We start from the raw sequence: 55,599 nt of genomic DNA, 5'->3' as shown, positions 1-55,599 counted from the left end.
TCATTGCTTCAAGTGTGAAACTCCCCAGTCACTGGTCCCAACTCTTCCCACTAAAGCAGCTGTTTTGTAATATTGTTTTTGTGAATGGTACCTTTTTATTGCCAAACAGTGTGTACAGTATGTAACGTATGCAGATTATATGCCTGCAACATTTATTAATATGCAGTGCATTGATCACTGTGGCACAGAAACTGTTTGCAGATGGCACAAAGACATTTTAATTTTAATAGTTGTATGTTTATTTTAACGCTGACCTTCATTTGGAGCAAGTTTTCCAATTTTCCATTGGTGGTAGTGATGTGCAGCTTCCTTTTAAGTGAGGCAGCAGCCTTACATGTGTGGCGCTGGCCACTTTTAAAAGTGAGTTAATTTTAAAATTGGTTACTTTTAAAAGTGAGTCCATTTGTAGAATTTATTGAACAATATTGGATAAAAATGCACTGGTCTGCTTAGGATAAGGCAAAAAATCATGAAGGTGCTCTGTCAATGACCCAAGTTTTGGAAACAATGGGCTATGTAATAAGATGTAGGCTTTGTGTTGGCTTTGTGACAGTGATGATAGCTACACTGAGCCATCCTGGTGACCAGTGCCACATGTGTAAGGCTGCTGCCTGATGCCCCAGGAGTGTGCCTTCCACGTGACACTAATTGGCCCACACAGGAGAGAAACCATGACCTTGTCCTCATTAGCCACATGCTCAGACCAGCTGAGCTAGCTCACTCTGGGTCACTGGGGTCCCATGTAGGAAATTACCATTCCCGTGCCCTGTGGCCCCCTTGTAACCCCAACTAATGAATGTCCTGTGGAGCCTAATGTCATTCCTAGGGGAGCACACAGCAATCCCAGCAGTGGAGAAGTTGATAGCATTCTGAAGTTTTAACCCAGGGAGAGTCAATTGAGGAAGTATGGAGAACTCAGGAAGCCTAGAAACAATCTTTCAGACACCTGCGTGCTGGGAAAGGAGGAAGACATCCTACTCTGTCCGTCTGTGTCTCAGGACACAGAATGGAAGCACAGGAAAGTTAAGAAAGCCATTGAGCATTGCACAGCATGTTCATCAAGCATGAACAGTATTAGGTGATTGCTGTATGGGCTGAGCACTTTACACCAACAAACCTGTGAAGCGGGTGGTATTAGCCCTATATTAGGGATCAGGAGTTTTCTGAGGTAATAAGAGAGAGCTGAGGATTGCCATCCTATGGAAATTAATACAAGTTGAAGGGCAATTTTATGAGCCGAACAGACAGCTTGCCAAACCTTTTGACTTATGCCTCGTTTAGCTCTCAGGAGAAAGATACAGTCTTTCGAGTAATACATACATATATATATAACGGAAAGTATATATACATATAAATAAATATATATATGTGTGTGTGTGTATATATATATACATATATATATGTATTTCTGTAGCTTAGGTACTTCCATAGTTTAGCCTTGAGAAGAGTTTCTTCAATTAGATGATTTTGTAGTCAAGCCTGAGACAAAGCATCCTTCCCAAATGTCGCAGAATATTGGAAAGGGATGGTGAACTTTCTCAATGCATACTGAAGAGCTGGGAAGACCACCAGTCACTCCATCTTCTTTTCAACAAGACTTTGGGATCAATACCCCTTCCAGGCCCGAATTAACTAGTGGGCGAAGGCCTCCTACCACTCGCTTGGCAGCCACTCTTCCCAGAGCCACAGCTTGCCTGTTGCCCCTGGGGGTGCCCACCTCCCTGGTTCTCTCTAGAAGCCAGGAATCCCTGAGTGCATGTGCCCACTCCCAGCCAAACAGCGGCATGAATCAGAAGGGACTAGACACTTGTAGTAAACCACCACACTGCATTTTATTTTATTTTCCAAGATGGAGTCTTGCTTCGTCACCCAGGCTAGAGTACAGTGGCACAATCTCAGCTCACTGTAACCTCCAATTCCTGAGTTCAGGCAATTCTCCTGCCTCAGCCTCCCGAGTAGCTGGGACTACAGGCCCAAGCCACCAGGCCCAGCATTTTTTTTTTTTTTTTTTTTGTATTTTTTAAGTAGAGATGGGGTTTCACCATGTTGGTCAGGCTGGCCTTGAATTCCTGACCTTGTGATTCACCTACCTCGGCCTCCCAAAGTGCTGGGATTACAGGCATAAGCCACCGCACCCGGCCACGCTGCATTTTAATTCAGTTCTCTGTTTTTTGTTTAGCTTAGGGAGAAGGCTTAGCTTACTCTCAAATTTTTCTAGTTAACGTCTGAGAAATTTAGTATTTTAAAGGTGCAACTGGCTGGCAATAAACCTAAGAGTCAGTGAGACCTAGATAGAACCCTCAATTCACATATATCAAGGGGATAGTCTTCCTCTCATGGAGTATCTGAACAAGGTAACACATGTAATATGCTTAATGCAGGGCTGAAATGTTATCAACTGACAGTATCTCTTATTGCATGATCTGTTTTTTGCCCGTTCACATAGAGTGACTGAGTGAAATGTGGTACAAGTTGCCAAGGATCGAAATGGCTCTTTATTATAACCTTAGTTTTAGTTACACATTTGAAGACCAGTATCTATTATCTCACATACTGTATTTCTCTTCACCACACGAATAGGCTGCTGAAAAATTAAGCTTGAAGTAGAGAGGGAACAGTTTTTTGAAGGTCTTGGCATGATGTGCAAGGAGCCTGACTAGCATTGCCCACCCCACCCCGTTTGCCCCCCAATCTCAACCTAAAACAGGCTTACCTCTGTTTATTATAAAGTTCTCTCTGACTCAAGAGCGTATTTGCTTCTGATCTTGGAACAGAGGCCCAATTCTGGCCATAGAATCATAAGAGAGCTGCAAACTTTCTCACAAATGGGTTTTCAGGCAACACTGTGTAGAAGTGAATTCTTTCAAAGTGAGACAGTTGCTGAGAAAAACAAGGGCTTTAAGAGAGATTTCCCAGGGCAATCCCTTGCCAGCAGGTGGGAAGAGGCTGGATGGAGTTGACAGTTTCTGAGATCAGGAGTCCCAGGATGGAAGAGGAGTGAGAGAGCCCCTAAAACAGCAGACACTGAAATCCCTCGTCACCACTCTTCCCCAAGCACATTCACTACCTGAACACCATCAGTCAGCCTTCCCGAGCTTCGAATTAGGTAAATTCAATATTGAAAAGAAACGTTTATATTGCCACTTGGGTTGATTATAGCTTGTTTTTCCTTAATTAACTCAGTCCCGACTGGTGAGCATTTAACGATAAATTGTAGCAGTGACTGGAGACCTGACTGTATCAGGTCCTTCCGGGACCTCTAGGTAAGCAGTTTTCTTTAACCCACTGCCACCTAGTGGTAATGGAGCAGACTGAAAAACGCTTCCTCTATATCCAAGCAGAGAATGGTTGGCATTTTTCTCCTTGCCACTCCTATCTTGGAAGCACAGGGAGAGTGATCCATGTGTCTCTTTCTACTGGCCTCCACTCCCTGCCAACATTTAACTGTCACCGTATATTTACAATGTCAAGCAAGCTGACTCTTCTGTGATTATTTTGATTAATGAGGACATTCTCATTTAATCAGAAGTATCTGAGATTCAAAACAAGCAAGGACCAGATATAGAACACATGGGTCTTACCTCCCTCTTCACTGCAGCAGTTAGTTAGAATTTCATGTGTGTTAGCTGGGCTCAAGTTAATGGATCCTTTAAAGTGAGCAACTGGGTCTTGACAGTTAACTTGCGGTTTTCCCCTCTAAGAATAAATGTGACTTTTATTGTCTGCCTCACCAGGTGATTCACTTCTGGAAGCACACAGAAGAGATCAAGTAATCAATGTGGCAGCTCAGCTTCCTGTACATGCACAGTGGAAAGCTGGTGGCAAATTCAAATATTTTTGGAAGAATGTGAAGATCAATTTGCCAAATGTGGTAAAACACTGGGAAGGGAGCAGAATGAATGGTGATTTCAGGAGATTGTGAACAGAATGGACTAATGCCAATGAGGTATTAGGTAGAATAAATTCACAGGGCAATTACCACTGCTTGCAGCTTAGAAGGGATAATTCAGAAGTTCCTTTCCTAAGCATGAACTTCAAGTATACTTGAAGAAAAAAAGCTACTTCAAGAGTGATGATTTATTTATTTTTTGAGATGGAGCCTTGCTCTATCCCCCAGGCTGGAGTGCAATGGCACAATTGCAGCTCACTGAAACCTCCAACTCCCAGGTTCAAGTGATTTTCCAGCCTCAGCCTCCCGAGTAGCTGGGACTATAGGCATGTGCCACCACGCCCAGCTATTTTTTGTTTGTTTGCTTGCTTGCTTTTTGAGACAGAGAGTTTTGCTCTGTGGCCCAAGCTGGGGTGCAGTGGCATGACCTCAGCTCACTGCAACCTCTGCTTCCCAGGTTCAAGCGATTCTCCTGCCTCAGCCTCTTAAGCAGCCAAGATTACAGGCACCCGCCACCATGCCTGACTAATTTTTGTATTTTTTGTAGAGACGGGGTGTTTCACCATGTTGGCCAGGCTGGTCTTGAACTCCCAACCTCAGGTGATCCACCCGCCTCAGCCTCCCAAAGTGCTGGGATTACAGGCGTGATCCACTGTGCCTGGCAAGAGTGGTGATTTAGATGTGTGTGCTTTGGTAAAGAAAAGGTACAAGGTTACAATAATGCAAATGCATAAGGCTTCAGATGTTTTAGCTTTCTAGACGAGTGTCTTCACTTGGTAACAGACTCCCCTGCCTCCTGTCTGCCACCCCCCAAAATCAGCAGACAAAGCAGCCAGGATATGAATACCATTTATTACAGTTTTCAGACTCCCATACGACACATATCTAAAGCTGAACATTGCAAACGGACGTTACTAGCAGCAATCCTCCCTAGACAGGAAGGGTTTCAGTTAATTTAACAGTTAGGAGTAATTTAAAGACAAACTTACAAGTCATGATTTTTCTTGTAGCAGCTGGTATATGAGCAGTGAAACTAGAGATACACAGAGTCATTCAGGTTTAGCCTTGTCTAAAAAAAACATTAATAAGTTATGGTGCAGAGGGGTATCCCCAGGGTTGCCAGAGAGAAGGCTGATGTCTTTAGATGTCAGTATGAAATAAGCACATCGCTTTCAAGACATGGCTTACTATTTGCTTTACTGTCAGGACAACAGAAAAGAAGTGGACAGCTACCCTAGATTCTAGCCCACACATAATTCAGCCAGATAATCATCATTTAAGTAATACCCCTTAAAATTTTTCACACTTTTTTTCACAGCTTTACAAACACAACATTAGACATCAGACATTTGTTCCAAAGGACTAAAAATCAAAAGCAATAGCAATGTATTGGAAATCACTTTTATGGCTTTCCTAAGGGAGAATCCCCATCTTTTCAGGGAGTGTTTTTAAAGAAGCACTAACTCTGGTAGGTTATCAAACTACTTTTTATTCTAAATAAATAAAAGCCAAACTGAAGGTCTCAGGTGTACTTGTTTTTCTTCCCCTAGATCTTCAAACCATCCAAAGCCAATTCTTGAGAGCTTTCATTTTTATTAGAGCAGTGCAAGATAACTTACAAACATTTGAAAAATACTCAAAACACTGAGAGTAAAGGAGGCCCAGCCCTTCTTCAGAGCCCAGAAAACTGACAGGAACCCCAAAGGCTTATCTTAAATCCATCAACTCAATTTGCCAGAAAGTGCTGACAGACCACCCACCTTTGCAACACAGGGCCCAGGATTCTTGCATTTAAAACCACTAAGAAAAGCCTTCTGGGGGAAGAAAAGCACAGACTGGTGAACATAAGTTACTGAAAAAGGGTTGACTGCATTCTATATCTGGCATAGGAAAAGAAAAATTCAAACAGCTGTGAAACCATTATATTTACACCACGATACTCTTACATGAACCTTGACTTTCCTACCTCAACAGCTTCATTCATAAAAAATACATAAAAGATTGGAAAGCTTTGGGGTAGCACCAGTGACAGCTAGCTGTCATTGAATAGTTTTATTTTTTTCCTAAAGGCAAAATTTAGAGAAATTTTTATTTTTATTATTTATTTTTTGAGATGTAATCTTGCTCTGTCGCCCAGGCTGGAGTGCAGTGGTACAATCTCGGGTCACTGCAACCTCCGCCTCCCAGGTTCAAGTGATTCTCCTGCCTCAGCCTCCTGAGTAGCTGGGACTATAGGCGCATGTCACCATACCTGGCTAATTTTTTGTATTTTTAGTAGAGACAGGGTTTCACCATGCTACCCAGGATGGTCTCGATTACCTGACCTCGTGATCCGCTCACCTTGGCCTCCCAGCGTGCTAGGATTATAGGCGTGAGCCACGGCGCCTGGCCAATTTAGAGAAAATTTAAAGAAGCAGTTTATAGAACTGATTCTATTTCACGATTTTGCCTTAATCAGCTGCTATGGAAATGGTGCAAGCAGAAATATAAATATCCATTCTGCATCAAGTGAGTTTCTATTTCTTTTTTCTCAAAGGGCAGAAGTGGTACATTTCAATTTTTGTAAGGCTTCTGAGGATTAAGTGCAGCTCATAGCTTATGACTTGACAGTCTCTAAAGGAGCTCCTGGACTTTTTCACCAAGAGGACAGATGAAGCCACTTCTTATCCACAACTCATAGCAAGGATCTCTATGCATCTAGATTTTAATGCCAACGGTTTCTTGGCTTCCTGACTTGACATGCACCATGCACAAAGAGCAAGGTACTGACTAGTCAAAAGCCACTCTTCCCGGACACTGATCACTCAGAGGGCTAACCATCTCACAGACAGCCGGCATCTGGTCATAAGATGGTCCCTGGAAGGAAGCATAAACACTTCCCAAATACTAGGACAGACAGCCTAACGTGCAAGTTCTACTAATGATAGAGTAAAAGAATCACCTCTGTGTACAAAAATGGCACATTCTGAGTATAAAACTGTATCTCCCCTTTCTTAATCACTTGTTACTATTTAACAAAGGTGAGTACTCCTGAAAAGACCTCACCAAGTACATTAAGTAGTCCTGTGAACTATCTTGAAAACATATTCCCATGTTTAAAGATTACTTTGAAGAACCAAAGTTGAATGTTTAAAAATAAATATACTTCTTACCAAATTTCCCAAGCCTGAATCCCTGGAGAATATTAGAAACCAGTTCTGTTGCATTTTAGCTGCAGAGTCCCCCTCAGGTGAGTTCATGGGAGTTTCCGGACTCCACCATTACTTTCCCAATTTTCCTTCCTTCTCCTGAGGAAGACTTCAGTTATTTCCATAGCAACTTATGATAATGTCCTAAATGTTCACATTTTTTGGGTAGCACATATATTGTTAGGACCTATTTTGTTCTTTCTTTTAAACAATATCTTCAATGATAAAGAAAGTCAGGTGTGGTGGCTCACACCTGTAATCCCAGCACTTTGAGAGGCCAAGGCAGGTGGATCACCTGAGGTCAGGACTTTGAGACCAGCCTGGTCAACATGGTGAAACCCAGTCTCTACTAAAAATTCAAAAAATTAGCCAGGCATGGTGGCGGGCACCTGTAATCCCAGCTACTAAGGAGGCTGAGGCAGAAGAATCACTTGAACCTGGGAGGCAGAGGTTGCAGTGAGCCGAGATCAAGCCGCACTCCAATCTGGGCAACAAGACTGAAATTCTGTCTCAAAAAAAAAAAAAAAGAAAAGAAAAAGGGCCAGGTGCGGTGGCTCACACCTGTAATCCCAGCACTTTGGGAGGTCAAGGCGGGTGGATCACCTGAGGTTGGCAGTTCGAGACCAGCCTGACCAACATGGAGAAACCCCACCTCTACTAAAAATACAAAACTAGCCAGGTGTGGTGGCACATGCCTGTAAGCCCAGCTACTCGGGAGGCTGAAGCAGGAGAATCACGTGAACCCGGGAGGCAGAGGTTGCAGTGAGCCGAGATTGCACCATTGCACTCCAGCCTGGGCAACAAGAATGAAAACTCTGTCTCAAAAAAAAAAAAAAAAGAAAAGAAAAAGTGTACAATCTTTAAAAAAAAAAACAAAAACTTCTGTTAAAAAATAATTATCATACTTTATACAAAATAGCACATTTATTAGACAGAATTCATTCCAGAACCACTGTTCAGATCAAACATATTAAGTGGGAACACACAGCACATAAAACAGATTATACACAGTTTAAACATAATTTTCATAGCCAGAATTGTCATGTTGGGCAGAAAATAGTAAATCAATCCTTATACGGCTCTATGAAAATTATATGTAAACATAAAAACAGGCATACATTTAAAATAAATCAGGTTAGATTTAACTAGGCACTGGAATGAATGAAAACTGATTATATTCCTTTTGATCCCAAATTTCTATCTTACTGGGAAAATAAGAGTACATCATTCTAGCTGAGGGATGAGAGGGCAGGCAGATGAGGATAGCCACACAGGTATACGCAGTGTTGCCTGATGATTAAACAAGACAACTATTTTGGGAACTGAGATTTCAGATACACTATTTAAAATTTAGACTGGCAGATTCCAAAGATTATTGTTCACTTAAGTTTGTAACCTGGAACCTCTATAAACTTTAGTGCATCTGATCTGGCTCTAAAGTATACTTTACAATGCATTTAAAAATAAAAACAAGTAAACAAACAACAAACATCCACAGATTTCCCTTTGGGGATATGTCATTTTTAGATGCTCATTCTCCATTTGGTGCTATCATATAAACCCCTTGAAAAGTTTAGGGGATTCTTTCTGATAATGATCAGAAAAGGGTGAGACCTGGGATATAGCAGGAGCAGCAAAAAAAGGGTTACTCTCCTCTTACTGAAGATATTCTTCTGAGAACTTCCATTGTCCCTTAGGAAGAAGGTATGGACTATGGAACAGTTCCAGAAGATACCACTGCCTTCTGAAGACAGTTACAACAGGGCCATAACTATGACACCTAAGACTACTTTTTTATGTTGCACCTGCGTTGCTCATAAGACATAGAATTCTTACAAAGCTATGAAATAGGAAAAATTACTCATGGCACTTAAACACGTTCAGAGACTGTAAATGCCTTCCTTTATTTTTTTGTCTCAATGCCCCTGTGAGGTAGGTGTCTGTGGGGAAAAAGCTGAGGCACGGAGGGGTTAAGTCTGCTCACCTTTCATTGCATGATGAGCCAGCGGTCCAGCTAGCAGAAGGACCAGGTGTCCCAGCTCCCTAAACTTTATTCACCCTGCTTCTCAGAAGGCTTATTTATGTTACACAACAAATACAGCAGGGGAACGTTTTCTTTTCATACATTTTAACTAGTTGGCTATTTCGTATTCTCACCTTGAACAAAAGTTATCTCAGATAAAACCAAATAAAAACAAAACAAAAAAATCAATATTGCCTAACAGTCTGTGTCAAATGCAGCCTATTCTGCACTAATGATTGAAAAGCATAGAATATGATTCAAGTAGAAGTATTTGTGGGTGCTGTGGTGTTCCTGTTACTCAAGCCAGGCTGTGAGTAAAGTGTCCCTTTAGACACTACCCACTGTACTTTGTAAGAACTTCTTTGGCCTGACACAGGGAATAAATCTACCACCCCTGTTTCATGGTAAAACCATATTCTGAAAGATATTGTATACAAGGCTGGTCCTGCCTGGAAAGGGGACTCTCAGCCGTGCGATGTGTATTACCGAGTTCATGCAGAACTCTTTGAAGATGGACATGAAGGTTACAGTCTCCTGACATAAAGCTCACAGGACAGTTCACGCTACGGACAGAGGGCCAACACCACAGGGTACATGCGCTAGCACCATGCCACAGAAGTCAGAGAGAAGGACAAGAAGCCACCACACAAGAATCTTAGAGTCCCATCTGGTATGCCATTTGCAGAGGCTACCTCTGATAAGGGGAAGACTGAGGAAGTCCTATATTCCTTTCCATCATAAGAAGGATCAAAACAGAGCACTCATTGCTGGCTTCTTTGAGCATAACACCTATCCAAATTTCACCCCTACGTAAGTTGGTAACTTTCCTAGATCTTATAGATATTCAAAGATAATACATTTCTTCATCAAGAGAGAAACATGTTGGGCAAAATTCAAAGGTTAGTTAGAAGATGTGGACGCAGAGCTCCAAGGCAATTTACACCGCTCTTAGAATCGAATTCATGAGTACTCAGGGCACTAGCTTTTAGACATGCGATACTTCTTTTTGAGACTATTTATTCCCCTATAGTCTCTGAAAAGTAAATTGTACTCATATTGTCACCCCTAATGGAAGATCAGCTATTTGGTTTCAGGGTCTGAAGTAAATCAGAACACCAAATCAGATGCATGTATCTATGTATGCTTTTTACCTTGATATTAATGCATACACCTGCCCTCCCAAGGCCTGTCCTCCCCTTAAGCTCACCTTCCAGAGGGCTGAGCCTGCTCTGTCCTCTGCATAGGCAGGACCAGAGGGAATCATTCCAACTCAAAGTTTCACTGGGATAGGAGGATACAGCAGCAATTCATGCACTTTATTTCTAAAAACCAAAGCTCAGGCTGAGCCGTTCACTGTGCAAGATGAACCAGCAGGACATTCTCGCCTCTAATGAAAATCTGATTTATGTGTCGAGTGAATACCTGCTGGTAATCCACTTTGGGCTTTCGCTTTTTCTTACGGGACTGGCTTCTGGAAAGGGTGGTAGCCCTGGAAAAGGTACCTCCCACACTGGAGCCTTCTGTCCGTGTAGTCCTCCCTGACAGCTCTGACCTGGACTCCTCCCTTGCAGAGGCCTGCAGGGAAGAAGGGACAGAGCGGGAACGCTTGTGTGAGCCCCGGTCAGTGTCTCCTCTTCCCCACACTGAAGCCAACTTCCAAGTGGATGTCTGTGAGTATCTGGACAGAGTGGAATCTTCAACTGCAGACTTAGAATCTGCTTCCTTCTTGGAGGAATCTTGAAGTTTCAGCCGATCAAACAGCTATAAAGAAAACAATGATAAATATTAGCCTTCAACACCCTCTTTCAACATGCAGAAAAAGACCAAATTCTTTTTTTTTTTTTTTTTTGAGACGGAGTTTCGCTCTTATTACCCAGGCTGGAGTGCAATGGCGCAATCTCGGCTCACCACAACCTCCGCCTCCTGGGTTCAAGCAATTCTCCTGCCTCAGCCTCCCAAGTAGCTGGAACTACAGGCATGCGCCATCACGCCCAGCTAATTTTTTTGTATTTTTAGTAGAGACGGTTTCACCATGTTGACCAGGATGGTCTCGATCTCTTGACCTCGTGATCCACCTGCCTCGGCTTCCCAAAGTGCTGGGATTATAGGTGTGAGCCACCGTGCCCGGCTAGACCAAATTCTTTAATTATGTCCTGTGGACTCCTTACTTTGCAAGTGTTTTTTTTGTTGTTGTTGTTGTTTTGGAGATGGAGTCTCGCTGTGTTGCCACGCTGGAGTGCAGTGGTGCAATCTTGGCTCACTGCAACTTCCGCCTCCTAGGTTCAAGCGATTCTCCTGCCTCAACCTCCCGAGTAGCTGGGATTACAGGCGTGCGCCACCACGCCCAACTAATTTTTTTTGTATTTTTAGTAGAGACACGGTTTCATCATATTGGCCAGGATGGTCTTGATCTCTTGACCTTGTGATCCACCCGCCTCGGCCTCCTAAAGTGCTGGGATTACAGGTATGAGCCACTGTACCCAGCCTGCTTTGCAATTTTTTAAAAGTTAGTAATAAATTTCCTATTTATAGCCATAACGCAGATAATACATATGTCAAGTGAAAAGGCTTATTTCTGTGGTATAAAGCTGAAAGACTTTTAAGTGTTGTAAGAGACAACTTGCTGCTCAAATAATATGCAGGTTACAAGTACAGACTCATTTGAGATTTGCTGGAAGCATGAAAAGAGAGACTAATGAAGACCTTGGTACAGGCACAGCTGTTTTATAGCAACAGAGATTTCACTCTAGGAAATTCTGGTCACTGGGCTCAGGGATCTTAATTCCTAAGCATGATGGCTACTCAGGAGGTCAGGGGGAAACTGCCTACCCTAGTGAGAGTCAGTGAAGAATCGCGTTCATATGCTTTGCCTAGGACAGGTTTTCGGTAGGTCTCGTCGACATCAGTAAGTGCCTAGAGGAACAGCCAAAAGGGAAAAAAAAAGAGACAGAATTAAACATATTATTTGTATAGCTTTTTTAGGGTAAAAAAAAGGGGGAGAATAACATCTATTCAGAGCAGAACTAAATTTAACAGGTGACTCTTGGGCAGAAGAAAGTGGTGATAACCTGGTACCTTCCATGTATTTTGAAGCTGCTATCACCATGTAAGACGGGTTTCTCCTATGAATGGTAAGGGCCTTGATGACTGCATGGTAGAAGCTCTTAAATTTCAGTGTGCAAGAATATCTAGGACGTTTATTAAAATACGAACCCAAGGCTATCCTGCTGGAGACTCTGTTTTGGTAGGTCTGGGATGAAGCCCAGGAAGCTTTTGCTTTGACCAGAAACCCCAGGTGATTCTGATGCAGGATGGCTTTAGACCACACTCTGAGGAACACTACTGCTCCTTAACCTCCTCAGTTTCTATGTCTTATGAAAGCAATTAACAGAGATTAACTAGGGTTACACACAGAATCACTGGTGAGTTCTCATCACTGAAAGCAACCTCACAGGACAGCTGTTAGGACCAAATGGGGTATGTAAGATAAATTCCTTTGAAAATATAAATCACCCTACAAATATAATCTGACGGTACTGTTATAATCACCATTATAGTCTAATACATTCTCTTCAATTCTTTCCTTCAAAGGTAAAATTATCATAATAAAACATTTTCCCCTACATTTTGGAAAAGAGAAAACTGAGGTTCAGAGAAGTTATCTTGCTTACAGTCACACAGTTACCAAGTGGTGAAGCTAGGACTCAAATCCTGGTCTAGGATTTGAAGCTAGGATTCAAATTCCATAATGGTTGAAAACATGGTTTTAGGAGTTAGAAAGACTGAGGAAAAAGTCTGATACTTCCACTTACTAACAGTGTGATCTGGGACCAATATTCTAGTCTCTCTAGGCTCAATTTCTTCATTTGTGAAATGGAACACAACTCATTCATTGAGATAATATACAAAGCCCTCAGTATAGTATCTGGCACATAGCAGGTACTCAATATATGTTAGCAACTATTGTGCTTATCCAGGAGGATGGGGATAAAGCACAGGGAAAGGGAAAGTTGGAGACAGAAGACCATATGGAAAAGAAACACCAGAAAGTTCTGGTGTTTTGTTTTGTTTTTTGAGATAGAGTCTTACTCTGTCACCCAGGCTGAAATGCAGTGGCATGAGCTCGGCTCACTGCAACCTCCGCCTCCTGGCTTTGAGAGGTTCTCCTGCCTCAGCCTCCTGAGTAGCTGGATTACAGGCATGCACCACCAGTCCCAGCTAATTTTTGTATTTTTAGTAGAGATACGGTTTCACTATGTTGGCCAGGCTGGTCTCAAACTCCTGACCTCAGGTGATCTGCCTGCCTCAATCTTCCAAGGTGCTGGGATTACAGGCATGAGCCACTGGGCCTGACCTAGTGGTTCTTAACTACCTCAAATTATAGTTGTGCTGTTACATATCCCTTCTCTCCTACAAATGTCTAGAAAAGAGATAGCCTCTAGAAGGCTAGGAAGTGTTGCACGCTCCCTCATTATAAAACCACTATGCGGCTGGGCATGGTGGCTCACGCCTGTAATCCCAGCACTTTGGGAGGCGGAGGCAGATGGATCACCTGATGTCAGGAGTTCAAGACCAGCCTGGCCAACATGGCGAAACTCCGCCTCTACTAAAAACATAAAAATCAGCTGGAAGTGGTGGCACATGCCTGTAATCCCAGATACTCGAGAGGTGGAGGTTGCAGTGAGCTGAGATTGCGCCACTGCACTCCAGCCAGGTGACAAGCAAAACTCCTTCTCAAAGAAACAAAACAAAAAACCCACCATGCAAAATGCTTTGCTTATTGATGTCTGCTTCATCTCTATCCTTATTTACCTTCCCATGTACTGTAGAGTGAAAGTTTCTTTCTGAAACTTTTGCACCTAGCATGGGGATCAACCAAAGTGGGAAGTCAATAAATGTTTTTAAATTAATGAAAGAATGGTTGGTAGAAAATCAGCTTAAAACTACTAAACCGATAAAATAAATAATTGGTCCTTAAGGCTGGGTTTCTCAACCTTGGCACTAATGACTTTCAGATTGAATAATTCTTTGTTGTTGAAGGACTATCTTGTGTATTGTAGACTGTTTAGCAGCAACCCTGGCCTCCACCTATCAGATGTCAGTAATACCCCCTCCTATAGTGGTGACAATAAAATGTCCCCAGACATTGACAAATGTTCCTGGGAGTGAAGGAAGAACAAAACCACCCCAGTTAAGAGCCACTGCCTGGAGAAGGAAGCAATGAAAAGGCCTTTATTTGTTGTTGCCCAAAAGTATGCCAAAATTCTAGTTCTTCTGAGAAGTTTTTTTTTGGGTTTTACTTAATCCGGTTACTCAGGTCTTTAAAATACACAGATGTAATCTGTAGGAGGTTCTCCAGTCCCTTGAGAAAGGCTTAATTACCATATTCCAGAACTTGTCAAATGCAACAAGGAAGCCTGTACAGACGCCCCGAAGTCCCTTGAAAGTGCGGATGTGAACATTCACCTTCACCCCCTCCCGGATACAGCGATGGAGTTCACCCAGAGGGCTGCCTTCATGCACTGAAACAAGAACAGAACAGTCAGGACAGTATGAACACCTGCCCTCATTCCCAGAATTAACAGCCGAGACCACCCAACTTCAGCCAGCAATATGAGGCCACATGGTGGAATGGCAACCTCACTAACGGAACAGGAAGGTCCAATGGGCAACGTGCCTCGTACGGCCAACACACACTGAAACGAGAACTAGATACCAACAGAATGTGGATAAACCATATGTATGCATATCAGCCAAATGTTTCACTACCGGTATATCTTTTATTCCATGATGTCACTAATTCTAAGATGTACTATCATAATGTCACTAATTCTAAGATGTACTATCATTTAAAAACTTTTTGGGTTGGCCAGGAACAGTGGCTCACGCCTGTAATCTCAGCACTTTGGGACGCTGAGGTGGGCGATCACCTGAGGTCAGAAGTTCAAGATCAGCCTGGTCAACATGGTGAATATTCCCCCTACTAAAAATACAAAAATTATCGGGGCATGGTGGCCCATGCCTGTAATCCCAGTTACTCAGGAGGCTGAGGCAGGAGAATGTCTTGAACCCAGGAGGTGGAGGTAAGCTGAGATCCTGCCACTGCACTCCAGCCTGGGTGGCAGAGGGCGACTCCGTCTTTAAAAGAAAAAAAAAAAAAACATTTTTTGGGAAAAAAAAAACCACACACAGTAAATGTATACATTAACAGCCAAGATTCTTCTCAATTCTGTGCCTTAAGACAACTCATGAACCACACATCCAGCTTGAGTCTTCCAAAAAACCAAAAACCTTGTTCACATGTTCAAAGGAAACAAACTGTGCACTCTGCCCTTAAACATGTGCAATCCTATTAGAAAGAAAGGCCTTTGACCCTACCAAAGCTACTCCATGCACGAGCTCTCTGGGGTCACTAGTGTTTCTGGGAGGAAAAGCACTGGTTGGAGCCCAAGCCCTGATGGTGTAAAAGGCACCTGCTGAGTATCTGGCTCCTAGAACACTACTAATAAGCATCATGTGAAAAGAGCAGGAAAACGACTCACGGGAAGAATATTGGGACTATAAATTTCAGCGTTTATTATGAAGGATTCTATTCTCAGAGCATGGGAGCAAAGATGAATTTTTATTACTTCATGTTAACTCCTCTCTCACAATATGCTGGCTATGGTATATAAAACCTCCCAAAAGAAAACCATACACATTCTTTTTTCCTGAGACAGGGTCTCACTGTGTCACCCAGGCTAGAGTGCAGTGGCACGATCATGCTCACTGCAGCCTTGACATGCCTGGTTCCAGCGATTCTCCTACCTCAGCCTACTGAGTAGCTGGGATTACAGGCGCGCACCACGCCCCACTAATCTCTCTCTTTCTCATGTGTACACAGTGTTGGTCTTTCCCAAGTTTACAAGGCAAAATTCTGTAGAAAGTTTTTTTTTTTTAATCAAGTCTTAGAAGTCTGGTATAGAGAATATTTGCCATTGACAGTAAACAAATAAAAAAGCTCTCCTAGTGCAGCCCTACACTTCCATTTGGACAACTAAATTGGTTCTTCCTGAGGCCACCTTATCCCTCTGTCATGAATTGGCTTATAAACGATGGCTGTGATAAATTAACAAAAGATTCTTAGAAGAAAATGACTTAGCAGATGAACAGGAGGCGTTTATGTCAGATTAAAGGTGTGGCAATAAGCCAGAGTTGGAAGCAACATGAAACACATCATCATTCACCTCTTTTCTAGCAGTATTTTAAAGTCCTTTGTACATTTGCTAGCTAAGGGTGTGTGTGTGTGTGCGCGCGCGCGCGCGCACGTGCACACACACATATCTGCATATGTGTTACAGGACATATTAAATCAAATACTGTAAACGACTTTCAGGTCATTATAACTAGTTTTGTGACCCTGGTGAATAACTTTTTCTTTAAGGTTCAAATTTCCTCATTCATAAAATGAGGTTAAGATAGTTAACTTGTAGAGTTCAGGACTAAGTCCCAATAATTCAATTTCTTAGAAACTGATCATATGCCTGCATTATTTCCTTTCCTACACATACATATATACTGTCCTCACCCTACAGACGTGTATGTTTATATAAAGAATGGAAAGACTATTCTTCTTCTAACTTGGAGAAAAACAGGGACATTACTTCTTTCCCACACCTCTAAGACAGAAAGGGCAAGCAGGTATCTTAGCAATAGTCTCTTATGCCGGTTAAATAGATGCCAAATTCAGGTCTTTCAATTGGTCTTTCTCAAATGTGTATCTTGAATTTCTTTCTTCCAAAGATTTAATAAGGTATAATTCCAGGGAGCACTGCTCTCCTTGGGTCCTTGTGTGATCAAAAGTACAACACTAGCACTACCTATTAGAGTAAACCACCAAGGCAAACTGAATGAGAGTGCACATTCTCTTTCTGGCCATCTCTGTGGCAAGCTCCAAATGGGTATGAGTCAGGTTTCTATGACAAAATATAACAAAAAAAAAAGTATATGCCTTATCCTTGGAGAAAGTTACTCTTTCAATCCCCTTCTCTGCTGCCACGTCCTTCCAAATCCAGGTCATTTTCAGCTCCACTCTTCCTTCTCCTGCTACATGTAATTATACCATAGTAGCCTGACTTTAAAATAACTGTCCTCAATCATGCCCTTCTTTAAAGACCTAAAACTTACCTCAAAGGAACTCCTGTTTTCTTTAGAAAGAAATATTTAATAGGAAGTATGAATAGAAGCCGTGTCTGTGTCTCTGGTTGCAGCAAGACAAGATGGTGGATCCCCGTGCCATGATCCCCAGATGCAGAGCTTAGATACCACAGGGAAAGGCTGATTCAGAAGGGATGTGTAGGACAACTGAAGTAAGAGAACATCAAGGTTGTTCTGACAGAAGGACAGGATTTACAGTACATGCTCTTAAACAAGGAACAACAGATAAATTGGAAATCTTAGAGGCCTTCCCAGAACTGGGTTTAATCAGAAGTCAACATGGTGGATTGACATTCAAGATGGAGTTGCTTTACCCTTTACAACCACCTAGTCAAAAAAAAATTTTTTTAAGGATAAAACTATATCTACATATATATCTTCAAATATACAAAGTTCTTAGCTCATTAGGGCACAGGCAGCTCCCCAGATTCTACAATCTACCAAGGGCCCAGAGAAATGAAACCACTAACTGTTACAGTCACCTTATGAGTCTGCAATGGAAAAGTATTTTTTCTTTTTTCTGAAAACAGTTTTAGTTCCCATTCTATAGAAGGGTGCCATGACAGGTTTAAAGCACAATGTTTGAATCAGTGACCAGGCAAAGGCACACCAGTGCCTTCTCTATTGTGATGCTATGTTAAACTGGCCTAAACACACACACAGACACACAGAGCAGTGTGGTGCAGAAATCATCTGAGACTATTCCTTAGTTGCACTGGAGATAGCTGCAATGAGCTAAGAAAAGTGACGAGGTTGAAACTGAACCTTGGCCTTTTTTGAAGCATAAGTCCCCCTGTTCTTGGTTTTATGTAAGTCATACTCAAGCCCTTTTGGCAACATCTGTGTAACAGAGATGCTGTTGAAATTTGAGAGTTTGTTTTACTGCTGCATACGGGGCTGATATGTTCTTGATTCTGCCTATTTTCTTGCTCTTTATTTGCAGGTAGTACAATCTAAGTTATCCAAAGAATATCGCTTTATTAAAATAAAAACATCAAGAAACCATATTGTGAGAAATTATTTCAGCAATCAAAGTAAACTACAACAACAGGACTCTAACAAATTTTCAATCGTGATATCATGTCAGAGGCCCAATAAATCAGGTTTGTTTTGAAATCCTTCTCAGCACGATGTGTGCGAGTAAAAGGACTGTGTAGGCTCCCCGCAGGAGAACTGAATTTGGAACTGGAGACAAGCCATTCACCTAGAGAGAATGGTCTAGGAGACAAACCCTGCACGTCACATGCATTCTGGATTGACCACACACACTTGTTCACACCAGCACATGCTGCACACCAACACACCCCTAACTAAAACAAAGTAATTATAACACTTTTTCTTAAAGCTTTATAATGTCAGGACGTGAGCTTGAACACACCAGTTCGTTTCACAGTGAAAGATACAGCCAGAAAAAGCTTACTTGAAGCATAATTATAAACCCACAGAGCCACTGTGGGCCAGGCATGGTACTGTGATACTAAGGAGAAATACAGACACTAGAATTGTGTGGAAAAGAGGATAATGCTCTTTAGTCTTGTCTTACTGTCTCTATAGGCACCTCAATGTTAAAACGGAGGAAAAGCAATTACATTCCACTTCCAAGTAGAGCTTGTGCTTGAGTTCTTTAGCAGGAGAAAATGTGGTATTAACGATGGCTTAGGCTTAATGATTATGAAAACCTTTCCTCCTATGTTTTTTTTTCTTTAGTATTCCGAGTATTGTAACAACCTCCTATACTTTTATTTCTTTTTTTTTTTTTTGAGACAGAGTTCCATTCTGTGACCCAGGCTGGAGTGCAGTGGCGTGATCTTAGCTCACTGCAGCTTCCACCTCCAGGGTTCAAGCGATTCTCGTGTCTCAGACTCCTGAGCAGCTGGAAATAGAAGTGGATGCTGCCACGTCCAACTAATTTTTGTATTTTTAATAGAGACAGGGTTTCACCATGTTGGCTAGGTTGGTCTCGAACTCCTGGCCTCAAGTGATCCACCCACCTTGGCCTCCCAAAGTACTGGGATTACAGGTGTGAGCCACTGAGTCTGGCTACTTTTAAAATGTTTTTACTGAAAGGTAAAGAACAGGACTATTCCACAAGGGAATTCAAAGAGATTCTATGAGAGAGACACAAAGTGAAATATTTTACAGTTAAAACACCATTATACTTAATTTTGCACTCCTTGTGTTTTTCATAAGCATTCCACACTGTCCTGTCTGTGAACTTGGATGGGCAACTGGAGTCTGAACTGATGAAATACATAATTTTAAAGTGAGCAACAAAATGTAGTTCCTCTTCATTATGTTTCACTGATGATAAGACCTAACAAACCTTCTGTTTGCTGTTACAGCCTGATGTAACTTACATTTTATGTAAATATTTTGCAAAGGATTATGCATTCTTAAAGGCATAGGCATTTTTTCCAGAAAGCATTTGTATATGTCCACAATAGTATTATCTTACTAATATCTAGATTTTGATATTCCTGAGCAACTGTATCTGATCAGAGTTTAGAGTAGGAATATTATATTTTAATTAAAACTGTGGCATACATATAAAACGTACTTAATTTTTTTTTTCCCTTCAACTTTTGTTTTTGGATCAGGAGGTAAATGAAAGGTTTATTACATGTGTAAATCATGTGTCACTGGTGTTTGGTGCACAAATTATCACGCAGGTAGTGAGCATAGTACCTGATAGTGTTTTCTGATTCTCACCTTTCTCCGACCCTTCACCCTCACGTAAGAATTCCTTCTTGAATAAATCCAATCCTCACCCATGTTTCTGTTGTTTTCTTGCTTTCTAAAGGTCATCAACTCTGTGTGACGTCATCACCTTTCTCTCATGTACACCCAACTGTCTACAGTGCCATGGTGAATTTCAGTATGTAGGGCACATTCTCTGAGATCTTGATTCCAGGGGTATATTTAATCATAAGAAGTTGGCAAAGCTGGTCTTCACACACTGTCATACCATTACAGTAAAGTGCTCTAGAGGGAAAGCTAAAACCACCCACCACATAGGAATACGCAGGAATATTCCTTTCCCTTGACAATCTTGGTAGCAAAGCAATAACTGGTAAAACAGAAATAAATGTTGCAATGAGCCTAGGAGTGCATTTCAACTACCTAATGGCAGCAAATTGCATAGGCAAATTAAGATCCCCCAAACTGCGCTCATTTTGGGAACACGCATACTGTCTTTGTGTTACATTCGGGTACGCAAGCCAGGGTAAATCCTAGCTTGGGCAGGGATGCTATGGCATGGTAAGACATCCGATAAAGGCACACGTAGCAGCACACAGGGTTTCAGGATGTTTCTCTCTTAATAAACGAATTTCTAGGAATGAAACAAACAGTCCCTTGCTTAGCACACCTCTCCATCCAAAAGACAGTGATTTAATAACGTAACAATTTAATTATCAGGATACAGATGCTTTGAATGGCTAAGTAGGTCATTGTGTTCACAGGGCAGATGTCAGAACTGCTTGCCAGATGACAAAAGATATAACCCTAGGCTGTTTTTATTCCATTTATACAAGACCTAACTCACACATGAGAGCCTCTGCTGTTTACAGCTTTACTCTAAGGATCTATTAGGAGGCTCCAAGAAATTCCCTTGTGCTATTTACACCTTTAGAACTTAAAATAACCTGCGCATATGGTAATATGAGCCTGACAGACACAGTCCTGCACCTATCCAGGCAGAATGGCTGTAAAACAGTGTCTGTGTTTCAGTGGTATTTTGTGCCTGCTACATTTCAGCACTTGTGACTTAATAATGTGAATATACATGTATCAAGACCCTTCAGCCCTTCTGCTTATCGCACTCGAGAAACAGCTGTCACTAATGTACAGGGGTTATGGGATTATGCGCCTGTGCTATCTGAACAGATCTCTCCACAGTCCATCCGATCATCTTCAAATCCCATTGACCAAATACTCTCCTTCCCCTAATATTGGCTGTGCTCTCCCCAACGTCCCCCGTATTCCGCCCCACCTTACCTCTCACTGTGGTCTCTAAGACGTCTCATCACCTCTGTAGACGTCCCTCTGATGTCCCCCAAACTCTGTAGCCGATTCCAGGCCCCCGCCACCTCTCCAGGTCCTCCATCAATCCTGCAGACCCTCTCCAGAGGCTCATCACCTCTGTAACCCTTCCATGGGTCCCGATTACTTCTGCAGACCTTTCCCACGGCTTATCACCGCTACAGCCTTACCACTCTCCCTCTGTTGCTCCAACAGCCCCTTCCTTACTCAAGGCGACCTCCCCACGCCCTCATAACCCACATTACTCAAGTAGATCCTCCCCACAGTCGCTGATTCCCTCAAATCTTCACCAAGGCGCTCCCCAATACGCGCAGACCCGCGCCCGGCCACCGCCGCCCCGCAGACGCCCCTCGGCCGCCAGCTTCCGGACGGCGGCGGCCCCGCTTCCCGCCCGGCCCGCGGACTCACAGGGCATTCGCGTGAGCACGTTGCGCGGCGCCTTCCTGCTCCGACCCGGACCCCTCCGGCCCGCTCCGGCGGCTCCGTCCCCTTCCTCTTTGGTCACCATGAGACGGCGGAGGCGCTGGATGCGCTCGGGGTCCGGGGCAGGCGCGTCCGGACGGCGGCGAGTCCTGCCCGAGGGCCCGGGAGCGGCGGGGACCCCCGAGCCCGCGGCCGCGCCCCGAGCCCGCCCGCGCCCGCGCCCGCCGCCCCGGACCCCGGTCCTGAGGAAGCTCTCGTATTCGGCCACGTTGTTGAAGCAGGGGGCGTTGGGGTAGGGTATGGGAGGCAGGCGGGGCGCGTACAGAGCCAGCAGCGGGTCGAAGCTGTCAGAGCTGACATCCAGCCGCGGACTGGGCGGGCGCACGGGGCTCCCAGCGCGAGCCGACCTCGCCCCCCGCTCCCGCTCCTCCATGTTTGAAAGGCCCGCAAGCCGAGGCCGATGGGAAGAAGGAGCGGAGCCGCCAGAGGGCGGCACTGCGCAGTCGCGGCGCGGGGTCGCACTGCGCCGACGCGGCCGCCGGAGGGCAGCACCTGTCCGCATTCCACCCGGGCCGAGGGGGCGTGGTGAGCGGATCCGACCAGCCCGCGCCTCCACCGCCTCCGCCCACAGCTGACAGGTTAACGCTGTCGACCTGCTCCAACGGCAACCTCTCGTCTGTGTTATTATCATTCAGGGTGTTTGTTAATACTCGGGATTCCCCGGGGGTGAGCCTGGGATCGCATCCTAGCTTGAGCTGGCAGGAAAGGCCTGGAGAAAGGCAATGAATGTCTCAATTTGCTTCCATGCTGAGTACGACTGATGGTGGGCGGGGAGAGGAATAGCCTACCTGGGCTCATATTTAGCGTCTTTCTCATCTGAAATATGATATAAATAGTACCTACCTTATAGAACTGACCTCAAGATGGAGAGATACTGCCTACAGAGCACATAATAAATGGATATCAACCAATACTGAGTGTCAGCCCTCCATTTCCTATACCCTATGCATAAACAAATTTCCGCTAAGGCTGGAGAGACCTTAGTATCAATGAAAATTCATTATATCCCTGACTTTCTACGCATTGCTAAGCAATTGGAAGAAACAAAGATCCAGCTCTTGGAGGAAGCCATGGAAAATTCACAGGACCTGATCATACCACTTGTTACATTGTAGCCTTAATTCGGCAAAATTTTTTTTGGTTGATTTAAAAATGATAGTCTACAGTGAAGGCCTAGATACTACCTTCTCATCCAGCAGAGCCAAAATGTTTCCACCACACATCACTTGCCCATCACCACATTCTCGAACTGCCGTCAAGTAGTATTCTCTGTACTAGTTGCTTTGTGTATATTTTAGTTTCCTTAAAACTTAAAGAGGAAGTCCAAGAGAATACTGGAGAGTACCTTAGAGAGCAAGATGAAAATTAATATACAACTGTGAAATATACCTTGGGATGAATGCATACTACAGCAAAGACAAAACCATCAACAGTAGCTTCTAATTAGTAGCAGTACAGGTTTCTTTATGGCACAGGTATTAAACTCAGCTTATCACTTTGTTCAAAACCCCCTGCCTGAATAAACAACTCAAAGCTGCAGAACTGGGGCAATTTAAATGAGTGCTCATCCCATTATATGACAAAACTGAAAGATAGCCTTTATAGTGTCACTTAAGACCTACAGAAAGCAGATTTCTCTGGGTGGTTTTCTTGAAAATTTGTGCTCTAATGCCTACTTGTCTGTATTTTGATATAAAATGCTGTCAACTTACCATTGAATTAAAATTGCTAATCAAGAGCTACATTGTCTTACTTCCCACCCAGCCTATCACAGTATACCGAGGGCCTTGCTGCCCAAGGTGCTGTATATTGACAACCATACACATCAGAAGGCTTTGGGGTTAAAAATCAGATTGCTGGCCGGGTGTGTTGGCTCACGCCTGTAATCTCAGCACTTTGGGAGGCTGAGGTGGGCGTATCCTGAGGTCAGGAGTTCGAGACCAGCCTGACCAATATAGTGAAACCCCATCTCAACTAAAACTACAAAAATTAGCCGGGTGTGGTGGCCCATGACTGCAATCCCAGCTACTCAGGAGGCTGAGGCAGGAGAATCACTTGAACCTGGGAGGCGGAGGTTGCAGTGAGCCGAGATCACAGCACTGCACTCTGGCCTGGGCAACAGAGTGACACTCCATCTCAAAAGAAAAAAAAAAAATCAGATTGCTGAGCTTCAAACATTCCTGGGGGGCTGGGGGGAACCAAAAATGTGCATTTTAAACAAGCATTCCAAGTAATTTTTTTTTCCATCCAGAAGTTTGTGAACCACTACTGTGATGAGGGTATGTGTATCCTGGCCTGCCCAGAGACATACACGAAAGTTAGATTTCATATAGTCTATATGTCTAAGAAAAATAAATGAAAAAGGCAAAAGGAGTTGACATCTTTCTTTCTTTCCTCAAAGAGATTTTAGCAATTACCAAACAAGAGCCGTATCTCCTCTTTCTGTGGAGTGAGAACAGGAAGGGAAAAAATGGCATCGACAGATGGGGTGTCAATTAATGAGGGATGACTCCAGCCATCACCCTTTCAAAAATACATTTTATTCCTGACTGTAAATTCTGCAATGCAAGATGAGGCACTGGAACATGGGCTGTCTCTCTCTTTTTTTTTTTAGACCAAGTTTTGTTGTCACTCATGCTGGAGTGCAGTGGCATGATCTCGGCTCACTGCAACCTCCAGCTACCAGGTTCAAGCGATTATCCTGCTTCAGCCTCCTGAGTAGCTGGGATTACAGGCATGCACCACCACACCAGGCTAATTTTTGTATTTTTAGTACAGATGGAGTTTTGCCATGTTGGCCATGCTGGTCTCAAACTCCTGGCCTCAAGTGATCTACCCACCTCAGCCTCCCAAAGTGCTGGGATTACAGATGTGAGCCACTATGCCCAGCCATGTCTTTTTTGGGGGGAGAGTTTCGCTAGTCACTCAGGCTGGTGTGCAATAGTGCACTGTCAGCTCACTGCAACCTCCATCTCCTGGGTTCAAGTGATTTCTCCTGCCTCAGCCTCCTGAGTAGCTAGGATTACAGGCATGCCCCAACCATGCCCAGCTAATTTTTTGTGCTTTTAGTAGAGACAGGATTCCTCCATGTTGGTCAGGCTGGTCTCGAACTCCCAACCTCAGGTGATCTGCCTGCCTCAGCCTCCCAAAGTGCTGGGATTATAGGCATGAGCCACTGTGCCTGGCCTCTTTATTTTTAATAGGGCCAAATAATCCTTTCCCTCCAAAATATAAAACCAGGACAAGAGAAAAATGTGAGTTCTCTCACCACTTATTCCCAATACCTTCCCCTTTCAGAGGCCAAATTTGGCTACGTATAATGCCTGCTGCTCTCTGCTTCTCACCCATCTCCACTGGCCCAGCAGAAGGTAGCGCTATTAATAGTATGACTCTTCCGACACCTGCTGTCAATTAGCAGAAGCATTACCTACTAATTGACAGCAGGTGTCAATTACCCCTCTGCTCTTGAACTCACATGTCATTTTTCTGATTACACAGAGGCTACCTGAGAATCTTTTTCAGGAAGTACAACAGGAAAGCGACTTTTAAAACTATTATCTTGAGTACATGGAGTAAATGTTTCTCCACCCTCGTTCACTCATTCTTGTTTTTCTCTCTCATATATACACATAATTCCGTTTCTTCTTAGAAAGAGGTAAATGGCCTGAGAAACTATGCCCGTGGCTATAAGATGATGATCATGCTGACAACTCCATTAAATCAATCCACAGAATGTGTACACAAGGACATTGAAAGCACTCCTCATTTGTTCAGCCAAAGTTGCCAACGTGGAGACTGGCACAAAGCCCTGAGTATTCCCTGCAATTCCTGAATCCAGAGGCATCATGCAGGCATTAACCCATATTTATCTTCAGGTCTGGCAAAGATGAATGCAAGTAGATGGGTAGCAGAGGTGAGATTTTCAAAGTCAGTGGGTTTTCTGGTTAAGAACAGGTGGGCGAGAGTTTGGGCTCCTCTTCTCTCATAGGTGAAAAGAACTGACAGGTTTTTACAAGATATATGTCACAATCTAAAAATGATTCACTCTGCAAGGCATGAAATAGTTCTTGCTTTATAAAAATAGTACTGCAATTTAAAAAAAAAAAAGCACTTCTGCCAAAGGAACCATGTTCCCACATTGCAAACAAGGTGTTCTGCTTAAACAGAATAAGATCCACCACCCCCATCCATCCTTCCTTGCCTGTTCCCCTCCCAATTTGAGTCGTGTCATTCATGCCAGTGTTCTGGGTGGTAGGGATGCTATGGCCACCTAAGGCAGGGAGCCCTGGGAGGTGGGAGGGCTTGCATGGTTAAGTACACCAGAACTGAAGAGCAAAGGGTCAGCTGTCTTCATCTAGAATCTCTGGATGTTCCTTCCAGAAAGCATCCCCAATGATATCGCAGTGCAAGGGCACTGGTTTAGTCTTGGTTCGGGTCACTGCCATCTTTTTTCCTTCCATTTCTGTTGGCAGCTTAATTTCTTTTGTCATGACTTCATCCACCTACAGGTAAAAATAAAGCAGGGACATTGTTAACTCAGGAGTGGGTCTGGAAGAGAAAAGAAAGATGTGGGGATAGTTCACTTTTTATCTTCAAATACTTCTGACTGCCAGATTTGAGATATATATAGATATATGTATGTGCATATATATGCACATGTGTATGTGTATATGTGTGTGTGTATATATATAAAATCTCACTATGAATGAAGTTCTTTATAATTAAAAATAGTTTTAAAAAGGTTATGTTAGCAGGGCGTGGTAGCTCATGCCTGTAATCCCAGCACTTTGGGAGGCCAAGGTGTGCAGATCACTTGAGGTCAGGAGTTCAAGACCAGCCTGGCCAATACGGTGAGAACTTGCCTCTACTAAAACTACAAAAATTAGCTGGAAATCGCTTGAACCCAGGAGGCAGAGGTGGAGTGAGCCGAGATGACACCACTGCACTCCAGCCTGAGTGACAGAGCAAGACGCCATCTCAAAAAAAAAAGAGTTATATTATAATATTCTGAAGAGATCTTAGGAACAAAGAAAGGATTCCATGTTCCTCATTAGCAATAACTACAGAATTAAAGGTATTTCTTACCTTCCATCTTCATTAAGAAATATCCAAGTCTGTACCAAAGAACAAATGTTTTGAGATACTAAAAGAGCTGGAGCTGTCAGTGAATGACTAGCTCTCAGGGTACTCCTTGGTACCTGAAAACATTCATTTCAGAAAAAAACAACTTTACATGGGAGGAAATAAGTTTAGAGAAATCATTATGCCCAACATATGGTACAGAGAGGAAATATTGGTGAAATTAAGGATACTGGTAAATGTACACACTTATTACAGAATATTAAGGTAAGTATGAATGTCAAGAGAATCTCATGACATTTAGGAAAAAACAAACCCTCATATACATCTTCTCTTAGTGCCTCATATTATAGTTGTCATGGGATGGAGAAACCATTTAATGGTATTATCCAGTGTGAGAGAAAGTACTTTGTAAGTATTTTATGAATGCACAAATCCTCATACCTGTACTATACCCATTTAAAAGGATTTCAATTAATACAGGGAAGCTTACAAAACAGAAAATAAGGGCACTAATTCTAAAATTCTGTAATTCAACTTATGTATGGGAGACTTCGGACCACTACTGACTGACAAAATGCACCTCCAAAATAAGAAGAATCTATGGCATGCCCTTTAGGAAAGGATCTGGTTTGCGTTAGCGACTGGAGTCGCATCAGCATACAGGCAGCAGGCAGGACACACCTTGGAATGGGCACAGGCTCTTTTTTTTCCTGACTTCCATTTTTCTTTGAACATAACAGCATTACCTTCTGCCATATCAGCACCGTCCCTTTCCTATATATCAGCGGCTCATTATTATAGTTGATATTGAATTCAGAAAACAAAATCTCATTCTTGTCTGCTGCAAGAGTTCCCTGAGGAAATAAAAACATATATTAAAAGCTCTGCATATCTTTTTTTTAATTGCATTTTAGGTTTTGGGGTACATGTGAAGAACATGCAAGATTGTTGCATAGGTACACACATGGCAGTGTGATTTGCTGCCTTCCTCCCCTTCACCTATATCTGGCATTTCTCCCCATGCTATCTCTCCCCACCTCCCCACCCCCCGCTGTCCCTCCCCTATTTCCCCCCGACAGACCCCAGTGTGTGATGCTCCCCTCCCTGTGTCCATGTGTTCTCATTGTTCAACACCCGCCTATGAGTGAGAAGAGGCGGTGTTTGATTTTCTGTTCTTGTGTCAGTTTGCTGAGAATGATGGTTTCCAGGTTCATCCATGTCCCTACAAAGGACACAAACTCATCGTTTTCGATGGTTGCATAATATACATATCTTTTTTTTCTCTTTGGAGACGGAGTCTCACTCTGTCGCCCAGGCTGGAGTGCAGTGGTGCGATCTTGGCTCACTGCAAGCTCTGCCTCCCAGGTTCAAGCAATTCTCCTGCCTCAGCCTCCTGAGTAGCTGGGACTACAAGCGCACACTGCCACGCCCGGCTAATTTTTTGAATTTTAGTAGAGACGGGGTTTCACTGTGTTGCCCAGGCTGGTCTTGAACTCCTGAGCTCAGGCAATCCGCCCGCCTCGGCCTCTCAAAGTGCTAGGATTACAGGTGTGAGCCACTGCACCTGGCCTGCATGTCTTCTTTCTCCCCTAATGCTACTATCCATTCGATCTGCTACCTAAACTTCCACAATCAAGAAATGGAAGGATTTGATCAAACATCTTATAGTTACTAGTGAATTTTCATCTTAAGAGCAATTATGATCTTATTTAGATAAAATTCTCTCCTGTACCAAATAATGGCGTCACAAGTCAAGACTGAAAGAGAGTAGGGGGAATTAATACTGAGTATATATTATGTATTTGGTTAAGTAAAACTTAGAAAGGTTATATAAATTGCCCAAGGTTAAAAGGTTGTCCTTACTCTTCTACAAATAATCAAAATCTGAACTTGATTCTTTCAAAACTGGATATACCTACCAGTATTCCCTTTTTTGAGATGGAGTCTCACTCTGTCACCCAGGCTGGAGTGCAGTAGCATAATCTCAGCTCACTACAACCCCCACCTCCTAAGTTCAAGCGATTTTCATGCCTCAGCCTCCTGAGCAGCTGGGATTACAGGCATGTGCCACCATACCAGGCTAATTTTTGTAGAGACGAGGTCTCACCATGTTGGCCAGGCTGGTCTCAAACTCCTAACTTCAGGTGATCTGCCTACCTTAGCCTCCCCAAAGTGCTGGGATTACAGGCATGAACCACATGTGGCCCCAGTATTCCTATTATTGCTACATATAAATCTCTATCATTAGTATTATTAAAAATGACAGCCATTTACTGAGCAATTATAATGTACCAGGCATTGTATTAGTAACTGTTACAGCTGGGCACAGTGGCATGCACCTGTAATCCCAGCTACTTGGGAGGTGAGTGGGAAGATTGCTGGAGCTCAGGAGTTCAAGATCAGCCTGGGGAAAATAGTGAGACTCCATCTCAAAAAATAAATAGATAAAATAAAATACAAGTAGGCCAGGCACGATGACTGACGCCTGTAATCCCAGCACTTTGGGAATCCAAGGAGGTGGATCATGAGGACAGAGGTTCAAGACCAGCCTGGCCAAGATAGCAAAACCCCATTTCTACTAAAAACACAAAAATTAGCCAGGTGTGGTGGTGGGCACTTGTAATCCCAGCTACTCGGGAGGCTGAGGCAGAGAACTGCTTGAACCCGGGAGGTGGAGGTTGCAGTGAGCCGAGATGGCGCCACTGCACCATTCCAGCCTAGGTGACAGAGTGAGACTCCGTCTACAAAAATTAAAATAAAATAAAATACAAATAAAAGAACTGTTACAACACGTTACCTCATTTCACAGTTAGTCTTCCTACAAGTAGCACTGTTATCTAATAATAAAAACCAGTATTTATTAAATACTTACAATATGCTTCATACTATTCTGTGTTTTACAAGCATCATGCTATTTAATTCTCACCATAAACCTATGAGGTAGAAACTATTTTCTACATTTCACCTATAAAGAACTGAGGCAGAGAGGATAAAATTATACAGAAGCATGATATGAGTAATTATCTGACCCCCAGAGCATGTATTCTTCCCATACACAGGGGTCAAAAACCCAAGAAACTACAGGTGCCCAGCAGGGAATGGGAATGAGGGAAGAGGCCTGGTGTCATGGACAAAGTCAGTGCTGGCCAGGTGCAGTGGCTCACGCCTATAATCCCAGCACGCTGGGAGGCCAAGGCAGGCGGATTGCCTGAGGTCAGGAGTTTGAGACCAGCCTGGCCAACATGGTAAAACCCCGTCTCTACTAAAAATACAAAAATTAGCCAGACCTGGTGGCAGGTATCTGTAATCCCAGCTACTTGGGAGGCTGAGGCATGAGAATCGCTTGAGCACAGGAGGCAGAGGTTGCAGTGAGCTGAGATCACACCACTGCACTCCAGCCTGGGCGACAGAGTGAAACTGTGTTTAAAAAAAAAAAAGGCAGTGCTGAAGACAGCAGTCACACATAGCTGCAGGCAAGTGTTAGCACATGGGAAGGCAGAGCCAATGCGGAGGACACAAAGGCTCAGGGAGAAGCAGTAACTCATCCAAGATACAGACCAAGCAGGCAGCAGAGCTGCTCCTATTATGATTTTTTTTTTTTTTTTTTTTTTTTTTTTTGAGACAGAGTTTCGCTCTTGTTACCCAGGCTGGAGTGCAATGGCGCGATCTCGGCTCACCGCAACCTCCGCCTCCTGGGTTCAGGCAATTCTCCTGCCTCAGCCTCCTGAGTAGCTGCGATTACAGGCACGCGCCACCGTGCCCAGCTAATTTTTTGTATTAGTAGAGACGAGGTTTCACCATGTCGGCCAGGATGGTCTCGATCTCTTGACCTCGTGATCCACCCGCCTCGGCCTCCCAAAGTGCTGGGATTACAGGCTCCTATTATGATTTTTATATCCTTTCAAAATAAAGCTGTAAAGGGATCTTAAAAAAAAAAAAAGTAAAGTTAACATAAAAAAAGTTATAGAAGAGCCTACAGCAAACTGTCCCATTAAGTATTAACATAGTAAGATCTTCATACCTGTAATCTCCCTTGGGCTTCTACTGGTGTTAGTCCAGATTGTTGTATAAGTGCCCAGAAAACTGTATTATAAAGATTATTGATGTGACCTGTAAGGAGAATAAAGTAGTAATGTTTATATACATAAAATCTTTATTCAGTATTCATTCTTCAAGGAATACTAGAGCCCCGTCTCACTCCTCTTTAGAGAGATCTCAGAGACATCTAGTGACTTGCCAGAAGTCTTACACGGGGAACATGGAGGGAAGGAGTCGGAGGACCAAAACCTCATTCCCAACAACAGCTTTATTTGGTCATTTCAGTTATACGTTATACAAAGCTGTTAATTTGTGTATTGATCTTAGGAATACTTTAGATGTTATTTGATTTATATTATTCCAATCTCTTTCCAGTTCGTCTGGAAAAACCAAAACAGAACAAGCAAGTAAAAGTCTCATAAACATCATCACAGTCACATAAGGCAGGGGTCACAATTCAAATACCCACTGAGGCTGGCATAAACATAAATGTGTAAAACAGTGGGTGACCCCAGAGGAGCAACAGGGAAAGGCAGAGACTATGGCATCTGGCGTGTGTGTGTGTGTGTGTGTGTCTGTGTGTGTGTGTGTGTAAAGGTGGCTGCCACTGCAGAGGCTCTGTCCAGTACTAAGTGAGAATGTAGATTCAGTATTACTATATCTGACTTTTTTTTTTTTTTTAAATACAGATAAGGAGGCTGGGTGTGGTGGCTCACACCTGTAATCCCAGCACTTTGGGAGGCTGAGGCAGGTGGATCACCTGAGGTCGGGAGTTCAAGGTTCAAGACTAGCCTGACCAACATGGAGAAACCCTGTCTCTACTAAAAATACAAAAAATAGCCGGGCATGGTGGCGCATGCCTGTAATCCCAGCTACTCAGGAGGCTGAGGCAGGAGAATCGCTGGAACTGGGAGGTGAAGGTTGTGGTGAGCCAAGATTGCGCCATTGCACTCCAGCTTGGGCAACAAGAGCGAAACTCCATCTCAAACAAACAAACAAACAAAAATAGAGATAAATTTATCAATACTTTTAACTAATTGAAAAAATATTTAAATACTGCATTCTATACAAAACGTATACAAAACAAAGTATATGTGAGCCAATCCTGCATCAGATTAACACCTGTAAGGCATGGAATCAGTGGTTTAACTACAGGTGTTTATTTGGTGTCACTCACAATCTGCTTGTCGCCAGCTGAGGTAGTCCTTTAAGGTCTGGTTGCTAGGATACACCACGACTCTTCCATCAAAGCCTGGGGGATACAGAAGGGGCTGGTCCTCAAAGTAATTCCGCCAATAAAACACATAGCTGGAGGCGAACTGGGAGGCCACGTGGGTCATGAACTTACTTGCAAATGTAAGGCACATTGGGTGGAGCAAGAAAAGGAAAAATACACGGAATTAATTCAATACCATGCTAAGACCTGTGAGTGCCACAGAGAGATTACACAAACTGCCCAGAAAGCCAGGAGATAAAATGCATTTGGCTAAGAAACACCATTTTAATACCTTGGTTCCATTTTTTTTTTTTTTTTTGAGACAGAGTCTTGTTCTGTTGCCCAGGTTGGAGTGCAGTGGCGCCATCTCAATCCACTACAACCTCCGCCTCCCAGATTCAAGCGATTCTCCTGCCAGACTTCCGAGTAGCTGGGATTACAGGCGCAAGCCACCATGCCCAGCTAATTTTTGTATTTTTAGCAGAGATGGGGTTTCACCATGTTGACCAGGTTGGTCTCGAACTCCTGACCTCAAGTGATCCACCCGCCTTGGCCTCCCAAAGTGCTGGGATTACAGGCATGAGTCATCATACCTGGCCAGTTATGTATTTTAAATACAGCCTGTCTCTCTTTCCACTTCTATTAAGTAACCTACTAATACTAAATTTTTCCCTATAGGATGTGATATGAATTTATGATTCAAGAAGTATTTAAAAAAAATTTTTTTAAAAGATAGTATCTCTCTGTCTCCCAGGCTGGGGTGCATTGGTATGATCATAGCTCACTGCTGCCTCAAATTCCTTGGCTCAAGGGATCCTCCTGCCTCAACCTCCTGAGTAGCTGGTATCTCTCTGTCCCCCAGGCTGGGGTGCATTGGTATGATCATAGCTCACTGCTGCCTCAAATTCCTTGGCTCAAGGGATCCTCCTGCCTCAACCTCCTGAGTAGTTGGGACTACAGGTGCATGCCACTGTGCCTGGCTAACCTTTACATTTTTTGTAGAGACAGGGTTTCACCATCTTGCCCAGGCTGGTCTCAAACTTCTGGGCTCAAGTATCCTCTCCCTTGCCATCCCAAAGTGTTGGGATTACAGGCATGAGCCACCATGCCTGACCTGTTTGTGTTTTCAGCCATAGAAGGGGGGAAACCATTGTTTTTTTAAAAATGCCAATTCAGGCTGGGTGTGGTGGCCGACGCCTGTAATCCTGGCACTTCAAGAGGCCAAGGCAGGAGGATTGCTTGAGGCCAGGAGTCTGAGACCTGTCTGGGCAACACAGGGAGACCCCACGTTGAAAGAAAGAAAAGGAAGGAAAGGAAAAAGAAAAGGAAAGGAAGAAGCAATTCATTATATGATTTGTTTCCCATGCAGAGTTTTAAAATATTGCCAAGTAAAATATCAGATTTGTGTCTATTTTATACTAAGATCCCCCTTAATGAACAGTATAAATAATAATAATGCAATGCACGTAGAGACTGTCACTGGCTAAAGCCAACCTATGAATTGTTAATATTACAATTTTATGGTCTATGCTTCTAGTTTTAATGTTCAATGCTAGGTCAGTCTAGAAACTAATCCTATGGGACATGCAGGGGTACGAATCGGATAAAGAGGCATACAGAATGCTCGGCTATCAGATGGAAGTACAACAATCTAAATAGGAAATATGCATGCACTCTGGAGTTACAAATACTGCAGACATCATCTATAGTCTGTAAGTCTGTGATTAAGATAAACGGAAAACCAGATGCTGGTAGGAAATACTCTGAAGAAGGGAAGAAGGTCATGGAATTACCTGGCTCTTCTTTTAAACCAATTGGTTTTCCGCTTGAACACAAAGCTGTACTCATCACTCTGTCCATATGCAATCACAATATCCTCTAGTTCTTCCATCACGGTCTGGGCACATTTGGTCATCAGGTGGAGAGCACGGCTGTCATTAGGTTTTGCAAAGTTGTGCTTCTCGGCAAACCTTCATAGGGGAAAGAGAAAAAGGAAGAAGACATGGATGGAAGCCTCATTAACAAGAGGCTCTGTTGCTAGATAACAGAGGCTGTTTGGAGGAAGATAATGTGATAGCACTGTGAACTCAAATGCTCAACTAGCCACGACCTGATCCACTTCCTTAAGAACTTAGTTTTTTTCCTGCCCTGAAATTGAGAAAACCAGACGTAAATGCTAAGCCTCAACTCTCCTTTCCGTGAAATGGGAATAAAAGAATATTTACCTCATTGGGTTGCCCTAAAGATTAGGGGAAAGATAAAAGTAATCACACCTAGCTCCTAGTAAGTGCTCAATAAATGTTAGTTATAATGATCATTATTAATAATGCAGCCCTTTTTAAAAATTAAATTCCCATTTTTCTGTTATATTTCGTTTGCCCCCTTCCCCTTTTTCTGAGACAGGGTCTCGCTCTGTCACCCACGCTGGAGTGCAGCGGCCCAATTACCGCTCACTGCAGCCTTGACCTCTCAGGCTCAAGCGATCCTCCCACCTCAGCCTCCAGAGTAGCTGGGACTACAGGTGTGCACTGCTGCGCCCGGCAAATTGTTTTTTCTTTTTCTTTCTCTTTTTTTTGAGACGGAGTCTCGCTCTGTCACACAGGCTGGAGTGCAGTGGCGTGATCTCGGCTCACAGCAACCTTCGCCTACCAGGTTCAATCAATTCTTTGCCTCAGCCTCCGGAGTAGCTGGGATTACAGGCGGTCGCCACTACGCCCAGGTAATTTTTTGTATTTTTAATTTTATTATATATGTATTTTTTTTTTTTAGTAGAGATGGGGTTTCACCATTTTGGCCAGGCTGGTTTCGAACTCCTGACCTCGTGATCCACCCGCCTCGGCCTCCCAAAGTGCTGGGATTACAGGCGTGAGCCACCGCGCCCGGCCTCTCTCTTTTCTTTCTCTCTCCCTGTCTCCCTCTCTCTCTCTCTTTTTTTTTTTCTTTGTAGAGGCGTGTTTTGGAAAAAACTAAAAAACAAAGAACAAAACCAAAAAACCTGGTCTCCAACTCCTGGCCTTAAGTTATCCTCCCGCCTCCCGCACCTGGCCTTCTCTTTTTTTTCTGACTCTCTTGAATCTAGTCCATGTGGCCTGTTCTTGATAATGAAGCATAGACATAAGTATTGCCCACAAGCAACGCTTACACAGACCTCTGAACAGTCAGCATTCAAAGATATCTAACAGAATAGCTGGGCAATTGGCTTAAGAGATTAAGTACTGCGCATGAAAGTGACTTTTAATATCAGATCCTTGCTAACAGGTCTCTGTTCACTGAACAAGGGCACTCCAAGCCAGATCCTCATCAGGGGAGCCCGTCGCCCATTCAATTACGCTAGCAGCCCGCGTTCAGACAAATTCCTCGCTAACACGCAGGGCGAGGCGATGCTCCATGCTGCGCACTCATTGGCTACCGCGTTACCCCGGTAACCGCGAAGGGTCGGGGGCAAGAAGGAGGATTTGCAAGGGTAGGAACTGGATTCCCCAGAAGCGCTGGCGTACTGCGACGCCCAGAGCAGAGCTCGCTCACCGATGGAAATTCCTGCCGTCCAGCCGCACTACCACCCAGCAGTGGGCCAAGCAGGTGTCATCAGCTTCGAAGTCCCTCACGTACTCGAACTTGCTTTTTGCCATGGTTGCCCCCAATCTCAGACACCGTCTTAGAGTGATGGAAGTGGTGGCCAAGGAATCGTGAACCTTAACTTTACAGGCGTTCCACATTCCCCACGCGGAACGGAAAGAGCCAGATAGCCCCACCCCGGAAGTGTTTTCTTCGTGGCCGCTCTAGCCGTAGGGCGGTCGTAGTCTCTCTCGCCTCTCCTTGTAGTTCTTAACCTCCGGGGGAAGAGGATGGAGGTTTAGGTTCCTTCTTTAGCACCGCCCACGCTTGCTTCTTCCTCCTCCCGTCCTGCTGCGCATCACTCTCACGAGGTTTTTAAAAATTCTTTTTTATCTGCTGGTCTTGACTCACTGGCGGGAGCAATCAGTGTCCCTGTTAGTGCCCAGATCAAAAACATACCCCAACTAAAAAAAAAAATTATTTTTCTGACCATGTTTGAAGGTGTAGCTGTGATGTTCTTTGGCTCTTTTTTGGTGGCATTTACTAACTCGTAGAAAATCTGGAATATACTGAAAATATAGTCAATAAAATTAATACTTTATGTCTCCATCTTCCCCCTCAAACCATTGTGGATGTTTCCTAACAGTCTTTTTTCTTTTTGTGTATGTAGGTTGACACAGGGAATGCACAAGAGTGGAATTATTCACCTATACAGTGCTTATATATTTTTTCACTCATCTTGAGCATTTGCCAGTATCATCAATTATTCCAAAGTGTTATTTGTAAAAGAAAATGAATTCAATATTCCAACATATGGGTATAATACATTGATTTATTCAACTTTTTCACCAATAAATAATCACAAAACCAGTGTTTGATATATTGTTGCTGGTGGATAATAGTAACAATAAAATCCTAATATTTGTGTCATACTTGATAATTTACAAAGCTCTTAAAGCTCTTTCAAATTCATTACCTACTTACATTTTTTTTTTTCATTCTCAAGAAAGATATTCAGGGTGGGTGCGGTGACTCACGCCCATAATCCCGGGACTTTGGGAGGCCGAGGCAGGTGGATCACGAGGTCAAGAAATCGAGATCATCCTGGTCAACAAGGTGAAACCCCGTCTCTACTAAAAAAATACAAAAATCAGCTGGGCATGGTGGCACACGCCTGTAGTCCCAGCTACTTGGGAGGCTGAGGCAGGAGAATTGCTTGAACCCAGGAGGCGGAGGTTGTGGTGAGCTGAGATCGCGCCATTGCACTCCAGCCTGGGTAACAAGAGCGAAACTCCGTCTCAAAAAAAAAAAAAAAGAAAGAAAGATATTCATAGCTGGGCGAGGTGGCTCATGCCTGTAATCCCCAGCACTTTGGGAGGCCGAGGCGGGTGGATCACATGAGGTCGGGAGTTCAAGACCAGCCTGACCAACATGGAGAAACCTCGTCTCAACTAAAAAAATACAAAATTAGCCGGGCGTGGTGGCGCATGCCTGTAATCCCAGCTACTCAAGAAGGCTGAGGCAGGAGAATCGCTTGAACGGGGAGGAGGTTGTGGTGAGCCAAGATAGCACCATTGCACGTCAGCCTGGGCAATAAGAGTGAACTCCATCTCAAAAAAAAAAAAAAAAAAAAAAAAAATAGACTCAGACTCGGCATAGTGGCTCATGCCTGTAATCCCAGCACTTTGGGAGGCGGAGGCAGGAGGGTTGTTTGAGCTCAGGAGATTGATGCCAGTCTTGACAATGTAGCAAGACCCCTCTTCCTACAAAAAAGAAAAAAATTATCCAGGAGTGGTAGCCCATGCCTGTAGTCCTAGCTAGGGGAGGATGAGATGGGAAGATTGCTTGAGGCCAGGAGTTCGAGACTGCAGTGACCCAGGATTAAGCCACTCTACTCCAGCCCGGGCAACAGAGCAAGAATCTGTCTCTATTTTATATGTAGTGAAAAGTCTCTCACTGACTCCTAACTTAACATACTTTAGGCAGTTACCGTTACCAATGTTTTTTGTGTATCCACGCAGGGATCTATATATCAGTATGTGTGTATATCCTCATAATAGTACCACAAATGGTAATCATCATCTCCTTTGATGCTTACAGTAACGTCAGAGGGTCTCAGAAGAGGAACTGGGATTTCACCTTTACAAAGGGGAAATCTGAGACTCAAAGGGAAAAAAGTAATTTACATAAGGTCACATATGTAGCAGGGCCAAGACATAAATCATAACATCCTCTATCTTTTGTTTCTGTTGCTGTGAAGTGAGTTTTCTGTGGGTTATCATTCCTCACCTTCTACTTCTGCAAACTCCTCTTTCCAAGCTGACCAGGAGATAACCAAATCTTACCTCCTTTAGGAGCCTTACTTTCATTAGGTGAATTTTTCAAAATTATGTATCAATATGAATTCATAATTTTTAAATTTTTTTTGTTTATTTGTATGTTTTCGAGACAGAGTCTAGCTCTGTCACCCAGCCTGGAGTGCAATGGAATGATCTCAGCTCACTGCAGCCTAGACCTCATAGGTTCAGGCAAAGCTCCCATCTCAGCCTTCCTCGTAGCTGGGACTACAGTTGCATGCCACCACGCCCGGCCAATTTTTGTATTTTTTTCTAGAAACAGGGTTTCCCCATTCCTATCCCCCACGGAGATGAGACTCCTATCAGAGATGGGCTGATTACAAAATAAGCCAGTTCCCTTTGGGTTGCCTTGCAATGAAATGCATGGTAGAAGCACTGCACCATCTTCTCCATAGCATCTCTATGGTCTTTTCATAAATTAAGCTTTAAAATAAAAGCATAGGAAGGAGGACTTAAGACACTAATCTTCCCTTTAGTAAAAGGGTTATAAAAGGTTTGTAAAGATTTCACCTCATGGTCAAATTGCTTAGGATTAGATGGAATAATCTATAAGGTTTCATGTAAACAAATTGGAGTTAACATTAATTAACGCAAAGGTAAAATTTTTCTTTGGATAAAATTTTCATGTTGTAGTAAAGGCTAATGAAAGGTTTTTGCCTTTTGAGTCATTATTTTGGCAAAGTAATTTATGGCAGTCTGCAAATTGTCCTTCTGGATGCCTGGCTTTTGGGATGGTTCAGAGGGCCCCTGAAACGCTCAGAGGAAAACGGGATCATTTGACATGTTTAGTCACATGAGATTGCCAAAATGATGTCCAATCTTCTTTAAGTTATATTTTGGTGAGTCATACTAATATATGTTCTAAAATTGTATAGGATTTCTAATGTCTAAGTATATGCTATCAATCATAATTAAGGGTAAAGTTATTGTAAACCACAAAGATAAATAAACTTTGTCAGTCATATTTTTAACCATAGCCATCCTGGAAATTTGTCATTCGCAGACAATTGTTGTCCTGCTTTGTTCCTTCTCAAAAGGTGGTTTATAATCAAGCTATTATTAAGGACTTTAACAGGTGTTCTCAAGTGCAGGTTTTTTGTTTTGTTTTTTTTGAGATGGAGTCTCGCTTTGTCACCCAGGCCGGAATACAGTGGCGTGATTTTGGCTCACTGCAACCTCTGCCTCCAGGTTCAAGTGATTCTCCTGCCTCAGCCTCCCGAATAACTGGGAGTACAGGTGGATGCCACCACGCCTGGCTAATTTTTTGTATTTTTAGTAGAGACGGGGTTTCGCAGTGTTAGCCAGGATGGTTTCAATCTCCTGACCTCGTGATCCACCCACCTCGGCCTCCCAAAGTGCTGGGATTACAGGCATGAGCCACCAAGCCCCGCACCAAATGCAGGTTTTTAATAGACTTAAAGATTATAACATGGAAATAAAGAACGTACAGGACTTATATGGAACTGACATGTTGGCAAATATCAAGTAAAATAAGTTAACTAAGTGGACTACACTCAGAAAGTTAAAGCAACCTTTATAACTTTTGCTTGGAATACTGCTGATCCCTGTTTTGATTTTCAGAGTCAAGGAAAGTTATTTCAAACTATTTATGGCCTTTAATAATTGAGTAACGCATATTCCTGTGAACAAAATTTGGAACATGTTTATTTTTCTCTGCCTTGTTCCTCTAGAATTTGGAAACTGTGAGTACTCTTAACTTATGGCAATATAGTTGTTTGCATCAGTGCCGTAAGCATCCATTTTTCTTTGTCAACAGGAGACAATTGGAAAAACTGGTTATTTTACCAAGGCTTTGACTGAAAGGGTGTGTTTCCCTTTGAGGAATCAAGCTTGACATGCAGAGCCAATAAAAACCCCTTGGGGAGAACTGGCCTCACACCTTGTCTGCACAGTCCCCGCACAGGGTTCCTAATCTGTGGTCAGTAAAGAATGTCACTTTCTAACAGGTCTGGAAGCTCCGAGTTTATCTTGGGATCTTAAGAGGAGAGGATCACCCGACTCACAGGTATTAGAGTATATAAACCGTGGCTGGACTTGGCTTTAAAAGTCTTATCTGAAATTCCTTGTGGAACAGAGTTTCATCAAAGCCAATCTAAAAGGCCTATATAAAAGTAACCATTCTTGCTGACTTTATGCAAATAATCAGGCCAAGTATAAAACTAAAGTTTATTCATAATTAGTTTTTACCAAAAATGATGACTGGAGAGAAAAATTTTGCTCCAAAGCTTATCATACATTTGTCATTGAATCCTACTCTCATTAATTGTTTTAAAGTTTTTGCCTACATTTTAGACTAACCCTCCTTATTCCTATGAATCAAGCGGTGATCTTCTGCAGCTTGGGGAAAAAAAAAGGGATGGGTAATGTAAAAGTGTAAACCAACCTGCTAGTTCTGGACCATTATATTGCAAATGCTGCCAGATAATGAAAGTGAGTAAGGTGTCCATAACCCAGAGGTTTCTTTGTTGGGGAAAATAAAACCAAGGAACTTCATAGACCCCCAATGGGGAATTCTGTATCTTGGCAAGTAAAATTTTAGATGGAAATTACCCACCACACCACACTTGTGGGAACTGCTGTCCTCACTCTACTATTTGCAATAGGGTTATACATGGTAGCATCTTCTAACCGAAATATTGGACGGAGTTTCCATTGCTTTAGTATTTGGCTTAATTATTATCCTTATAACAGGGATAATAGGTGACAAAAAGGAAGCATGAAAGTGTTACTATCACTGAGTCTGCTATGACTTTTTTTTTTTTTTTTTGAGATGGAGGGTTGTGCCTGTTGCCCAGGCTGGAGTACAATGGTGCGATCTCAGCTAAGCGCAACCTCTACCTTTCAGGTTCACCTGACTCTGCCTCCCAAGTAGCTGGCATTATAGGCATTCACCACCACACCCAGCTAATTTTGTATTTTCAGTAGAGATAGGGTTTCTCCTTATTGGTCAGGCTGGTCTCAAACTCCGTGCCCGGCCATCTGCTAGTACTTGTTATTGGGTTTAATAATGTAGTTTTAAATGAAACATGCTGCTTTTGGATTAACACTTCTAGTAAAGTAGAGGAAAATTTACAGCTACTTAAAAATCAAATCAGCCAGGCACCATGGCTCACGCCTGTAATCCCAACACTTTGGGAGGCTCAGGTGAGTGCATCACCTGAGGTCAGGAGATCAAGACCAGCCTGGCCAACATGGCAAAACCCCGTCTCTACTAAAAATATAGAAATTTAGGCAAGCATGGTGGCACACTCATGTAATCCCAGCTACTCAGGAGGCTGAAGCATGAAAATCGCTTGAACCCGGGAGGCAGAGATTGCAGTGAGCAGAGATCGCATCATTGCACTCCAGCCTGGGCAACAAGAGACTCCATCTCAGAAAAGAAAAAAAAAAATCCAGTCAAAATTATTGACAGGCTCAGGGAAAATGCCAGCTTTAGTGACGAGTGGCTAAAATCCCTCTTTAACGAATTCCAGTCTTCTTTATGGAATTGGTTAACCCCTTTATTAAGCACTCTCTTGCTTATATGTCTTGTATTGATATTTGGACCCCATATACTCAATACTACAACTCGAATTGTTTCTTCTTGCCTAAAAGCAATCAAACTCCAAATGGTGCTGTAAACTGAACCGCACATGGATACACCATTCTTCCAAGGACCCTTAGATGGACCCCAGGAGGAGCCTTAGATGCTGTTTGCCATTCGACGCCCCTTTTCAGCAGGAAGTAGCCAGAAAGAGTCCTGGTCCAAAACCTCCTAACAGCAGTTAGTGTGGCATCTCCACAGCCGGAAATGTTGTAGGAAAAGGAGTCGTCCTTGGGAAGTTTTCATTCTTTAAAGCATCTTTGGAAAAGTTTCTTGTAAAGACCGGGCTCCTAGAGCCAGGCCAGCAACCACTGATATGCAAATGATTTGATATGCAAAACCCCAACTCAGAGATTCCCGGCCTTCTTGTCCTTTCCCCACATGTTCCTGGCAACATGGCCGCCCCCACATATTCCCACTTGTGTAGAACATCATGGCGCCCTATATTTGCCTATTAGAAGGCTAGAGTGGTAGGACCAGCTTTTTCTCCGGCTACATGAATGACGTGCCTAGTCAAACCCCTGAGCCCTATGCAAATCAAACATTGCCTCCTCCAACCTCTGCATATTTACCTGGCTGGTATCCTTGGCAGGTGGGGACCTCCTCTTTTGGCTTTGGAGCCCCACTCCCTCTGTCTCTGTACAGGGGAGCTTCTTCCATATGTGTTCTCTTTTCCTTCTTGCCTACTAAACTCTCTGCTTCTTAAAACCAAAAAGAAACAGTTTCCTTATGTTGACCAGGCTGGTCTTCAACTCGTGGGCTTAAGCAATCTGCCTGCCAAAGTGCTGAGATTACAGGTGTGAGCCACTGCACCTGGCCCTGAATTCATGACTTTTAAAAATGTATTTCCCAGGCCCAGTGCAGTGGCTCACACCTGCAACCCCAGCACTTTGGGAGGCTGAGGCGGGCAGATGGCATGAGGCCAAGAGATGGAGACCATCCTGGCCAACATGGCGAAACTCCGACTCCACTAAAAATACAAAAATTAGCTAAGTATGGTGGGACATGCTTGTAAATCCCAGCTACTCAGGAGACTGAGGCATGAGAATCAGTTGAACCCGGGAGGAAGAGGTTGCAGTGAGCTGAGATCCCACCACTGCACTCCGGCCTGGGCCACAGATCCAGATGTCTCAAAAAAAAAAAAAAAGTGCATTTCCCAGCTCTGTCCATTGGGTGGGGATGAAATGACACTCCAAAAGCAATAAGCATCCAGACCTTAACTTCTAATTACCATTCTCCATGAAAATGAAAATAAACTCTTTGAAGAAATGACTGGCTCCACATTGTGGCAGAGAAAATTCTAGGTGAGCCTGGGACATTGTATTGTCCCAGAAAGGAAGGAAATGCTCAGACAAATGAGGGCATGTCAAAAAAGATAAACCAGCTTAAAGGGGTTCCCACTGGCCAAATATGAGTTAATTTGAGCATCAGTAAAGATGATAACAATAATTGATTGCAATACATCGAATAAATAAAAATCCACAAGTCCATAACAATACTCAGAAAAAAGAACTCATTTGCCACCATTGAGGATGATTATTACACTAAGTTCTTATTGTAAAAATTGGTCAATAAGGGGGAAGAATTAGGCAATTATCTTGCTTTTTTTTTTTCCAGACAGGGTCTTGCTCAGTTGCACAGGCTGGAGTGCAGTAGCACAATCTCAGCTCACTGCGACCTCCGCATCCTAGGTTCGAGCAATTCTCCTGCCTCAGCCTCCCGAATAGCTGGGATTACAGGCCCTTTCCACCACACCCGACTAATTTTTTGTGTGTTTTTAGTAAAGACAAGGGTTTCACCATGTTGGTGAAGCTGGTCTCAAACTCCTGACATCAAGTGATTCACTCGCTTCCGCCTCCCAAAATGCTGGGATTACAGGTGTGAGCCACCCAGCATGCTCGGCATACCTTGACTTTTTATGGAGAATTATAGTTGTCAATTAATTAAGGAAACTCCATACATAAGCATGCTGGCAGCCAGGCGTGGTGGCTCATGCCTGTAATCTCAGCACTTTGGGAAGCTGAGGTGGGTGAATCACATGAGGTCAGGAGTTCAAGACCACTCTGGCCAACATGGCAAAACCCCATCTCTACTAAAAATACAAAAATTAGCTGGGTGTGGTGGCAGGCACCCACAATCCTAGCCACTAGGGAGACTGAGGCAGGAGAATCGCTTGAACCTGGGAGGTAGAAGTTGCAGTGAGCCGAGATCGCACCATTACACTCCAGCCTGGGTGAAAGAGCGAAACTCAGTCTCAAAGACAAACAAACAAAAACAAAACAAAAAAGAATGCTGGCTACTTTAAAATGCAGAATGATAGACTTAGAATGTCAGCATTTTGTAAATATTTACGAAATAATGGATTCAAGCGAGGATCACTAATGGCTGCCAAAAGCAGTGCTTAAAAAATTTATGGGAAACAAGATATTCCCAAAATGTTATGACATTGCTCCACAGATTATTTGCTAATTTATGGAGAGAAAAACATACAGTTACAAGGAGAGCTCTGTCCCCACTTTCAGCTAGTCATCAAATTTAGTATCACGAATAGTGATAGAACCTAAGTCTACAGAGCACCTGATGTACTGCAGTTGGCATGTACAGAATCCTGGGTTAAGACTGATCTAACCGTTAGATCCATGAGTCACAACCTTCCCCTCACATCAAAATTAACTCAGGGCATTTTAAAGCTCCCCATTCCCAGACTGCACCCAAACTAATTACATTAGAACCTCTGTAGGTGGGATCTAGGCATTGGTGTTTTTTCAAACTCCCAAAGTGATGTCAAGGTACAACGAAGATCGAGAAGTATTGGCTTAGAGGAAAATGTTAAAACACATCAAAAGAACATAATCAGGGCCGGGCGCGGTGGCTCACACCTGTAATCGCAGCACTTTGGGAGGCCGAGGCAGGTGGATCACGAGGTCAAGAGATCGAGACCATCCTGGTCAACGTGGTGAAACCCCGTCTCTACTAAAAATACAAAAAATTAGCTGGGCATGGTGGTAATCCCAGCTACTCAGGAGGCTGAGGCAGGAGAATTGCCTGAATCCAGGAGGCGGAGGTTGCGGTGAGCCGAGATCGCGCCATTGCACTCCAGCCTGGGTAACAAGAGTGAAACTCCATCTCAAAAAAAAAAGAGAAGTATTTAGGGATGAGATGGTAACAGTAAAAAAGCAGATTGGTAGTAAAAGCAAAAGTGGCAAAATGTTAACAACTACTGAATCTAGTGGTGGTTTTATGGGCGTTCACTAATTTCTTTTTAACTTTTCTACGTGTTATGGGTGGAATTATGCCTCCCCTAAAGTATGTTGAAGTCCTAACCCACAGTACCTGTGGATGTAACTTTATGTGGAAGTAGGGTCTTTGCCCTATTGGCTACTGTAAGCAATTAAAATGGGGTCATTAGGGTGGGCCTTTAGTCCAATATGACTGGTTTCAAGAAAACAGAGACACATATGGAGGAAGAATGCCATGTGAAGAAGGAAGCAGAGATTGGAGTGATGCATCTACAAAGTCATCTTGTAGTGATGCATCTACAAGCCAAGAAAGAAAAGATCAAGGATTGTCCTCGATAAGGCTGAGGCAGAAGAATCATTTGAGCCTGGGAGGCAGAGGTTACAGTGAGCTAAGATAGTGCCACTGCACTCCAGCCTGGGTGACAGGGTAAGTTTCAGTCTGGAAAAAAAAAAAAAATTGTGATCACAGATTTGGACTGCAGAAAATGAACTTTAAATTATCAAAGTGACTGGAAGATTAGGAAATCTGCCAAAATGTTGGTAAGGGATGAACCAGAATGATTTGACAGGGCATATTTAAATGCACTGATAGAAGAAACATAATAGATCAATACTGAACTAAGATGAATCAATACACTGGTTATGATAAAGATAACTGCCGTTTTTTTGAGCACTCACAAATTGCTATGTGACACTGAGTAAACCTTGTATAGGTCAACCTTTTTCATCCTCATGAGAAAACAAACAGAGGCTTATAGGGATTAAAAGTCTGCACTTTTAGCCACAACACTCTCCTGCTTCATAAAATAGTTAGCACGTACCATGTCCCTGGTGCTATGCTAAGCACTCAGGACACATTATCTAGACCCATCCTCTCAGCCATCCTGTTGAGAGGCATTATTCTCCTTACTTATCAGATACCTACAAGAGATACAGTAACTTGCTGTGATACTATATACGGGCAATCAGGGAAGCTGGGAGACTCATCCAGGCCACTGTCTTTAGAGATGAATTCTGCCTAGATCCTACCTACTCTCAGGGTCCTGACAGGTGGGGAAGATAAGACGACTATGCTGCAAGCGAAAACATGGTGGGAGTCATAGAGTTCCCACAGAGAAAGCACCATGAGAATCTCCAGGAAGAATGTTACTGCAGGGAAAAAGTAAACCCTAAATTTCTTTGAAACTCACAAACTGTTTTGTAAAACTCTGCACACAGAGAATGTAAAATGGTGTAGCTTCTATGGAAAACAGTATTGCAGCTCCTCAGAAAATTAAATATAGGGCTGAGCATGGTGGTTCACACCTGTAATTCCAGTGCTTTGGGAGGCTGAGTGTGGAGGATTGCTTGAGCCCAGGAATTTGAGACCAGCCTGGGCAACATAGCAAGACCCCATCTCTACAAAAAAATTAGAAAACAAAAATCAAATTACCATTGATCTTGCAATTCCACTTCTGGGCACATAATCAAAAGAATTTAAAATAGAATCTCAAAGAGATATCTGTATACCCATGTTCATAGCAGCTTTATTCACAATAGCTAAAATGAGGAAGCAGCCTAAGTGTCCATGAATGAATGAGCGGATGAACAAGATGTGGTATGTATACACAATGGAATATTATTCAGCCTTAAAAAGGGATGAAATCTGACGCATGCTACAACATGAATGAATCTTGAGGACATTTATGCTCCGTGAAATGAGCCAGTCACAAAAAGACAAATGCTGCGTATTGCACTTCTATGCGGTGCCTACGGTAGTCAAATTCATAGAGGCAGAAAGTACAATGGTGGTGGCCAGGGGTTTGGGGAAAAGGGAATAGGGAGTTGTTACCGGACAGGTACAGAGTTTCTAAGTTTCTAAGGTGAAAAGCGTTCTGCAGATTGGTTAATAACAGTGTGAATGTCCTTAACACTACTGAATTGTGTTCTTAAAATGGTTAAGATGGTAAATTTTATATTCTGTGTATCTTAGCATAATTAAAAATAAATGAAAATTTCTGTACACAACAGGTATTTATGACCAACTGAACACTGCCCTCTATTTTTATTTCTTAAATGTTCTATTATTTGGAAGATTACTTGCTCACTGCAGGCTGACACACAAAAAAATAATTGCTTTTGGCATAAAAGTCATATTTCAGTTTGTCTTTCCTGATGCTGACTCATTTCATTTTTGCTAAAAGCTACATTATGTAAATGAAATTTGTAGAATGGATGGTGGGGAGGGGAAGGAAGAAGGAATAATTTGTCTATAAAATCTCTCTCCTCTGAACCACTCTAATCTAATTTCTGGCTTGGAGTAATGCATATGCTTCCAGGAATGACTGACTAGATCTGTCTTGGTTTTGAGGCAAATGTAAGCATTAGGACATACCAAGATATACAAGGGCATACAATTTAGAACTATTATTCCAGAATGAATTTATGATTACAGGGAGTTGTAACTACTGTGTTTGTCCTGCATTTTTGAGGCATTGCTTACACATGTCAGGGTGAATGCATTCTATTTCTAAATAGTCATTGATTGTGTGTCCTTAAAAGGACACGTTCAAATCAACTACTCGTTCTTTCTCTTCTTAATGGGGATTCCAGAAGTCGTGAGGTTGAGGGCTTAGAAAACAATGTTAGGAAAAGAGAAAGAGGAAATTAGATGTATATTTCCTAGTCCCACTTGACCTTGTTCCATTTAATTCCACAGATGTACTCATTCATTTAACAAGTATTTCTTGATTTGTTTCTGTGTACCAGGCACCAAGGCTATCAGGCAACAGCAAACAAGACAGCCAGGCTGCCTGCCCGGTGGAGTTCGCAGTCAGTTGGGAAAAACAGACCTGATGACAAACAATTGTGTGAAGTGTCATGAATCAGGTTGGAGGCTCTGCCCTGATTGGGGGACTGGGATAGACCATGAAGTTTCCCCTGAGGAAACAGTACTTCAATTGAGACCCAATAATGAGATTACAAGACAGCCTGCTTACAGGTTTCTGGAATCCTTGAATTCAATGTTGGGTGAACATTTTGCCACAACTTTTTGCTTGTATGAGACTTTGAAATGGAACCCAGAGTAATGTGAATTTCTATATTATGGGCCAGCCAATTAATAAACACCTATTGCCAGGCGTGGTGGTGTGTGCCTGTAGTCCCAGGTATTCGGGAGGCTGAGGCTGGAGGATCTCTTGAGTCCAGGAGTTCTGGGCTGTAGTGCGCTATGCCCATCAGGTGTCCGCACTAAGTTCGGCATCAATATGGTGAACTCCCTGGAGCTGGGGACCACCAGGTTGCCTAAGGAGGGGTAAACTGGCCCAGGTCAGAAACGGAGCAAGTCAAAATTCCCATGCTGATCAGTAGTGGGATACTGCCTGTGAATATTCACTGCACTCCAGCCTGGGCAACATAGTGAGACCCCGTCTCTACTAAAAAAAAAAGAAAAAAAAAAGAAAAAGAAAAAAATAAACATCTATTGAGCATTGAGCGCTCTGGAAGATGTGTGAGGTGTCTAGGCCAACTGAGAATCTATTTTGATATTTGAGATATGCAGGACTGATTAAATGGAAGAGATGGACAAAAGAAAAAAAAAAGAACTTGGTGTCCATATGTACTGACTAGGAGGATACAACTGATAATAATAATACTTTCGGGGTATAAGAAACTTATTCCAAACCATTTTCTCACACATTATTCACTTTTTTCCCTCTCTTAATGAATCTGTAGTGGAGGCAGGACAACAATTTTTTCCATTTTATAAGAAAGGAAACAAATATTTTGGGGATTAGTTAAGTGATTTGCCCAATGTCCCCCAACTTCCCAAACTAGGATTAGAACCCAGGCCTTTTGACACCAAGTCCAAGGTCCCCTCCACTCTGCCACCTTGCCTTTCCATGCTTGTAAGTAACGAAGTAGAGAGCTGTTGTCCTTGCCTGCTCAGCATTTCCTTTTTCTGACTTCGGATCAGGGAAGCCCAATTGTCCTTTTCCCACCTTCAGGCCATGTAGTCCAGGAGGGGATAACCCCTGATCATCTGTTGCTCTGGGGTGAGCACACGGCCAAGAGGACTGTCATGTGTTAGTGTGAATTAGAAAAACGTCCCCCTTTCCTGTCACACACAGTCCTGCACCAGGACTAAGGCTTGGTGAATGTGGCCCTCGCTGGATTTCAGCCCCTGCTTGTCCTTTTTTGCAATGAACAAGCTGCACAAATATTTGTGGCGGCTTTACTAATGACTGGGATGTAGCCAGTCAGGTTCTGAGATGTATATCTGACCCAAGCCAGGTCAATGAGACAGTCTGCTCCTTTGCTAGAATGACCAGGAAAGACAGGCTTTCTTCCCATTAGAATTGTTACACTGGTGGCCATGCTGCCTTCAAGAGGGAAGAGATCACTGAAGAATTCAGTTTACAGAAAGGAAAGAAAATATAGATGGGGCCGGGCATGGTGGCTCATGCCTGTAATCCCAGCACTTTGGGAGGCCGAGGTGGATGGATCACGAGGTCAAGAGATCGAGCCCATCCTGGTCAACATAGTGAAACCCCATCTCTACTAAAATACAAAAATTAGCTGGGTGTGGTGATGCGCAGCTGTAGTCCCAGCTACTTGGGAGACTGAGGCAAGGGAATTGCTTGAAGCTGGGAGGTAGAGGTTTCAGTGAGCCAAGATGGCACCACTGCACTCCAGTCTGGCGACTGGCGAAAGAGCAAGACTGTCTCAAAAATTAAAAAAAAAAAAGAAAAAAGAAAATATGACAGATGGAAAAAAAAATTGTGATAACATTGAGCACCATGCTTGGAGCCAGTGCTGCTACCCCTGAACTCAAGTTCCTGGAGGAGCGGACTTTGCTTAGTATTTTTCAAAGCCTAGAATAGTGCCTGGCATGAAGGAAGCAATCCATAAATATTTGTTGAACAATTGAGTTGATAAATTCCTTTTTTTTTTTGTATCTGTAACTGGTTTGTTAGAAGTCTCAGTTCACTGAGGAGTATAAATAAAAAGTAACTGTATTTTTCCCAGTAACTGTTCTCTCATGTTCTCCTTTCTTACTGGTTAGCAATTTCCTTACAGCATGACTGGGTTGCAGTGGATCATGCCTGTAATCCCAACACTTTGGGAGGCCAAGGTGGAGAGACTGCTTGAACCCAAGAGTTCTAGACTAGCCTCAGCAATGTGGCAAAATCCCATCTCTATCAAAAAAGAAAAAAAAAAGAAAAAAAAAAAGAAAACCCAGCATCTCGAGCAGATCCCACAATTTCCCAGGTAGAAAAATATTCTAGTATTCGTATTCAAGATTGGTTATCTGGGCAGAGTGGCTCATTACTATAATCTCAGCACTTTGAGAGGCTGAGGTGGGTGGGTAACTTGAGGTCAGGAGTTCAAGACCAACCTGGCCAACATGGCAAAACCCCATCTCTACTAAAAATACACAAGTTAGCTGGGTGTGGTGGGCACCTGTAATCCCAGCTACTCAGAAGGCTGAGGCAGAGAATTGCTTGAATCTGGGAGGAGGAGGCTGCAGTGAACCAAGATTGCACCACTGCACTCCAGCCCAGGTAACAGAGCAAGACTCCATCTCAAAAAAAAAAAAGATTGGTTACTGTAAGGTCTGTTCTCGCCGAGTGTAAGATGAAGAAACTGAGGCCAGCACGAAAATAATCCAATGCGAAGGGTTTTATTCAGGCTCCCGGGTGAGGTTCTGTGGTCCGACAGGAAAGGCCGGAGAAGTCACGCAGACTCCTCTCAGACGTGGGGTTTTATAGGGAGTGGAGGCGTTTGATTGGTTGTGCCCAAGGTGAGTGGAACAAAATGGCAGGGAGTGGGGCCCGGATGGAACAAAATGGCAGGAGTGGGGCCCAGATAGGACAAAATGGTAGGCAGGTAGTGGGGCCCAGATAGGACAAAATGGTAGGCAGGAAGACAAAATGGCAGGCAGGGAGTGGGGCCCAGATAGGACAAAATGGTAGGCAGGAAGACAAAATGGCAGGCAGGGAGTGGGGCCTGGATTGGACAAAATGGTATCAGGTAGGCTTTTTCCCCCCCCGGGCTCCAGGGGGTGGGCAGGGGTGTGTGTGAGCTCCCGGCGATGGGAGGGGGTGCATCTGAGCTCCCCGTGAGGGAGGGGGGTGTGTCCGAGGTCCCCATGAGGGAGGGGTTGTGTCCGAGAACCCTGAGAGGGAAGGGAGCATGTCCGAGCTCCCCGCGAGGGAGCGGGGAGTGTCCGAGCTCCAGGCGAGGGTAGGGGGTGTGTCCGAGCTTCCCGCTGCGGGAGTGGGGTGTGTCCGAGGTCTCGCGACACAACCAGCCTTACAGTTACAAGCACTGTGTACCCCCAACACTAGCAGCTTTCTCTCTCTCAGTCCTATTTATTCTCTATTTATTCTTCTATCAAGTCAGGGTGGGGAGGTTATTGATGTGGCACCTTGGGGTCTTGTTTCTTTCAGAAACCCTTTCTTTTTGTTTTTTTTTGAGATGGAGTTTCGCTCTTGTTACCCAGGCTGGAGTGCAATGGTGCGATCTCCGCTCACCGCAATCTCTGCCTCCTGGGTTCAAGCAATTCTCCTGCCTCAGCCTCCCGAGTAGCTGGGACTACAGGCATGTGCCACCATGCCCAGCTAATTTTTTTTTTATATATTTTTAGTAGAGATGGGGTTTCACCTTGTTGACCAGGATGGTCTCAATCTCTTGACCTCATGATCCACCCACCTCGGCCTCCCAAAGTGCTGGGATTATAGGCATGAACCACTGCGCCCGGCCGGAAACCCTTTCTTTCAAGAAGGTAGCTGGCCCCAAACTACTAGTGGTCTCTTTGATCTGAGGAGTTGACTCCTTTATATTTTATATTTTCAGCTTTGGGCCTTTGGTATAAATTCAGAACAATGTAGAAATTGCACTCGCCAACTTGTTTATTAGGTTTGAGTTGGATCAAAAGCAATTCATATAGATAGGATAAATTTGAAAGAAATAGAATGGCTTTTTGGCTATGGAGGGTGAATAACATATTCAAGATTGATTGAGGGACACGTGGGGACCCCACAAAAGAAGGAAAGCTGGGAGTAGGAAAAAAAGTTGAAAAAGACTAAATCAGACTTAAGAATACTAAGTAAAAGCTTAGAATTTTTTTTTTGAGATGGGGTTTCACCATTATGACCAGGCTGGTCTTGAACTCCTGACCTCAGGTGATCCACCCACCTCGGCCTCACAAAGTGCTAGGATTACAGGCGTGCGCCACTTCGCCAGGCCAAAAGCTTAGAATTTCTATCTTAATCTATCTAATGGTGCTTTTAAAAAAAGGAATCTGACTGTGGTGTGAATGATAAACAAAGGTGAAGAAAACCTGGAGATGGCTAGGCTACTGAGACTCTATTGTGATATTTCAGATGCCATGCTGATTAAAGGGAAGAGACTGATAAACAAGAAAGAATTTGGTATCCATAAAATGTTTTGAGGTCCTAAATCACAAAGAGCTTTAATACTTTTTAGAAAAGCCAAGGCATTAAGACATCTTAATGTAATATAAAGATATTATTACTGATACAGAGGCAGAGTCATATTCACTGAAGTGTAAATTTCACCACATAACTACTAGTTACAGGGCTGCATATAGAGTGGCCCATAATCATTTGTTTCTAAAAGGGCCATACGTTGGTAGAGAGGTTGATGCAGGCAGATATTTCAACTTAATCTTTTCCAGTGACTAGGCTTGTTTATCAAATAAAAGAATTTGAAATCCATGCCCATGTAAAAATGGAATCTGGAATGTGAATTGACTTTCCGATTTGGTTTCTGCCATTACTCATTCCCATGCATTAGAAAGTAAATGTATAAGAAAATCCAATAAATAATTTATGAGTTTTTTGCTTGGGAAGCATTATTTCCTAATCTGAATTCAATGGTATCTTTCATTTTATTTTTGTTTTTGAGATGGAGCCTCACTCTGTCATCCAGGGTAGAGTGCAGTGGCGTGATCTCCGATCACTGCAACCTCTGCTTTCTGGGTTCAAGCAATTCTCCTGCCTCAGCCTCCTGAGTAGGGGGGATTACAGGTGCCCACCACCACGCCTAGCTAATTTTTGTATTTTTAGTAGATACAGGGTTTCACCATGTTGACCAGGCTGGTCTTCAACTCCTGACCTCAGGCAATGCACCCTCCTTGGCCTCCCAAAGTGCTGGGATTACAGGCGTGAACCACTGCATCCAGCAATATCTTTCATTTTAGCAATAGGAAGAAAAGTGCGTGACAAACATACTACTCAGGCTTGAGTTTTATTACTCATTCTGGTTACTTGAGGAACAAAAGTGGTTCCTTAAACACTTAATACACGGAATTTCCCCTTTAGATATCTCAGGCATAGTTTTCTTCTGTTGCATAGTAGTCTGTGAAGAAACATTAAATTAGGAAGAGAGCCTAAGGGATATCAAAGACTCAACTACATCACATCACGGACACTGCACACATTTACACCATTTAAGGAAAGCTTTATCTTCTTCCTTTTTTCAATCTGCTTTCTTAGGTTGAAAACAAAATCTTTTTTATCTATGATATTTTGTTTTTAAAGATTCCTACCTGAGGACTCATTTTTAGGCAAAATCTCAGCAACTCCTGCCCTATTGGATTTGACTCATTATTGGTATAATCCAAAAGTTACCTTCGTTTTTAAGTTATTATATTTGTAAAGAACAGTTCTGTAGTTACAGAATCTCTGGATAAGTAAATGTAATATAAATCAGAACCTAAGTAGAGTAACTTTATATATCTATATAAGCATAATCAGTATATCTTTACTCTCTAACTATATTTAAGCTTTATTTTACATGTGTGAAGTTGAACATCGTCTTTTTCATCTATGCGTTGAATTTTGGTCAGATTTCTCTTCATTTTCCCAGTCAACCAGGTTTGACAATTTAGAATAATTGCTGCCTGTTCTTTATTCTCCAGAAATAATGGTCTATATATTGAGTGTTTATTCAGTGCCAAATTATATGTTAAGTCCTTTACGTAGAATATTTTATATCCTCACCACAATTATTTTAAGTTTGTACTGTTATTATTCACATTTTATAACTGGGGAAAAACTCTTACAGAGATTAAGTGACTTACTCAAGGTCAAAGTCATATAGTTAGTGATGGAGCCAGCATAGGAAGTCAGGAATGCAATGCAAGAGCTTATGTTCTTTGTTTTTTTGTTTTTTTGTTGTTTTTTAGAAGGTTTCTCACCCTACTGCACAGGCTGGAGCGCAGTGGCAGTGGCATGATCTCGGCTCACTGCAACCTCTGTCTCCTGGGTTCAAGCAATTCTTCTACCTTAACCTCCCAAAGAGCTGGGATTATAGGCATGCACCACCATGTCTGGCTAATTTTTGCATTTTTAGTAGAGACAGGGTTTCACCATGTTGGCCACTCTGGCCTCAAAGTCCCGATCTCAAGTGATCCACTTGCCTTGGCCTCCCAAAGTGCTGGGATCACAGGTGTGAGCTACCAGACCCAGCCAATTTTGTATTTTTTATAGAGATGGGGTTTTGCCATGTTGGCCAGGCTGGTCTGGAACTCTGGCCTCTATTGATCTGTCTGCCTCAGCCTCCCCAAGTGCTGGGATTACAGGTGTGAGCCACCATGCCCGGCTGGCAGGATTGGTTTATAAGGAGACTTTCCTTCCTGGTTTTTGGATGTCTGCCTTCTCACAATGTCATCACAGGGCCTTTCCTTGCTGCATATTGGAGTTGCGGGGAGGAGATCTGGACTTTCAATTTATAACACGAATCGTATCAGGGCCCTATCCTTCTGACCTCTTTTTAGCTTTAATCATATCAGGGCCCTATCCTTGTGACCTCTTTTTAACCTTAATTATTTACGTAGAGGTCTCATCTCCAAATACAACCACACTGGGCGTTAGGGCGTCAGCATATGAATTTTGGGAGGAAATTTCAGTTCAAACACTGATTTAATTAGACAACTTTAAGGAACCTTCTCTAGAGATGTTGTTGTGACTTTGGATAGTTTTCATATGAATTTTTGTAAAAAGGTAAGTTGTATAAGAAAAGACGCCTCATTTGTCCTGGTTACTGTTGTATTCCTAGAGCCTAGTACAAGGCTTGGCACATTCTAGAGGTTCAGTAAACATTTACTGAATGAATAAATGAATAAATCAGTGAATGGAAACTCTCTTCCGGCCTTAGAATTGAGATTGTGCAGTCATAAGAAAGAACTAATCCCAGAACTCTTTGCTGTCCATTTCTATTAAGAAAGAGAGAGAAGGCCGGGCGCGGTGGCTCATGCCTATAATCCCAGCACTTTGGGAGGCCGAGACAGGTGGATCACGAGGTCAAGAGATCGAGACCATCATGGTCAACATGGTGAAACCCTGTCTCTACTAAAAATACAAAAAAAAAAATTAGCTGGGCATGGTGGCGCACGCCTGTAATCCCAGGTGGATCACGAGGTCAAGAGATCGAGACCATCATGGTCAACATGGTGAAACCCCGTCTCTACTAAAAATACAAAAAAAAAATTAGCTGGGCATGGTGGCGCACGCCTGTAATCCCAGTTACTTGGGAGGCCGAGGCAAGAGAATTGCTTGAACCCAGGAGACGGAGGTTGCGGTGAGCCAAGATCGCGCCATTGCACTCCAGCCTGGGTAACAAAAGCGAAACTCCGTCTCAAAAAAAAAAAAAAAAAAAGAGAGAGAGAGAGAGAGAAGAAAACA

The 55,599-nt window shown here is 43.2% G+C and overlaps 2 protein-coding genes across 5 annotated transcripts; both read right to left on the bottom strand.

Moving 5' to 3' along the window:
• Positions 1-6,856: 6,856 nt before the first annotated feature.
• Positions 6,857-22,193, bottom strand: LSM11 (LSM11, U7 small nuclear RNA associated). The gene is made up of 4 exons (XM_064376491.1): positions 21,746-22,193; positions 14,483-14,622; positions 11,930-12,013; positions 6,857-10,861 (listed from the first exon to the last, which is right to left on the bottom strand). Exons 1-4 carry the CDS (start codon positions 22,191-22,193, stop codon positions 10,451-10,453), a joined length of 1,083 nt encoding a protein of 360 aa, XP_064232561.1. The 3' UTR covers positions 6,857-10,450.
• Positions 22,194-24,341: 2,148 nt separating this feature from the next.
• THG1L (tRNA-histidine guanylyltransferase 1 like) lies at positions 24,342-35,893 on the bottom strand. Of its 4 annotated transcripts, none has more exons than XM_064376487.1 (6): positions 35,682-35,893; positions 33,950-34,126; positions 32,118-32,287; positions 30,924-31,012; positions 27,649-27,756; positions 24,342-26,322 (listed from the first exon to the last, which is right to left on the bottom strand). In XM_064376487.1, the coding sequence occupies exons 1-6, from the start codon at positions 35,870-35,872 to the stop codon at positions 26,161-26,163; spliced, it is 897 nt and encodes a 298-aa protein (XP_064232557.1). In that variant the 5' UTR covers positions 35,873-35,893; the 3' UTR covers positions 24,342-26,160. The 4 variants fall into 4 exon arrangements, with proteins under 4 accessions (XP_064232557.1, XP_064232559.1, XP_064232560.1 ...); XM_064376489.1 differs by having other exon boundaries at positions 32,118-32,283; positions 35,682-35,892; XM_064376488.1 differs by having other exon boundaries at positions 26,220-26,322; positions 27,584-27,756.
• Positions 35,894-55,599: the final 19,706 nt, after the last annotated feature.

This window comes from Aotus nancymaae, unplaced genomic scaffold (assembly GCF_030222135.1).
Source record: "Aotus nancymaae isolate 86718 unplaced genomic scaffold, 86718_ANA_hifiasm-v0.15.2.pri h1tg000015l_0, whole genome shotgun sequence".
Taxonomy (NCBI): Eukaryota; Metazoa; Chordata; class Mammalia; order Primates; family Aotidae; genus Aotus; species Aotus nancymaae.
The sequence above is the reverse complement of the archived record's forward strand: the minus strand, read 5'-3'. Positions and strand labels throughout refer to the sequence as shown.

Excerpts from the sequence above, each read along its gene's own strand:
- LSM11 (XM_064376491.1), bottom strand. The coding sequence starts at position 22,193 with ATGGAGGAGCGGGAGCGGGGGGCGAGGTCGGCTCGCGCTGGGAGCCCC. Across the intron at positions 14,623-21,745 it reads CGTGCTCACGCGAATGCCCT|TGCATGAAGGCAGCCCTCTG; the intron begins GTGAGTCCGCGG and ends TTCTTGTTTCAG. Across the intron at positions 12,014-14,482 it reads TTGACAAGTTCTGGAATATG|GCACTTACTGATGTCGACGA; the intron begins GTAATTAAGCCT and ends CTGTTCCTCTAG.
- THG1L (XM_064376487.1), bottom strand. The coding sequence starts at position 35,872 with ATGTGGAACGCCTGTAAAGTTAAGGTTCACGATTCCTTGGCCACCACT. Across the intron at positions 32,288-33,949 it reads TGGTTTAAAAGAAGAGCCAG|TAAGTTCATGACCCACGTGG; the intron begins GTAATTCCATGA and ends TACATTTGCAAG. Across the intron at positions 26,323-27,648 it reads CGGTGCTGATATGGCAGAAG|GTGGATGAAGTCATGACAAA; the intron begins GTAATGCTGTTA and ends TTTTACCTGTAG.